We start from the raw sequence: 72089 nt of genomic DNA, 5'->3' as shown, positions 1-72089 counted from the left end.
TAAAACTAATTGAAATTTCAATAATATTTTTTATTGGAATATGAATTCAACAAGCTATCAAATAACAGAAAGCATTTTAAATCACTTGATGAATCGATTCAAGAAGGCGATTCTATTTTTTATAATAGAATAAAAATTTAACAAAATTTGAATTCAACAAGCTATCAAATAACAAAACGAGTAAAACTAATTGAAATTTCAATATTTTTTTTGTTGTAATATGAATTCAACAAGCTATCAAATAACAAAAAGCATTTATTTTATATCTCTTGATGAATTGATTCAAGAAGGCTAATTTCAACTATAATCGAATAAAAATTTAACAAAATTTGAATTCAACAAGCTATGAAATAACAAAAAGCACTTTAAATCTCTTAATGAATCGATTCAAGAAGGCTAATTTTAACTATAATCAAATAAAAATTTAACAAAAGTTGAATTCAACAAAAAGCATTAAACGAAAAGTTGAATGCTGTAAACCACCCCGAATAATTCTGCTACCTAGACGAATGGTTCCCACATAGAATGAATGACAAAAAATAGAGGATGGATTACCCATCAAAAGGGTAAATTTACGTTAGATGATGAAAATCTTCCCAGATATGGACTAACTGTATGTGTATATGTGTACAGAGATATGGGTTTGCACACTACGATGAATCAGAGGTGAGAGATCTCGAGGATTCAAGGTTGATAATGTTGAGTATTGCATAAAGTAAACATAGGTACCAATTTGCACTCCTGTTTGCAGACAAGATTCTTCTTAAGCGAACAGTATTGTATTCAGTGATCTGTAATATCATTTGCATAATGGAATTTCTCATATAAGCGATATCATTGAATAAAAGTTGATTTGATTTGAATTTCTTTATTCTCATTGTATGGTATTGTCTACCTATAACCATAGTAAAGATACAGTCTATTTGATATCTAGAATCAAACATAATGTAATGTTTTAATCTAGATACCCAGATTGTTTGTCTCTGCTATAACAAAAACATTATAGTTTGAAATTATTCAAGTGGGGATCTGTCATGTTATCATCTGGGGCCGATACTCAGAGTTGCCCTCTGATTGGCTAATTCTCACCAACAGCCGAATTCCAGGCCATGCTGAGTGTCGGCCGACAATCGGTAAGTTAGTGTAAAAGCGTCCAATCGCATAGATTTTAAAACTTGTCAACCTTTCATCTTATCACCTTCGCACAATTATTCATCAGAGCATCATCCAGGAAAAATCAATTATTCACCTAAGAAGAAAGGAGAAGTAGGATCAAGTTTTGACACTAGAATGACGACTCGCAGACTATATTAATTGTGAAAAACATAAGATATTATTATTCACTGATTGGAGCATGTTCACGAATGGTATGAAATTCAGGATTCATTGTCAACATGGCCTAGGCTGTCACTTCCTGTGTCTTCTGCAGTTTCTGCTCGGTTAGAAGGGTTTGTTGTATGATGAAGTCGAATAAAATTCATTTGATCTAAAGTCTAGTTGATCATTGAGAATTTTGTGTTTATTATATTTGATGACTGTTTATGAGTTTCAATTGCTCTAGGGTGTTGAGCTGATGACCTTTTGGTTTTATGTGTAGGATATGGAGGTTGGTAGCTATGTTTGTGATTGTGTGTCCTGTTTGAATAAGGTGGGTGGCAAAAGTAGATTCGGAATTATCTCTAATAAGTAGGAGTCTTGAATTTGTTCATCTCGTCTCATTACTCACGTATAAGAGAAAAGCATCAGAATAATAATAATAATCCTTCCTTCCTTTCCTTTTTCCTTTTTCCTTCGTCCTGGTACCCCCAGAAGAAGGGAGTTTATTATAGAAAATATAACAAACAAAAATGAAAAATACACTTATAAAAAGATATCTTACAAACGAAACAAATGAAGAATAATAAAAAAAATCAAGAATGACAGAAGATAAGAAAAATTTCTTTTTAGTGAAAAATTTCAAAAATTATAAACCAGATGAAATATAAATTCTCCAAAACCTTCTAAAGAAGGTTTGACTGGAGGAGTCAAGTTTTACATTATATTAAAAAAAAACCATAGAAATAGTAAAATTTTGATATAATCAATCAGTGATCTCAAAATAAAAATTTTCAATTCAAATCTTATCAAAAGAAGAAATAATTGTCAATCTTGAGTAGAAAAAAAATTAATAATTGATACATCGATAATAATTCATTTAATTGTATTGTGTAGCAATAGAATAATAAAACAATGGGATTTCAGTTGTTGCTTATCACAAACAATAATACACAAAAAAAAAGATAAAAAAAGAAAGAATTCATGAAGATCATTCAAATTCACTCAAATTATTTAACAGAAAGTGTTTCATCTTATTTTTAACAATTGAAATTCTATCCAGATCAATTAAATCATCTGGCAACTCATTGAAAATAGTTGGTACAAGATAACTAAGTTCACATTTACCATAATAATTATTGTAATAATAATAATAATAATAATAATAATAATATCGAGTGACCTGGCTGGCTCAGGTCTGGTGTCAGAGTTTTCAGGTCGCAACTGATCAATTTCAGGGCCTCTGACATGACCTAATGACTGCTTTTCAGGCAACCGGGACCGACGGCTTAACGTGTCCATCCGAAACACGGGAGTGGCCCGAGATAAATATCTTGCCCTTGCCGGGATTTGAACCTGGGCCTCTGAATCATAAAGCCAGCATCTGATCCACTTGACTACGGCCACTCCAAAGCATCAGAAATAAGGATAATATGCAATCATAGGAGAAAGATTGAGAAGGACTACTGTATTTGTTCTTCCTATGTAATAAATGAATGAGAAAATCTACAACCAATTTTTTGCATTATGTATTACAGTACTTATGAGTGATTTACCTTGAACTTTTTGTATTCCGTTTTCAATCTAGTGTTAGTGCAGTTGATTCAATGGTGTGGTGTGAGGTTGATTGAGGGTGGTGGGTGAGTGTTGGTAGGGGGGGGGGTTCGGCTGCAGTGCAAATCGATTCAAGTGGCAAGAAGCTGCTTGCTGGAAGTAGGGTGGTTGCTTGCTGGCACACAGTAGGCCTACTTGCTAAATCACCAGTTCGGGAGCTGTGAGCCCGCGACGAGGAGGAGGTTGATGATGAGGAGGAGGAAGAGAATGAGGAGGAAAATGAGGAGGAGGAGGTGGTGGAGGAGGAAGAGGAGAAGGATAATAAAGACGAGCGAGAGAGAGTAGTTGATAAAAGAAGGGTGAGTTGAGAGAATTGGAGATGAGTAGCTGGTGCAATGAGACGGAGAGAGAGAAAACAGCAGAAGACAAGGTGTGAACTGAGAGTTGGAATGGATGTGTGAGGGTGAGGTAGGAGAGGAGAGAGGCCCGAATAGTTCAACAGTAGAAATAATCAGAACAAGAATCAGAATCGAATAAAAGGAGGAGTAAAGTGGTGGAGGGGGAGAAGAACAACAACAAGAAGCGAAGTGAAACAAAGACAGAGGCACTAGCACGGAGAGAGAACTGCTATTTAGCAGCGTTGATTAGGCAGACCACCCAAGTTGCAGCTGACTGCAGCCTTACCTGTGTACCATTAAAACGGCTTTATCCGAGACTCCATCTTGTTTACATCTTTTTTGCCCTGCGGCCTGGCTTGGCTAATTTATTATATTAAATATGGCCAGAGAAGGAGGGGTGGAGGTGAGCACAGACCACCCTGGTTCTGGCACTATAGCATACAGATACAATTCCGCGGAGCAATTCTCTGAGCAAGCCGACTCACTTTATGCGATCGACTTTTTACGCCGCAACGCATACCGCATACCGCATGCCATGCCACCGCCAACCGCACGTCACCACACTCTTCATTACCCTACCCCTACACAATAATTATTCAAATTTTGCTTCAACACACTTTCTTTGTTATGTGCATGTGAATAAATTATATATTTAATAGTAAATGTGGACCTTTACTGTGTATTGAGAATAAACAAAAATGTCTATGCAATTATAATGCATGATTTTGTGTATGTGAATAAATTGAATATTTAATAGTAAATGTGGAACTATACTAGCCCGTTTAGAATGAACAAAAATTCCCATGCAATTATAATGAATGATTTTGTGTATGTGAATAAATTTAATATTTAAACTGTGAATGTAGACCTTTATTCATAATGCATGATTTTGTGTATGTAAATGAATTGAATATTTAATAGTAAATGTGGAACTATACCAGCCCGTTTAGAATGAAAAAAAATGCCCATGCAATTATAATGCGTGATTTTGTGTATGTGAATAAATTGAAAATTTAATTGTACATGTAGACCTTTATTTAGAATGAACAAAAATGCCTATGCCATTATAATGCGTGATTGATAATACAACAAAACCATGCCATACTACTTGAACTGGGTTCTTGGATCCTTGCGTTGTACCATACAGAAAATATAGCATAAGAGGATATATACCATGGTTTAGGTCGTTTAAGTTCCAAATTTCAAGCCTATTTTCTGTTAACTCAAGCAGATTAATGTCATCTACTGTCTTCAATTACTGTTTTGGCCGGGTGAGGCTGTAAGAACGGCACAGTATGAGAGACTACTTCTACTACTAGTTAGTGTCACATAGCTTCACGAAACTACTAGAACTATTGGCTTGAGTTGACAGTGAAATTTAGAACATTAACACCCTATACCATGAAATATCTTCGTATGCTATCTTTTCCTTCAGATTGTTCTGTACCATAATACAGTAGCATAACAGTCCATGCAGTCTTCGCTTAAAACTGTACCAACATAAATATGTAGCATAGAATAACAATTCCTGAATTTAGTTTGATTTGATTTTACAAAAATTAGATTGAATCCTCACCTTACAATTTTAACTCAATTTCTAGTTCGAAAATAAATTTAAGATGAATAAATTTATCATTCATCTGATGGATTAGATATTATATTAAATAAAAATATTGTACTCAATAATCAATGGAAACATAAAATAAGGAGTTACCCTAAAATTAAAATCCAGGAAAAATACACACTGGTGTACTATACGCACAGCTGGTATTGTGGAAATACTTTTGAGTTCCAATAACCGTATGCAATCTTGTCTAGATTGAGTGATAAGATATTGGTAATTTTCCTGCTTTGAAATTGATAAAATTGAATACAATAGTATCTATTCTTATCATAGATGCTTGACTCCCACATCCTTGTTAATATGGTTGAGTAGTTTTTAAAACCGATTCTTATTACTAAAATAATATACTAATAACAGTAATACAATAAGCCAAATGGTAATTAAAATGTATTTCGTGTCAAAGTGATCTCATAATTTGTGAAGGGCTGTAGTGTCAGAACCATATCCGTGTTTATGCTACATTGAAGTATTATTTAAAAATGAATTATGTTTAAAACATTACTTAATCCTTCCTCCCAGAAAAGGAATTTGGTGTCATATTTGACTCCACCCCTTGCCTTAGGGGCTACAGCTGCTGTTTGGAAAAAGGTTTGTTCGTTCAAGTTGACCAGAGCCAAAATTATTCTGGTTTAGTGGAAATTTAATAGTCTTTTTCATCGAGAAAATATCTTTTCTATAGCCTACTACGTTTTTTAACCAAGACGAGACTTGCCAGAGCAGCTTTAGGTCTGGACAGATTCCTGGACTTTCGTAATTATCTGTTATTTTATAGAATAAACCTGTTATTTCTGTAGAATTCACAACACAAACAGTGAATGATTCAGTGTTAAAGCCGGGAATTTCCCCTGTTGCAGTATCTTGAACAAAATTTTCATGAAACTTTAGTAACATATTTTTTATGAAAATGTATTGACATATAGCTCTATATCATGAAAATACTCCACACTATTAGCATTCTCTCTGTTTTTCACAATCACCTGAAATGCATGCTTTTGTCACAATTCAATGTAGAATAATTGGACACCTATGTTGTTCAGCTATGTCTTAGGTACATAGTTCCCACTTTGGTAATTCGATTATAAGCGGAGCTTGAAAGAGGCTATAAAAAGCGTTGACCGGTATCCAATCAGTGTGATAGATAGTGTTAGCCTAATTGACAATATTTGTTTCAGAGAATCGATGCTTCGATCACATTGGAACGACATTCTTCACTCCTAATTGAGGAGATCAGAAGAATTCTGGTCTAACAAGATCGGTCAAACTGCCCTCACCGGATGAGTTGTTGAAGCGAGACATTTTTAACAGCTACCTAGTATGATCAGGCAGCCTACCGTTGTACGATATTAATTACAAATGACTACAAACGGAAATATGTAGCGCTCAATTGAACCATCACATTAGCATGCCACAAAAAAACGTTGATAGCTGACGCAAAAAAATTAACTATATCGTCGAGCATTTGAAACGAGACGTTTAATTATAAGGTACGCCCAACAGGTAAGCAAATTCAAAATAAATGCACCGTCAAAAACATAAAAAATAATAAGCGGGAAAGGAAAATGAACAAATTAGCGGTTGCACCTCAGGCTAGCTGAGCTCCACTCAGAAATAACACGAGTTGTGAACATCAAATCATTAACTGCACCACTGCTGTTCTCCTCATATTTCCTCCATAGCTTGAAATGGAAAAATAATAACTTTGGCAGTTTTGCTTCACAACCAGCTTGTATGATTTTGTTGTTAGTTACGGATTGCTTACCATAAACATTTTTGTTATTTCTAGTGTTTCATACTAATTTCCCAAGTATTATTATTCTATCAAGGAAGGAATCGAAGACCTCACCTTTTAGGACAATAGGCTGAGTAAGTAAAAATCCTCACCTGTGGTAGAAAATTCAGCCAATGAGCTAAACATTCATGAAAAATTATCTAACCAAGATGAATGTAGTCTAATAAAGTTGAGAGGATTGTACTCACATAGAATTTATTTTTTGACAATAAAGAGTTGTTAATTAAGCCACATAATGATATCTAAACATAACTTAGAATAATACAGAAAAGCTTCAATGAATACATTTGCAAATCATCTTGCAAATTGCATCTCTATATCACATTTTGCTTCTAAATGTATAGTAGATCAAAATTAGTCCAGTCAAGGAAAGGTTATAGAGGGAAAAGTTTGGAAGACAATTGTTGACCCCGCAGTTCTGTTTGGGGTGGTAAGGAGGTAAACATATCAAAAGTCCCCACCCCTACCCACTGTGCTAAGGGGGCGGGGGTGGTTTAAAGGTACCATTTTTCAGTTTCATGCATAAAACTAAAAAACTATGTATCCTAAGGACTTGACTGTCTCATAACAAATTGAAGCTTACATAATTCCCACAATATTCATTCTACAACTTTTTTCATATCTCCTCTAGTTCTCGAGATAACCGCTCTTGAAAGTGTGACATTTTTGAACGCATTGTTCTCAAGATATGAACGTGGAAGCAAAACGCTGATAAATGTAACTTATAAACCACCCTCATTCCCTCAGCACATGAGTTAGGAATAAGAACTTTTGATATGTTCTCCTCCTTACTAGTTTCAACAAAGCTGCAAAATCAAAAATTCTGTTTAAAACATTCCCTCCAAATTCCTTTTATTTGTTAATTGGTCTATTGTTGCAAAAATGGAGATTTCACACTCAACACTAAAGCTGCTGCAAAAGGTGTATGTAAATTCGTAAAAGCGTGAAATCATACATCAAATTGAAGAGAATTTAATACTCTATAAGCTCATAATCAGCATGGATTTTTCCTGTAGATTATTAAAAATTTATAAGAGCAAAAATATAAAAAAAAAATTGGTGGCAAACGTGTTTTTTCAAAAATGTCACACCTTCAAGAACTAGAGGAGATATAAGAAAAGTTGTGGAATGAATATTGTGGGAATTATGTAAGCTTACTATATCTTATGACTATATCTTATCTATTATGCTAATTATTTATATGCTAATGTTTGAGGAATATACTCAACGTTTGACTTCAACACGACTGAGTTGCGGAATGAGGTATTCTGTTGACTATATTGGATATGGGAAAGATTATTCCAGAAACATAATATAATTGGAGTTGTAAGCCAGATATGCCTACACCCAATATGTAAGGGGAAAAGAACTATGAATACAAGAAATGAACAGAATAACTAGAACTTTAATGAGTCTTTAACATATTTACATTTGGACAAAACAAGATTAATTTGATTATAAAACAATATTTTATTTGAATTAATGGGGAAACACTCGCTTGCTGCTAATGAGGATTCAATGTTTGTGGTTATGAAAAATTTAAGAACAATGATTCAGTAGTCACCTACCTTTTTGAAATAGCTTCCCACTTTGGCATCCACTGGTATTTCGCGGCGTTAATTATTAATTAAAAATCAAAATAACTGATCCATTGAAATGGGTTCAGATCCCATCCTATTCAATAATACAATTCTCTTCAAACTGCCCGAACTGCGACAGGAAAACTGTATTATAAAACAAGAGCAAAATCTATCCCCTTCAACAGAACAGCCGGACTTTACTCACAGTCCTATCGAACGAGCTCACACACACTCCAAAAGTAAAATTTTTGGGTATTAAATATAACTCAGTCAATGCCAAACATGAAAGCCATTTCAAGTACATATTTTTATCTGTCGCACAAGCGGCACGTTTGTTATTAAAAACAAAAGAGAAGCTACATTAATTTTGACAACAAATGAAATAAACAATCTTTCTGTCGATGACAAAAATTGTTCAAAGACAAAAACACTGTTCATTAAACTTTTCTAAATTAAAACTCTAAAATCCTGATCAATATGAGATAAATATATGATTCATATATATGTCCCATATGACCAGGTGGCAGAGTATAGAAAGGCTTATTCGAATGATGAGGTCTTAGACATGCTATTGAAGTGGCGGGCTCTAGCTCCCATTAATATCATAGCCAGCGTATGATACACGTATCACGTATCACGTATCACGTACCACGTATCACGTATCACGTATCACGTATCTCGTATCACGTATCACGTGTCAAATATGATGTCCTAGTCCTTGTCCTTGGAAATCGATGACAATACATATGAGAAACCAAAGAAAATCGTTCAGACGTTTGACAGGAAGTGTGAAGAAGTTTATGGAACCCCGGGATAGAGCTTCACACAGCAACAGCATCAGTTGTTCTATTATCCTATCCGTGGTCCAAAGCAGAAAGAAGTCTCGTTGTACAGTACTGGACATGGTTGTTCATATAGGCCTATATAACAAATCAGCAGTATGTAATAACAGTTTGCCTAATACCAAAAAAGTATTCAATTACAAGCAGGGATCTATTGCATGAGAATGTACGAGCTAATAATACCAGTATTTACTTGTGAAATTTCTGTCGCATGAATATTATCAGCATGAAAGTCCGTGAACTAATATTATTAGTTGTTTAAACAGCTGTTGAATCAACCTATATGATGATAAATAAGCATACAGTAGCCAACAAAAATAAAACAGTAATATAAGATTCCCTTATTAGCAACAGTTTTTTAACAAGATCACTCCCGTGTTATCGGATGGGTACGTTAAATTGTCGGTCCCGACTGAAGTATGCCAGTCGTAAGGCCCATTGAGGGCTTGAATTATATATTCAGGTGGTGGGACCTTCCCGAAAGGAACTCCCCACCAACAAAAGTCATACGAATTTACTTTTTACTTTTTTACATTCCCTTATGACTCGATCAGCTGAATAATTATAAAACATTTATTTTTTATTTATAATTTTTACAAAGTAGCACTGATTGGGAGAGAAAGGATACTCCTTGTACTATTTCTCTCCCAAATTTAGATAACATTTTAAATGTCCGGAATAGGGTTATGGTTTCTTTTTTTCTAAAATTTAGTCCATTTTTACTAAATTTATAATAGGATACTCCTTGTACTATTTCTCTCCCAAATTTAGATAACATTTTAAATGTCCGAGATAGGGTTATGGTTTTATTTTTCTATAATTCAGTCCATTTTTATAATATTTTGAGAAATAAAATAACTAATAATACAAGTTACATTAACTGTTTTCTGATGCAACACAAAATATTAGAACTTGTACATTAGTATTTTTCATCACTAGTACGGTATTATTAGTACATTCATGCAATATACCCCAGATGATGAAACTCAATTCCAATCATTTTTAAGTTTTAGCCAATGATTTGATAGCATAAATCACACATAAATCACAATATTATTCTGGACAAAGAGCTCTTAAAGCTGAAGAGACGTCATGATGTAACACATCCAAATTATAGATAACTTCATAATAGTACCTATCTCTTAAGGCGAACGCACACAGCTGTAGAAAGCTGCACGTCCGTCTGTCTCAATGTGTCTATTCACATCTGCATGCAGACGATCGATTTTTTCTCCGTCTATCTGCTGCTATGTGCGACCACCTTAATAGAGTTTTTTGACGCTTCAAAAGGTGATTGATCAAAATGCAATATTAATTGACCGAGCGAAGTGAGGTCTTAGATTCAAGTCGACGGTTTTGCATTTCTCTTTATGTTTATATGTTCCGCATTTACGGCGAAACGCGGTAATAGATTTTAATGAAATTTGACAGGTATGTTCCTTTTTAAATTGCGCGTCGACGTATTTATCAAGGTTTCCAAGGTTTTTGGAAATTTTGCATTTCAAGGATAATATAAAAGAAAAAGGAGCCTCCTTCATACGCCAATATTAGAGTAAAAATCAGACTATAGAATTATTCATCATAAATCAGCTGTCGAGTGGATTATAGATTTCATGCAATGACGCATGCAATTCAATATCTCATTGTAACTTAGTGAAAAAACAGCTGTTGTATGGACTATTAATTGCATACAGTGAGGCATGCGATTGATAACTAGAAATAGCATAGTATTTTCTCCCGACTTTTCTCTGCTTTCAACTCGGTAAGCTTTTGATGATAGTACATAGAGGTTTACATCAAATTATTAGCATTGTCGATCCAACAACAAAAAACAACCATTAGTAGTTTATACACCGACATCTGGCCGGCACGACAGGACAGGACAGAATTTACTCTGATGGACAGTATTAGAGGAGACTGTGGTTTATAACTGCGCGAGGTCTACTGTTCATAGAACTACTAGCTATAAGCAGTCAACCAAATTGTCTTCTCAAGCTCGAGATACTTCAGGACGTAAATTTCTGCAGGGGAAGAAGGATAAAAATATGATATTAGTTGTGACGTGCTCACGTGCTTGACTTGAAAACATCCAGTAGGAATCGTATGAGGAAATCGGTATGTTTGAAACTTTTTGTATATGAGAAAAACTCTTTGAATCACCCCTAGTAAAAAAAAGAAACGAAAAAGTAAATTCTGCATTGGACATGTCTCCATGTGAAATACTCTTCAGTTATAGTCTCAAGTTTTATTGAGTCCCTGTACACCGTTAGACACAATTCTCGCCAGATGTAATCCAATAAAATGGACCTCAAATTGCACTGCCAACAATGAGATAAACAGAGCCTAATGCCTGCAATGATACAGTGACATTTGGTTTGCTTCTGGCTAGATGAACACTGCCTGTTACTCGAGTGAGATCCCCTACAAGTTGAATAATTCCCGGCGGAGGGATGAAAACCCTGTTAACTGTGCAGAATTAGTGGGGGAGCAAATAGATGTGTTGGGAGGGCATTAATCACAACATGGGGACTCAACAAGAGTGGCCCAATACAGAGTGCATGAAGATCGAGATTGCAAGGGTGAAGAGACAACCCCTTGCAGTCCCTCCATGACGAAACGAAAACAGCGTAGGCTCAAGAGGCATGTGAACAGACACATTGCTTGTTTGATTATTATTCATTCAATTACAAGATCTAGTAACACCCGGTTCTGTGGGATATAGTCTGGTAGTCTGACTAACTCGTCACTCATCATTTTTCCGATTTCGATTACAGAGAAAGTTGTTGAATTGTGTAGCATACAATGTGAATAGATACAGTATATTCTACAATTATTCATCCAATTATAATATCATTGCAGTCTCTTGCTGCTAATCCACATAAAATTATTTGGTCTAATTCAATTGAAACATATAATAAACCAATGGAGCTTGAAACTTGAGGAGCAGTAAAAAGTAGTAGATCATCCTATTGATTTCAGTGATGAAAGAAGAATAAGGAGGAGAAGAAGAAGATGAAGAAGAAGAAGACCGGTTGTTTCGTATGTGGATGGGTAATTTGAGATTAAAAAAGATCTGACTTAATTTTCAAAGTGATAATAGATATTAATAGAATATCATTAGGAGTGGCCGTAGTCGAGTAGATCAGATGCTGGCTTTATGATTCAGAGGCCCGGGCTCAAATCCCGGCCCGGGTAAGATATTTATCTCGGGCCACTCCCGTGTTTCGGATGGACACGTTAAGCCGTCGGTCCCGGCTTCCTAAAAAGCAGTCGTTAGGTCATGTCAGAGGCCCTGAAATTGATCAGTTGCGACCTGAAAACTGACACCAGACCTGAGTCAGCCAGGTCACTCGATATTATTATTATTATTTCTCATTGAGCTTGTACAGATCTCAATTTAAACTCAACTTTAGTAATACTCGAGTGAAAGGAATTTCCTTTATTATTATAATGATATCAGTTAATGTTATTTCACATTATAACTAATATATTGGGAAAGGATACTCTAGCAGGCGGAACTATCTTATCACACAGAAAATATACGCGCTATAAGCAGTGCTAAATGCTAAAGTTCCAATAACAGACATTTACAGAATCACCTTCCTATCATAACCAGAAACCAGTAGGCTTATTCGTTTCAACTTCGTCCCATCAGAATGTATGTGAGAAATGAAATTCAAAATGTTTGACTCATCTGTCTTATCTCACAATGTTTCACCAGCGCCAAAACTGAAAGGATGTGTGTGTTTGTACGGTTGAGATATGAAAGAACCAATGTTACCGCAGTGTGTGTATGTGAGAAATAAAACTTTTTGATAAAAATACAATTTTGTTTGATTCGTCTGTCTTTTTGCTCTATGTTTCACGAGTACCAAATTGCAACTTTTCTGAGAGGGTGTGTGTGTTTGTATAGGCCTACGGTAAGAGATGTGAAAGTCCTATGTTACCGGTTGTTTCGTATGTGAATGGGCAATTTGAGAGTGTGGCGAAAAGGAGGGTCCGCAATACTTTGCGAGTAAAAGAGATAAAGACAATGTGATATGTAGGTGAGTCCAACAGAAACAGTAGATCGCTGGCTTCGGGCATTAGGGAAACGAACAGTGTGTTTGTTTCGTACTAACGATTAGCAAAACAAGTAGAAGGGTTAATGACTATTTTGTAGATTTATTCCCATCAGACAAACAAGGGGCCCTAATATAAATTTAGGTGATTAAGGCGGTCGCTTATTTATTAGGCTTATTAGGGTGTCTAGCGTCGGTAGCTCATCCCCTCCACTCCCTCTCACTCACTCTTACTCTTTATCGCTCATGTCTCACACCTACAACTCGTTGTCTAATACAAACGAAGACTATCTTACTATTTTAATGATTAAAGTTTTCTTGTTGACATTTCTGAAAACATCGAAACTGGGAAAGTGCCTTCACGTCTTACAAACAAGACTGCCATATGCCATATCACTGCTCTCAAGTTGGCTGAACTAGTGAAAAGTAGAGTGAGAAGAACAGCATTATATACTGTACAAGATTATGTGACGTGAATTAATCATGTCCCTCAACTAAGCTATATAACTCAGCATAAAAAATAATTTTTAAATCTCTTGTCTGAGAGCCCATGAACAATTTTCAAATAATAATTCAAATTTAATGCTTAACAATGCAAAATCAATCATTCAACAGTTAAGGCTGTTCAGTACACTTTTTTATTATTTAAATTGGATAATCTTTTTCAATATAATTGTTAAGATCATTATAAGAGTGAGAAAAATTGGCAACTGAAATTTTTAAATGGTCCAATTGGCCCATTTATAAATTAACCCAGAGTTATGGGTTGTTGAAGTGCTAACTTTCCAGATTCCGTGTTCTTTCCAGATCATAAACGGTTTCGACTATATTATTAGAACTTCTCTTAAAAATTCAAAAAATGTATCTTTCCCAACTAAAACATTTTATTCCCCATACCGTTCATAAATAAAAAAGTAACATTTTTTGTAAATTCGATAACTTGTTTATTTTGGCATTAATAGCGAAAAAACGCATATTAGAACAAAGCCAATGATATACTGAATGTAGTAAAAAAACTCCAATGGAAATTTCGAAACCGTTTATTATCTGGAAAAAAACGGGGTTTAGCACTTCAACAGCCCATAACTCGCTTATTAGACCATTTGAAAATTTCAGTTGCCACTTTTTCTCACTCTTATAATGGTCTTAACAATTATATTGAAAAATATTATCCAATTTGAATAAAAATAATAAGGTGGCCGAACAACCTTAAGAATGATCAATGTATCAATTATGTATAAATAAATAAGCGCGCGTTTTTTACAACTCACCCTCCTCCCCCCAATCTGTCGACCACCCTGGGCACAGCCACCTCTAATACAAGGCCCCGGTCTACGATATTGCAACGTTGCAGAGTAGGCCTAGAATCTAATACATGATTAGTGAAAAAGATCAGCTGGTATTTAAAAAAAAATTTCACCAATCATGTATTAGATTCCGGGCCTACGCTGCGACGTTGCAATATCGTAGGCCGGGGCCTTGTATTAGAGGTGGCTATGCCCTGGGACATCGAGTTTCATATACACTAAAGACCCCCTAACAATAATCCGAAGTCGAATTCTCTGCCTCTCTCGTGTATGCTCAATGTAAGCCAGCGCCTGGACTAAATGTATAAATAAATTTAATAAATAAAATAAGGTGAACCAAGATATGTTTAAAGCTAATTTAATACTGGAAAATAAGTAAAATCTATATCAAGAAACAAGTCAAAAATTGTATAAATGATGGAAGTTGTTAATATTTGCTAGTCTTTGTCAGTCAACTTCATCGACAATCCCCTTTTTAGTTCATGTTATGCTTTTCAATGATACCGACATGACTATGATTAAATGGATAAATTATATTGATATGATTAATTGGTTTTGGATTAATTGTATGAGGAATAGAAATAGGATAAGGATAAAAACTTTGATTATTCTATAAGAATTCTATTTTTCTATAGGAATAGTACAAAATTTTCGAATCGGAGAGAAAATTCTCGCGGGAAAATTACTCAAATGCCAGATATATCTGAAAAGAAGTGTTTCTAAATTGATGTATTTGTAGGGGTTTCAACTAACGACAGAAGAATTGTGTTGAACATTTCACAGACAATACAAGTTTGATACATATTAAACAAAAGAATACATGCAAACATAATCTATGTTTAAGGAGGAGGTCATGCCTGTACACACATGCTCGTCATGCATAGACTACTATGTCGTCAGCGAGAGGCTTCAAACGAAAACCAGCTGCTTGACAGAAGCTTCTGTCATAGAATGAACAACTTATAACAAGGGATAATCCAGTAGAACATAATAAATTATAATGATACAAAAATAATTTAACCTCAAAATAGAGCAGCAATTAAAAAATAAACAACAAAGAATAGAAGATACAAAAACCTCATCTCAATTTTTGGTCATTCTCTTTAATGACAGAACAATGTATGACGACATGTGTGTACACACACATGTTCAACACACGTTGAACATGGCCTAATGGCCTCCCTTAGGACACGTCTTAACATATGAGAAAAATAAGGGAAAATAAGAGAGATCATGTTTGATATTATTCGTAGCAGGTTTTAGTGAGAAAAAATGAAGAAGAACCCAATACATATAAACTTGAGTGTTGATAGGAAATGACATTGAGTAATAACGCAAGGCAGAGCATCCAAAAGGATCTCTCTGCCGATAAAAGCCATCAGAATAAATAATAAATAGATAAATAATGTTATTCGTAGCAGGCAGTGCTAAATATTAATATACACATACACCATACTATCAACATGAATCATCTTAAACATGAATAAAATCGCACTTTACTCAGTCCAAGCATTATTTTAAAGTGGAGTTCATGAAATTTCAAATCATCCTTTTCTCGACTGGATCTCCCATGATCATCCTGTTTATTACAAGAGAATCCTAAGCACTGTTGTCGTGAAAAAAGTATTAACATTCAGAAGAAAAATCAAAGGAAAGTATTCGTGACAAGATAACACACTTCTTGCGTGATAGAAATTGGAAAGAGGAACAATATTCTGGGAAAATCTATATGATTGCAAAACGTTGATTGACACTCAAGTGTGATTAAATTTACTAGGAGAAATCAGGCAGGAACCAAAAAGGTGCTAATACGTTTAATAATACAGGACTCTATTTGTAGAACGATCCCCTTCCCCAAACTGGCATAGAGTATTCAGGGATCAGGTTGATATTGCATGTGTCGAACCGCAAGCAGTAACTGTAATCTAGATCGAGATATGAGTTGGGCCACATAGATGTAATGCACGCGACTACCTAGCTATCATTTAATAATTCGTAATAGCCAATTATCCGTCAAATATTGCCATTTGAGAATAGAGTAACTCGTTCAGGAAAGCAGCGTGATATGAGTATATAATGTGATTAAGATTGTTATTTCATATGAATATGCCATACATTTATTGATAGTTTTAAACTTCTAATCACAAGTAGAGCTCTACATACAGCTATTTCTGATTCTTCTTCCCCTTTTTACTGTGACTTTTGCTCCGGTTTTTTGACCAGACAAAGTTCGATTAAAAACGTGAGCGGAAATGTTATGAAATGCTGAAGAATGAAAATGAAATATTCTCCTTTCGCATAACAAAATTTTTTACAAAGAATCTTATTTTAGAATTAAACTGGCAGCAATTATGTATAGGCGCTGCCAGCGTCATGAATCTTAGTTACATACATTAAATATAGCTGTAATTTTAAAAACTTAAGCAAAGTATTATACGGCCATTGCGGTACAAGTGTATATTCATGTGTGAACAATGATAAAACACACATAGAACAAAAAAAAGGAAAACAAAGAACTTAGTCTGAATCTTCAAAATATTCAGATTTTTAATAATTACTAAGAAACTAACATGCTATATCATGAGCCATCGTTTTCATGAAGAATAGAAAAAGACTATATTATTGTTGAATACCAAGATCTATGATGATGTTTATTGCAATGTTTCAATTCATGATCTTAAGCTTGTTAGTGCTATCAATATAAAAATATTTAAGATGGTTAATAGCTAGTTCAAGTTTATAGCTATAAGCTCAAGACGAACAAATAAATCAAGTGGAATCCAATTTCGTCTTTGTAGATTTTTATACTATTAGATGCATTTGTATGTTTTTGTATGCAAGGGTATTCATATTTAGTGATGGATGTATGTGTAGATGACCTTAAATTCTGTCTCAATTCAGAAATTTTTGAATATATATATTCATTCATCTTATCCATTTGGCGTTTCAAGTGGATATTTCTCAATTAAAATAGCTCATTATATCATTAAACAAATAAATACGTTACGTTTAATAAAATACATTCGCTGGGAATACAGTAGTTCAAATAAATCAAAAGTCTTCTTATTATAGCAATGAATTGATACATTTGCAATTTGAAAGCTATAAATTGATGTAAGAAGCATATCAAAAGTGACCGTTCATAATTAAATCTATCATTAGCATTTGATGGTCAGTTAAGTGTGACTAATTGGAAATGTGGAGTCTAATTACAAAGATGATCATTAGAGTAGTAATATTATGGTTAAATCATGTCCCTGGAGAGAATTCAGTAGATTTTACTCGACATGAATGTCTCGGGCAATTATTATAGGGTATTGGACGATTAAAGTGCAAGAAGTTGATTTCTTTTTGTTTCCTTTAGAAATCCCCATTCATTTTCAAACTTTATTTCTGTTTGCTTCAATTACCATCATACTAAAAGCCTCCTACCTGTATCCTTCAGTTGAATTCTTAATATAACGATGTCTAATGATATTCATCTCCCTATATTAAGTGAGGAACAAATAACATTTTTTCAAAACAGTGTCAAATTTTCAGAAATTTATATAAGCTACTTGCAAATTCCAAGGGGTATTCGTTTTTGATTCAAAATATATCTTTCCACTGTTGCTAGTACTGTAGAATAAATAATTCTTTTTCCCTTCGAATGTAGTTTTTCACTCTACAATCTGGGACTTATCGGCCTTAAAATCTGATGACAAATTTTAAAGAAACCCAATCTTCAGCTGTGAACACTACCACAAGAATTTCAACAGACCAACTTCTTGTAATACCTAGGTAATGAACATCAATTTCTAAAAAAAAATGTCAATCAACTATTCTCAATTCCCATTTATTTCCAAAATACGTTCAAATTATAATAATTTCTAATAATACTGACTACTTTTTCAATATACAATGATTTCGTCTGGCGTATATGTGATTTCAGGTTGATTACCCATGTCTGGAGAATTAGTTAGCGATAGCATATCACACTGTAATCATTTTCCTCTTCTATGGAGTGTGAAAAAAAACTACGAATTATAGAGAGTTCTCACAGTCAAAGCTACGACTTCTAGAGGTCAAAGGATTGCCATTGCCAGCAATCTATTTTACTACGAATTATCGAGGGCATCAAACCACATTCCTTTATTACGAATTATAGAGGTTTTTCCAAGGGACCGAGCGTCCACAACAAATTTTAAAGGATTACGAATTACAGAGGTCCGAATTATCTTGGTTTAACTGTGTACTTTAATTATTTTCCCCCTCCATGATGTATGGAAAAAACAAAAACTATGAATTATAGAGAGTTCTCTCAGTCAAAACTATGAATTATAGAGGTAGAATATAATCTAGCGTTCAATTTTACTACGAATTATCGAGGGGACCAGAATACATTGATATACTACGAATTATAGAAGTTTTTCCAAGGGACCGAACTTCTCTACCAATTGCAGAGGATTACGAATTACAGAGGTCCGAATTATCGTGGTTTAAAGTATACTGTAATTATTTTTCCTCTCCATGAAGTATGAAAAAACATAAACTACAGATTATAGAGAGTTCTCACAGTTAAAACTACAAATTACAGAGGTGGAAGATGATCTAGCTCTCGATTAAACTTCGAATTATCGAGGGTACCGGATACATTGATTTACTGGATGTTTTTACAAGGAACCGAATTATAGAGGATTACGAATCACAGAGGTCCGAATTATCGTGATTTAACTGTATAATGTAATTATTTTCTTCCTCCATTATGTATGGAAATAACATAAACTACGAATTATAGAGAGTTCTCGCAGTCGAAGCTACGAATAATAGAGGTCGAGGATAATCCATTGCTCGATTTTACTACGAATTATCGAGGGGACCTGAATAACTAGAGGTTTTACAAGGGATCAAATTTTAGAGGATTACGAATCACAGAGGTCCGAATTATCGTAGTTCAACAGATGTATAATGTGATTATTTTCTCCCTCCATGATGTATGGAAAAAACTGAAACTACGGATTATAAAGAGTTCTTGCAGTCAAAACTACGAATTTTACAGGTCAAAGATTATCCAGCACTTAATTTTACTACACATTATTAAGGGGACCGGAATACATTGAATTACTACGAACTATCTAGGCTTTTACAAGACCGAGTTTCCACTACGAATTATGGAGGTCCGAATTATAGGGTCTCTAGTGTATTTGAAAGTACAGTGAGGATGAAAGCGAGAGATACTAGCACAGAATACAAATATGTATGTTGCTGTATTCTGTGATACTAGTTGTTACAGAGTCAAATAATATCGATGGAGGCAATTAGAAATGCTGTAGTTGAAGGAGTAAGTTATGTGACACTCACAACCGCAAATAGATGGCATATTGTTATTGATCCAGTTCAGGGCTAATTGTCAAACTTATTACTATGCAGGGGTCAGTTATGTGACCCGTAATACACGAAATCCATTCAAATCCATCATAATCGATCTCGGATGCCTTACCTGCCTGACAGTTTTCAAATAAGGAAAATGATAGTTTTTGCTTTAATTCTATCATTTAGCGTTCTTAAAGCTTTCAACAGAAAACAATGTTCGGGAAGGTACTATTTTGGTATTGCGCATTTTTCAGTATATTGCTGTTTTCAAGCTATTTTTCATCATACAAACATGAAAATTGAATTAATATTGCTCAGAATGTTTGAAAAATACTTTTCTTGCCAAAATTTGTTTTCTCATTTTGTACTTGTTCCACATTGTATGTTTGTGTAGTTCAATAACCAGGTAGTGGAATTTTTAAGATGATAGATTTAGTTAATTAGATTTCGTAGTAAATTAGGAGAATATAGAGAGTAGTCTATCTCTGTAAACAAAATATTACAGATTTCAAACTATCCATGCATAGTTGATAAAGTCTAGAACAGTGAACGATTGGAATGATGTATTAACTCTTCTGATATCAACTCAATTCCGTTTCAACAAATACGATTTTGTCTTTGGTTTAAGAAACCAACAATTTTCAATAATTGTAATTAATTTGACTATATTATTGGATTATACTATATTATGTACACTATACTTTTAGGACAATCAAATAATACAATCAAAACAAGGCTGGTAGCATCTTAGACTACTAAACTACTAAAAAGTGAGGAAAATTAACTCATCAAGTTTCAAGTTCTACTAATAATATTGTATACTCTACTAAACCTGATTAAAAAAATGGATCAACAGCACAACTATTTCATTCATAAAGTTCCATTAATCTTCTTTTTAAAGCTTTTATCTTAAGTTTTTTTATAAAATCAATGAATGATTTCAACTTCTTTACTCTCCAGAGCTTCAAATATTCAACTCATTACTGAACAGTAATTAGTAATCTTGACTCGATTCTACCATTATATTCTGGTTCAACATGATCCATACAAGAGTAAAGAAGCAATGCCTAATTTTGATCAGGGTTGACTACTGAGGGTAGAACAAGTACTTGACAGGCCACTGGAATGCATAGACTGCTTGAAGATACCTGGGTGTCACTTACTGGGTGCATGAAATACCTTGTGGTTTCATTTGATTGTCTCCATCCTAGGGAGCTCATCAGATCCTTTGTTTCTGCAAAATATCTTCAAAGTTATTTGTATCACTCATTCACACATCATCAAAGAAAATTATTATTATCATGAATCCATCCATGAAATCCGCGAAAACATTTGTCATATTGGTACAGGAATCCTGGAATAGTTTTATATATATATATATATATATATATATATATATATATATATATATATATATATATATATATATTGTCATTTTATTAATATTATAATAATAATATTCATCTCAATAATCCATAAATTTAAAAGTCTAGCAAACAACAATAGATATTTCAACAAAATTTCATCAGGAAAACAGACATTACATGATGAATTACATAGAATGTGTTCGACTTATACTGTATTACTATATTACATACATCATAAATTGACACAAGAGTAAAGATTCTATCAGTTCCATCCAATTAATCAGTTTTTAGATTCACGATCGAACTATAATGATATCTCTCTTATTTAAAAATCATCTTTGAAAATTGAGTATGAAAATCAAGTAATGCAATGGTAAAATTCTAGACAAGAATCACTGAACTCTCACTGAAGAATCTCAGAACTGCACAAGCTACTGATTCACTCTTGTAGTATTTCTCTTTTCATCTGTGGAATGGGATGTGTCAACGATTCTAGTGTATTCATTAGTAAAACAGTTTCATTATTTGACAGCAGGCATGCCAAAACTATTCAGAAATCAATAGAATAATGGAAGAAATTAATAAAAGTGTACTCTTCTTTGTGGAGAAAGAATTGGGTTGTGAAAGAGAATTTAAGTTTTTTACATGAGAAGGCTGTTGGAGATCTCATCACTTCACTAAAGTGAAGTGGAGAGTTTACAAACATCCACTCGACGACCGTGAAAATGAAGTGTTCTGGGTGATTCTTCACTCTCAAGTTGAAAAGTCTCAGTTTTACTTACACTTTTGGCAAAATAGGCTTAACCGATTCGGAACACACAGGGTAGACTTTTGTTTACAAGTTGTATAATAGAGGTGAAATAGAAAGAAACACAATAGTAAAAAAGGTAGAGCTGTTGTTTGATTTGGCGAAGCGATGTGGGTGACCACTTCACAGCCAATTCTCTCCCTCTTTCTTCAATTCTCTCTAAAATCCGTTCCACTTGTAAACCTTTCTCAGTATTGAGCCTAATCCAAACAAAGCTTATCCCAGCTTTCTAATTATCTATTTAATTTGTCCACAAATAAATGTATGTGACTGTATGACGATATGTGGCCAGTCTAGTTGAGAATGTTAGCTACATAACTCTTATCATAATTATGCTTGCCCAATAAAATGAAAGGAAACAAAAAGAACTGAAAGTTAAGGGGCAAAGGGTCATGGAAGAAACGGCGGTCAATAGCCTGAATATAGTGTAATGAAAGATTTTAATGCCTACCTAGTCTATAACTGTTTTAGTAGTCTATTGATCAAGTTAAGGAGTAGTATAGCAGCAGTATAGTAAGCGTATATGGAACATACTTGAACCAGCCTGCTTGAGTCAAGGCTTTCCTTTTGAAGGTTCAAAGATAATTATCACTCCAACGATAATTATCAAACCTTCATAAGGTTTCCATAAAACCTTTATTATTATTATTATTCTTCTTTGATAAGAAACACAAGGAAAAAATAAATTTGATTTATAATAATTGATATTTTTTAATCATAATTTTCATAAGCAGGAATAAGTAGTTCCCGTGTGATTGAGAAGTGGGAAATGATACAATGATTGATATTCAATTTGAATGATGTGTAATGGGCCATCATTTCTAGGCTATGATAGAATTGACTGAACCATTGAGAATAGTTTATGGTGATACAAGATCCTTGATCAGTATCCTATTGAATATAATTAAAGATGGTTTTAGAGTTTTTTTACTCTCACTCTATAGTGAGATTTACCATAGCTTAGGCCTATACTATCTCCTCTCTATGGATTACATTCTATACTCTCTGATGGATTCGCGTTATTAAGTCAGTGGAAATGATAGGAAGGCAGATTTTTATATTTCCACCGGATTCTATAGTAGATACAATTCAAGTACCGGATGATATTCCGGTTTGTTTGAATGTGTTCTGGTTTATTGTACTGTGGTCCAAGATAAACTTATTATGTTAAGCGACTCATCCCTCAGCACAAGCATTATGCTTAAAGAGGGATGAACCATTAATATTTCTTCAAGGGCACTTACCTTTCATTGTTATTATCATTCATTATTAATTATTTATTTTAACTACACATAGGGTTCTGTTTATCTATTATTTTATTATTGAATGTTTGTTTAATGATTGTGAAATGAGTTTGTGTTCTTGAATGTGATTGTAATGTAATTCATTTATTTTTATTTGTTGAATAAAGCATTTATTTTTTTTATTAAGTCATCCCTATATGTCTGATATAATATTGATTGTTGATTCTTGTTTAATAATGATCAATTATATTTTATATTCTCATGATTTGATGATTGAGTTGAAATATTCTAGTGGTTAATGATATATTTCTACATAGCCTTGAAATTCTCATCAAAAAAGTTATAGATGCTGAGATATCAAAAATGATTTACTATCAATAAATACGAAGTTTATTATGCAAAATTTACACTAGTTAAGAGACAGTTGATATATTTAAGCAGCAAGTTTATAAATATATTACCTTTTAATTTAACACATATAACTAGAGATACCAGTAATGATATAAAAAATTGGATAATTGCAAACTATTTCACTTCAATAGAAAACCTTATTTAAATTAAAATTTATTGTATCCCTTATAATTTATTTACTTTTATCTTTTTTTCATTCTCAGAAATGACTAAATGATGAGGATTTTTTTTTATTTTAAATATTATTATACTATTTTCGATTTGCAACGGTCACCAGCGGGCAAAGTTTATTCTTTTGCTGGTGATGCCATATATAATAGGTAAATTATATTTACATATGTAAGGTGATATTTCTTATTGCTTGTATTGTATTGTTCCTTATTGTATATTGAGGATTATGAACTATATATTGATGGAGCTCTCTAGTTCTAGTGCACTAGAGAACTTGGCAATTCAGTAATCAAGTACTAGATAGGCTAAGACCTCATGGTTGTACATTGAGGTTGATATACGTGGTTGACTATTGGATATATTGTTTTTGGTGAGAAAAGGTTGGTGAAGCCTAATTGAGTGAGTGATTGTTGCACAACAGTAGCACCTTAATAAGGCAAGCAGCAAGCGCATGTGTGTGTGAGGGGGGCCTCCTCAAGGATCGTCCTATATTATGGTATCGCGCCACGCCGATGATGAGCGTGATTGAGACGTAAAGCCCGTCGGCTAAGAATAATATGCTAACGACTAAATCTGATCGAAAAACGCCTGACAAGGTTAGGGCGGCAAACCGCGCCCACCCGATCGATAGAACAGCCACGTCTATTGGTGGAGCACGCGCATGCGCGGCCGGGGGGAACCGGTTAGGGTTGGCCGATGGGCGGCACCCGCCTCCAAAAAGCACAGGACACGTTTTGCAAGAGTGAAGTCTTAGTTTGAGCTGTCAGTCGAGAGGCCCAACTTGACGTTTCACCTTAGCCAACGAGTGACAAGTGCGAGTGGCGAGTGGCGAGTGGAGTGGCGAGTGGCATGTCTTTATCGGCGGGCAGTGCGACGAGCCTTGGCTCGAGCTGCTGATGGCGCTCGAGACGGAGCGCTCAAGTCCGAGCAGCGCGTCCAGTCCCGGTCCAGGTCCAGGTCCAGGATCAGGTCGACCTCCATCCCCGGCTGCTGCAGCCAAGCAGCGTTCGGCCTTCCATCAGATCGCATTGCTGACGCAGCCGGCGTCTCCTGCAGCCTTCCATCCGGTCGAGATGTCTGGCTCACTCTCCTTGGTCTACGGCTTCATTCCGCGGCTGCCCGTGCACCTTCCAGCCGTCTACCACCCGGCAGCCGCAGCACTGCCAAAGTTGCCCGAGCAGCCGCAACCCCTTTTCAACCACGGCTGCAGCCCTGATCGACTGTTCAAGCTGCAGCAGGTCAGAAACAGTCATAGTCGCTACCCTCCTCTGCACAGTCCCGAAGCAGCCAACTACCGACCGGAAAGTGCGTGCAGCTCGGTGTCTGTCAACAGCTGCCATGGCAACAATAGTGTCAACAACTGTTCCTACTGTCAAACACCCACGCCGCCCAGATCACCAAGTCCAACCAACCGACAACCGCAACCTTCACCACAACAAGCTCAACCTCAACAAGAAGCGCCCACCTCGTTGAGCTTCTCTGTGGATAACATTTTGCGGCCGGAATTCGGTCGTCGTGACAAGTCGCCGCGACCGAGTCCAGCGACGCCAAAGCGGTGCTCTAGTGCAGCCAGTGCTGGCAGCAGCGACTGCGGATCGCTTCCAGCCCGCACCCCCGCCAAACCCTCCAGCCTGCATGGCGGCGACAAGTCTGACACCTCCGATGACACCTCCAAGGACACCGGCGAGCAACAGTGGCCGGCCTGGGTCTACTGCACGCGCTACTCCGACAGACCTTCCTCCGGTAAGCACTCATTCATATTCATATAACATTTAAACTTCATTTATCTACATTATATGCTTGTCTCTAATTCAAAGTTTCATTATAAATATCACTCAGGATATTCATGAATCACTTAATTATTGTTGTTTCCGTCTGTAATTGAGATTTGAACCCAATATATCTAACCCAAATATATCCCAGAATAGTCGTTAAACACTCAATTATAAAGCTACAATAGAGTGCTCTCTTTCAAATAACTCCTACGATGTTAAAAAATACTGATTCGTTCTATGTTATGATTGGATGTTGAAATATGAATTTCTCTCATATATCTCCCAGTATATCCACAAATTAATTACCAGTTAACCTCAAACACTGCTAATGAAGAGCATTTTTAAAGAATTCTCAGAAAAAGTCAGAATCCTCTTCAAAAAATCAAATCCACGTGTCTAAAACCTCAAAAAATTTCATTTTCAATCAAAATAACCTCTTGTACCAATAATTAGATGACAGTAGGTGTATACACGGTGAGAGCCTGTGATTGAAATGAAATGAAAAAAAAAATTTTTTTAATTCTACATTTTTCGCTTTTCAATCTCTCTAGAAATATTCTCTAATCATCCCAAAAGAATTTCAGAGTGTAATAACGTGCTTTTATCTTGAATTTAGTTCAATAAAATATTCAAAACAGTCATAATGAACCTCTCTCCTCCTCTGATCAAATTCACAGTTCTCTAACTTTCTCTAGAGTCTAGAATAATGGTTGCAAAATAATAACACAATAATTCTCAGTATTGCAAGCCATTTACGAGTGAATTCAGTGTTTTACTGCCTTCGTCCATTTCCTTTAAGTCGTTTGGTTATCAATCTCAGAGATAAATTTCAACTCAAGCAAATGGATTGCTATAAACATCACATGATTGCTTGCTTATTTCTTATCATTCTGATTATGATGAAGTGTGAATGTTTATGAGAATGCATGTACAATGACATGTGAGTATTTGCATTATAGAATGGAATGTATAATTATGTGAGCGTGTGCAAAGTGAGCCCATATTATCATGCATGCATCGTAAATGTTTAAGAAATCATTCACTAGAAATATTAAGTAAAAGTCGTCATATATAAGGACAGTTATCATGGTCATTTATCTTCTATTGAGATAAGGTTTGATCCCTATTAAGCTTGGTGTTCTGATTCTTGCCTATTCTGATTAACCTGCAAAACCTTTCCGAGCGTGGTGTTATTCAGAATGGTGAAAATATAACTTATTGGAGTATGTAATATAAATACATGGTAAATATTGTATTTAGTCTTGGAAAGCATTCATCCTCCTGATTAAAATTGTTGGGTTTCGGTTTCTAAGTAAATTTGTTTACTCTTTCTGTAATTTTCTATCCCATGAGCTTGTAGCCTTTTGAAAATATATAGAAGGTACATTACGTATGTAAGTAGGTAGTCTACAATAAGTACACATAATTTGGATCCAAGAACCTCTAGATTGTTTACGATTCGATTTACTTGTATTTTTCAAATTCAATTCTGACTGCAATTGAAAATCTTACTGATACATATTTTTAGTGAAGATATTAGAAGGGAGTAGTACTTCATTATTTTAGCTCCAGTAACTGATGAACCTTCCCTCTAGCGTTCTAGCTCACGTCTATGCCCTGTCTGTATACTTTGAAAAAATATAGGAATATCATTCTTTTTCAACGAATAGTAGAAATCAATTTCATTGTGGCAATGCAAACTGAATTTCAGACGGCTTTCGTCACGAATGCATTCCTTGATAGGAGGAAATTAGGATACGTCGATCTGACAGTTTAATCTTTAAAAAAAAAAATTGTATAGCATTAAATGCGATTTATTAGTCAACTCACATATTCGATAATAATCCACATGAAACCCCAATAATTCCTGATTAGCGTTTCAAAACTATTGTACAAAGAGAGTTACGTATTCTTTCAAAAATAATTTGATGGTGATGAACAATTTTATTGTTGTAATCCTATCATTGTATGAAGTAGAATTCCTGTTTATATTAGCATCCTTACATTCTCCGGTTCCTTCACAAATTGAAAAAAATCTGTAGTTAAAATCATACACAAGCAGAACCCCCACAAATTGGTATTGTCAAGTCTAAATTGAGTGAAAAGAACAATTTATAAAATTCATATTTTTCTAGCATACTGTTCACATAGTAGGCTATATTCACATAATGCACAAGTCCCTACGCTCGTAACTCATCCACAACTCACGACCTTCATATATGATTCACATCCATGACTATAAGTTATAACTTTTCAGTTGAATGCCAAAAAATGTTTTGTCTGGGTTTACATTATTTGAATAGCCAAGTCTTGGATTTCTTACACATTGTCATCGAATATAACTTAAATTACTTCTATAACTTCTTCTTCACTCGAATTATAAAATTTTCAAAACTGCATAAATAACGGTATATATAACGTTTTATATAACTGTATAAATAACGGTAAGACTTGAATCCAAATCAACATCCCTCACTTGTCAATCTAATCAGTTTTCAATACATGTATCTCTGTAAATTTATAGATAAAAATAAATCTGAGAACCCTTTTTAAAATTATATTTAGTCACAGCATGTTTCGGCTTTATTAAGTCCATTATGACATGAAAATGGTACTCAGATTCATATTTTTATTTATATTCAAAAGTAGCCCTAAAGAAAAAAGACACTCTGAAAATATGTTTGGGTAGAAAAGTCAATAATAAACTCATCCAAGCAATGATGTTGTGAGATGTTCAATTTAATACAATTGAGATTCAATTTGGAATCAATTCGAACATATCCTACTATCCATCTAACATAAGCTTGAATTTTTTCCAAGTATGTACTTATTTGAATTGATCCCCAAGTGGCCCTGAAAGACAATTTATAGATGAACCTGTGTTACAAATTCTTGTCTAAGAAACTTATAAATCGCATAAAGTAGCTTGCTTTGGTCATTTTCAGAGCCTTGTATGAGCTCAAACTATCCCAGATTAAAACTGTGTCATAGAGAAAAGATAGCATAAGAATATATTTCCTCTATGACTTTACTCAATGGTTCCACGTTAGAATTGAGGTTTTCTTTCGAGAGAGTTCACTTTATCATTGGAAATTGACAAATTACATGAATAAATAAACTGATGTCCTAGTAGTTTTTTTCTATATCCATTATTTTTGAAGGAAAGATGCTTTACTATCTTTCAAATTTCAAATAATAAATGATGTGTAATTATGGTACATTCCCAATATTTTTACATACGTTTCAGGATCCTTTCACAATTACTAATTTGGACTGGAGGTAGAAAGAATTTCAAATTGAAGAGAAACATCTGCGTTGGTCTTTCCTAGATTGTTTAAACACATTGATTTTGTTTTCCATAAATGAATCTCTTAAACCCAAAAACCTGGAGGTCCCGCATAGCACCAGAGTGATGAACTTGATTTACTGTAGCTGATTTCTTGACAGTTTCCTCATATTAAATCCATTAACAGATAAGGAAAAGTTGCTTTGTTTATTCGCTCAATTTCTTCATCTATCTTTCTTTCGTTCAATATAAGCCTATCTCTCTTATTTTTAAAGGAATAGATTGGGAATGTTGAACTTTAATGCTTTGTTTATTGAATGATTACAATTACTGTTATTACTATGATAGTTTCCCAGAAGCCAGCTACTGAATAGTGTCTGTATTTGCTGAAGATCATCAAAAAAGCATGATTAGATACATCTATCTAATCATGCTATTTCAATGGTCTTGAGCAAATACAGACGCTATTCAAGAATAAAAAATCAAGAATCAAGAATATCTTATTGTCAGGGAGGAAACCTCCTCCCTCCTCCCTTCAGATAGATAATAGACCCTCAGCACCAATTCAAGGAATTTTTATTGTCCATTGGTAGACACATCATTCTAAAACTACTCCTCAAGATTTTTTTCACTCAATATGTATGGGAAAATATAGTTCTGACTTTTCTATTACAAACATTAACTGTATTTTTTTCTTCATTCCCCCCTCATCATTCCACCTTCAAAGCTCCCATTATGGTCAATCAGAATCTATAATATACATAGAATAAAACGTTATCTTATACTATAATACTTGTATTATCTAAACCTGAGTTACTTGCATGCAGAAATGTGGAACAAAAGCTTAGTATCTCAGATGGTTTATTCATCCAACTTCCAATGGTACAACATCTAATTCACAAAGAAAAATAACAATAGAAAAAGCAAATAGGCTACAATCAAAAAGTTAATACAATATTAGAATATTCACATAGGCTATAAAATATGAATAATACAAGCAAAAAAAAAAACAAATCAATATCGATATAAAAATAGAGTTGAATATAAGATATAGATCAAATGAAAAACACCACAATAAAGTAAATTTTTGGGAGTTTTCAATCTGCTTATTCATTTAAAGGTCTATAAACTTCACAAGACTAAGAAATTGAATAATGCACTTGATAATTACAAGGGAGACTTGCTCTCCTTGTTTATCGCTAATTTTTCTCTAATCCACTTAAACTGAGAAGTCTAGTAGGCTAATCTATTAAGAAATGATTCAGCCTTTATTGTTTAGTAGCAACTGTTGTTATTCCCGATTGATATGAACTTTATTATTTCAAACCTATAAGTTTCTTAGAAGTAATCTCTGACCTCAAAACATATTCACGAACAGCGTAATGTTGTTAACAGTATCGCTTGGGTAGTTTTTAAAAGATTAATTCAGAGTTGACTATAGACTATGTTTATCGTCGCTGGTCTTAGGAAACCTCCTATGTGTCAACATTTTCAATTTTGCGTTTTTGGTATAATTTTCTTCAGAATTTGAAGCCCTACAACCTGGTGAATAGTTAATAGTTAACTATTAATAGTTAATAGAAGTATACCTACTATGTGTAAAATAGTTCTATAGTCATTTTATGGAGGAATAAAGAATATATCCTATGTGATCAGTGCAGTTAGATTGGTGCAGAATATCTTCTATGTTTATAAATCCACACGTAAGAGCTTTTCAAAAAAATGAAATTTCAGTTCTTACATTGGGAGAATAACTTCTATGTGAATGAATTCATATAGGAGTACCTATGGCTGTGTACCATTTTGGTACACTTGATCTTTAAAGTGTGGTTGAAAATATTGTCATAGTTATTATTATTATCGATTTTTGGGAAAATAAGAGTTTTGAATGGATTTTGGGTAGGAGTAGCCTACAGAGGAAGTTTCACTTTTCCATAGCTTGACACTGTATTTTTATTTACCCATGAAATTCACATATTCCTGCCTACGACTTATACTTGCAAAATATGAAAAGTTTTACAAAAATATATAATTTCAATTTTGAAAATGGATAGTGTGGTATTAAATGTAGGAAGTATCATGATGAATATAGCATATTTAAAATAGAATTGAAACCAATAACACTTAACAGCCCATCTAAAATCAAATACACTTCAGACGATTAAAGAGCAACATAAGAAAAAAAATTAGTTCTGGTTTCTATTTAGTGGTCATCACAAGAAGTTTGACAACTTAATACTAATCTAATCAATGTTGAGCTCTTGACTTGAATAACATTTCAAACTTGGTGTTAGGAGACTATTCAAACTTGAGAATATTGTATCAACAATAATCATGCGATATTGGATGAAATTAAGTAAAGAATCTTCTGAAATAGTTCACAATCCTTACAAAAATACCTTAGAACAGAGTAGCTATTGTGTTGAAGTTCCAATTTGGGCTTTGGGGCTTTGCTACAAGTTACATGAACAAATCCAGTATTTTCGACATCTAGAATGTCTAATGACACCTAATCCAATAATGTCTACTACCTCACGAAATTAGAATTCGGAATGATTGTGATTGAAGTAGATAAGCTGCATAGAATTGAACCGAGTTCAATAGGAAACATGAAATCAATCAGCGCAGGAATGCAGAGGGGAGCCACCGTCCCCCTATTTTAACCCCCCCACTCTCCTCCTTTTTGGCCCCTCTGATTCCCCCTTCAGAACAAGCCCCACCAATCGCTTTCTGCTTCTTTTCTTCCTGTCTATTGATCGTGATTGTGGGTCTGCTTTATAAGAGACAAAATACTTGGGCGACTTTTCATCGTATATTTCCTTCTTGCGCCGAATTTTCCCTGTTTTCAACTGAGACTACCGTAGTCATGCAATCGACAATTCACACTCCTCAATAAATGTTTCAATCTATGAATTGTAGACATTCATTAAAGTTTTCAACTTTATCTGAAACCAGCCTGAAATTGACGGTGATTGAAAATTATTAAATTCTATTTCAAATAGAATCGTTATATCACTTTTTGCTATTAGAAAAAACGACTAGCAGTCAGATATTTTACAATAAATTAATTAATCACTCACTGTGACAACGTTGTCTTAATAATAAGCAGTTCGTGATGGAAAACAACATTGAAGAATCGTTATCTTTCTTCAACTCAAGTTGCACACCACCCCATTGTGGTCACAAATGTGTTGATGATTCAGAGTTCGATTATCAATCCATAAGTTGTTATGTTATTTGATTATTATTCTTAGTAGTGGCCTATTCATCTAGATATTACAATTTGTAGATCAGAATTGAATTATTTGACTCGATCACAATGTCATCGACATTCATTGATCCTTTTTGATCCATTCTTATGAGTTAATGCCACATAGGTCTCCTCATTACTAAATTGATTGAAAAATTATTTTTCAATCTTATAAAATCACACTTTCTAGTTTTATTTCAAGTTATAACCAGGGAGTATAGAATATAGTATACACACTATAATTTCTGGTTGTATTCATCATCCTGAATAGATTCTCATATGCGGCACATAAGTGGCATTGTAGACACAGAGTCAATTTATCTTTTAGAACACTGAATGGAACTTCAACTTGAAAAAAAACTCTGTGATTATGTTTTTATATTTACCTGTATTTTAGATTCCGTTTTAGTACCGTACATGCCCCAGATGATGAAATTGAAATGCACTTTTGTTTTATACTGTCAAGTTAAACTCTCTAGATTTAAATCTTCATAGATATGGGATTTATGTCTCTTAATAGGAGAAATAAAACGATCCAACTTGAGGATGATAGGCTTGCTCTGGAAAGATGTGTTTCTCCTATATTTTGAACAACGATTTACTCAATATGATGCGTTCATGGAATTAGTACATGCGCTTATCACAATAGGTGCATAAATGCATAGTCATTATTACATTACAACATTATATTGGTGATACGGCTCCTCTCTCAAAACAACTCCACTCTCTACTCAAATTAACTTCTTTGTCGACCATTTTCGGCGTTCGGCTAGGAAGCCATTTTGTTTTTCAGCGTCCTTTGTGCTCTGAGAACGGACTCTGGTTTATGATCTGATTCTCACTCGTTTGGTTGGGTCCTTTGCTCTTCCACGGGCCCCAAAACATGAGCAATAAAAACACTTCTATCCTTCGTGGAGGGACATAAAAACAGCCCAACTACATTAGGAAGCTGATGAGTTATTATCGAGGAGTGATTCAATTCAAATTTGTAACTAGCTTATTCGGTCATTGTAACATTCTATTTATATGGGTAGGCTTGAGTTGAGATCACTCCTCTGCATATTTAACTGCGGACACTGACCAGTGTGAATTGACTCCTCATGAAACTAGTAATTAAAGCTGAGAGATTGGCTCTGGTTCAACTTTTTTAGCATTTATTTCTTGAGCTTATGCCAGATTTAATAACAGAAACAGCTATCTCGATATTCTCCAGTTCAACTCTAACATATAATTTTCATCGTGAGTCGTTAAAATGTTGAGACTCAAACATTGGACAGAAAAAACATTAGACGCTCTCATCTATCCGTGAATACTGTGTGAGTTTATATAAATGAAGTATAATTCTGTAGCCTAAGTTCTGCTGGATTGGTAAACATGATATTATCATGTTGTAAATGAACGAGGATGCCGATAGATCTAGTCGTTATATTTTTTAATTGATAGCTGATAACTTGTCATAAACCTAAATAGGCTTAGGCTTACCTATGAACAGAGGAGAAAAACTAGTTGAATAACAGCTTTATTAACTTCAAATCAAGAAATATCAAACAAGCAGCAGCCTACATCTCGCCTTCGATAAAGATTATAGTTATCTGGTAGTTGTAGGAAAAAAGCAACCAATTTGTATCGGTTAACTTATAATTTCATAACTAGAAAAACAGGTAGACTGAATTGGAATAAATTGCACATGCTCTCAGTCAACCTTTCATACGTATCCAAAGAGCGTATGCGTTAGTCACACTTTAAGTTTTACGCAACATGACCAATTCATGGATCCAATTGTCAATTCCTTTCAAATCACAATTCTTGTCATAAATCTCTGTAACACTATTGGCCAATAAGACTATTTTAACAGTCCCAGTCAATATATCCATGAACTAAACGTTGGACATGGAATATTTTCTCTCATAATAACTTCTATCAAAAAATATAGTTGCTGATAGATCGAATTGACTCATAAACTCTTTTCATGTTCAACAAGGCATCAATATATGTGTTTTACTCATTTTTCTTGACTTAGTGGCGGTTGCACAAAATCCGGTTTAATTTTTTCCATGAGAACCAATCAGGGAAGCCGTCTTTTCAAAAAAGCCTTCTCTGATTCGTTCTCTTGAAATAAATCACGGTTAAAGTTTAACCGGCTTTTGTGCAACTGGGCCTGAGTGAATTAGTTCTCTTCACAAGATCTGAGCCAAAACCTGATGTAAAACAATATTATAACTACTTTCATTAATAATAAACATATCGAGGTGCGATCAAATCTTATTAATAAACACGATCGATGTAATAAACAAGTAGAATAATCATGCTGGTAGGCCTTGTTTAATTCTCTTTGCGGATAACCAATCAATTTCAATATCAGTTGAAATTTGTAAGTGCCGGTAGCATAAAAGCCGGTTAAATTTTAACCGTGATTAATTCCACGAGAAGCCGTCTTTTCAGAAACGCCTTCTATGATTGGTTCTCGTGGAATTAATCCCGGTTAAAATTTAACAGGCTTATGTGCAACCGGCACTTAGCCTACTAATACGTCACACAAACTTGACCAATTACATCCTAGTACACATAAGGTGCTAAAACAAAGCCACGCCCACAACGTTACCATTACGTCATTATATAGACTCCATTTTCTTGAACGAAAAATTCGAATCAATGAGCCAGAGTCCCACTGGGCCTATGAATAAATGAGTGATATATTGATGAGTAGTCTCAATTACTTATTTTATGAAAGAGGAAAAATCAATTGACCTTTTATATTATTACTGTATATTGATTATTGAACATCATGGATAGCTTAGTTATTGAAATTATAGTCATATCAAGTTTGATTCACATTAAGAAGAATAATAATTGAATTCTTCAATGATTCAATTGTTTTATTATGGCTATCACTCTTTGATTATGAGTGAGTAGGCTTCTCTCTACAATACTCATCATGGAATTTAGAACTAAGAACAACTCAATTTTACTGTGAGCATGTTTTTTGAAAGTGTGAATGCATCGTATTCAATTATTCTTCTTAAAATGTATTCAATTATTCTCATGTGAATCATAGAATATCGTCGAATAGAATGTAGAAGTCTTGCAAACTGCAAGGGATATTTGCAAAAACATTAATTCTCAGAAGACATTAATTTCAGAAAACATTAATTTTCAGAATACATTAATTTCAGGAAACATTAATTTTCAGATTAATTTCCATTCATTTTATATGCTGCTGATAGGCCAAATCATAATCAATAGTCGAAAAGCAGATTGAATGCTTTTAATTATTAGAATTTTCTTATATGAATTTTGCATCAACTATTCACTAAAATTAAGATCCACATTCCAACAATCTCATCATGGAAACACAACATTTATACTACTTGTCCTTGCATGGTGATATTAATACAAAGCTTGCATGAAATTTACCAAGTTGAGATAGAAAACATGTTTTGTTTTTATTTTTGAACAATAATTATGGAAAATACCTTACAAGTAGCTTGAACTCTTAGTTCATAGTTCATAGTTTCTAGATAATCTGAGGTTCAAAATTAGAATAAAAAACAAAATAAGCATTGCATTCAAGTTCCACATTCTCGATTCTTCTTCAACGACAGACTATAAACACAATTAGGTTACATGAATCAAAAATAATGAACATTAGAGTGATGGGGGAAATACATTATGGAATATATATTTTTTGTAAACTGAGTGAAATGCAAAACGTTTGCTTCTTTCGAGTAAACTTAGCTGATACCAATTCTCAATTATTAGGCCCATTCTCACATGATAATAATATAGATAATATATACACGTTATTAGAGTGTACAAGCATGATTGCTTTGATGTATGATCATATATTATAATTGAAAATTAATTGAATTCTTTTGATAACTATCATGATGGCTCTAGGCTGAGGAAGTGGGGATACTGTCATCCATTTTTTCAGTAGGCCACTAGTAGTGCCTGAAAAAGAAAATAGGGCCAAGTATGAAAAGTTATGAGCATAGCACTTATTCAATCAGCATACTCATATTACAAAATTACTTTTATAGATTATAATTATTTCTGACTATAAAAGACTATTCGTACCCTCATAGTTTGCCTGCAGCATGGTAGCATCACCAGCTGCCACTATTATGCTTAGACTTTATTGCTGTGTACTTGAAATGGTCTCCGTTGTTGTTTCCAGTCTATCAACTTGGAAAAAGGATAATTCGATAATCTTCTACATAACTAATATATTACTTTGTTTCCGTCTGAATGTTTGAAGGCTGTATTCAACTAAACCTTCTCTGGAAACTGGAACTCGGCTTTCTCAATGATTGCTTTGTGGTAGACAGTGGGTTGGAAGTTATGCTACGTTTATGGAAATGGTGTTAAAATTCAGATGAATTAAAAAAATATAATGAAATTAATTTAAGTAAATTATTTGTTTAACTCTTAATATTTTATACTTTAAATCTTTAAAACTTTAAATATTTTCCGATATTAATATCTGGTTTACCCAAGAATCTGCGATAGATGCAAGTGCGAGGACATTCTAACTTTTTATTCATTTACTTATTTATACATTGACAGATACAATATAATTCTCAATTATGAATGATTGGAAAAGGAACAACAGGCTTAAAGCTCAAAACTGTTCCTTTCCCAAATTTAGATAGAAATGACGTTAGCCAATTATCGTCAAGACCCTCTTCCACACACAGGCTTTGCCTTTGTGGAGAGTTTTCATGAAGTTTATTGAAAAAATAATGTTGTATTTTCTGTAACTACGATATATTGCAGTTATATTTAGTTATTACGATTAATTATTCAATTTCATCTGTAAGTTTTATTTATGATTTTTTGTTTGCAAAAGATGTAACGTTGTTGTATGATTTGAATTTTTTGTACCCTGTTATCATGGATAATAAAAACCAATTTGATTAATCATACTCCACATTCGCATTGAAAATCAAAATTAATCACGATCATATCATAAAATCCATGAATGTATATAATTGATTAAACCCATCATTTGCAGTATATTTTTAGGGGCGAGTCTGTCATTCATTCTAGTTAGATCATGTTGAAGAGGCCAACCAGGACTATGTAGAGCTGCATGAAATGAAGTGAGTTATTCATCTTCATAAAGCATCAATAGCATTACATTTGACAATTTCTTAGTTTTTTTTATTTAATTTGACAAATTTGAATGCTTTCACAGCAAAACTAGGTGTTGGGAGCTTTTTTCTCATAGGAATTCCAAATACATCAAAGCTATATAGATAAATAATAAACATTCATAAGTAAAGTTGAAAATTACAGCCAGTCCTCATGATAGAATCCTTGAATATGGCCCTTGAATATATTGACAGTATATAGCCAGAATATGAATGACCGTCTAGAATGACAAGCCAGGATGTTCGATTGACTAGATGAATTTGTTACATGTGTTCAATTGTTTTTATTTGACTGTACTGATTCGCGTCATCTGAACAATTACCAATTCACGGGAAGGTTTTATTTATGCAACTATTCAGAATCTGCATTGATTAGAGATCGTGAGCTTTTGGTTTGCAATGAATGTGCAAAATAATAGTGTGACTGACATATTCTCAGTATGCATGAGAATAATTCAGTTAGCTTCTAACAATCACAAATTGACTTGACCAACGGAAGCGGTAATGTTGACGCCCGACCCTACGCTCATAGAAATCACAGCATTCACTAAGCGGGGAAGTGAATGAATGTCGATGAATAAATGAATTCTGAATGAACAGAGCGTATGTGAACCGCCATTGCTACTGCAAGAATTGCCAGCACAACCCCCAAGGGTGTGAGACGAGAAGTCTATAAACAGCTTTAGCAAATTAGTCTGCTTTACTTAGAGGGCTTATTGTGTGGTGTAGGGACGCGATAGGGGGTGGAGTGGTAGGGTATGTAGGCCTACGCGCTTTTAGTAGACCACAAATGTATAGAGCACTCTTGTCTTGCCACTGCCACTTGTATTAGCCCCTTCTTCCTCCTTCGCATATTGCGGTGTCATCCTGCCTTAATAAGAAACTCTAGCAAGACACTGTAACCAACTGCTCAAACACCTAGAGGTTTCCTCAAGTCTAATACAGTTTCCAAGCTTTTCCAGAATTCGATTCTTCAATAGTCGTACTTTTGAATTTGACATGTCTGTAGGGCTATTTGATATTATATATTTATAGTTATATGATATTATTACATAGAAACACTATTACCTTGTTATTCTATTCAAATTACAGCTATATGATATTATATAGCAACACTAGTACCCTGTTATTCTATTCAAATTATATTGAATTTGAGCCTGAGATCGTAGTGAACCTTGTATTTCGTGGGCAAGACTGATTTATCAAACAGATAGAGCTACTTGAAGAAACTTTTCTTGAAGGACTATTCATAGATGTGTCATATTATTGAAGTTTTACTTATGATGATCAAAACCCTCCTTGTACAGGCCCACTCGCAAACAAGTTCCTCTTATTACACAAATTGAGATAAGCAACGTCTTGTTAGTTCTCCAATTGGAACGGTGTCTGCTTGAGGCTTGTTCTGCTATCATAGATTTGAGAGTTGCGAAATCATTTCTCTCCGGTGATTCGGAACCCAACTAAACATGTAGGTTCATATCATTTCTCCCATAATCCATACACAAACCTAAGGCGGCATCCTTAGGAAGGAAAGGTAATGTTTCAAACTTCACATTCTAGATAATCAAAAATTAAAATCAAAAGCCTCGAATTTCCTACAAGAAATCTTCTTTTAAAGCTACATTCGCACACTACAGTGACAGTGAACAGTGAAAATATGATGCCTAGAAGTTATATTTCGACTCTCCCTTATATTTCCTTATTGAGTCCGGCTGAGCGAGTATGAATAATCCCATCAAAAGCTATGAGAATTATATTTCCACTGTTTACTGTCACTGTTGTATGGGAATCTATCTTTACTCTTTTACCTTGTACTGTACAGTAACTGTGAATACAATGCTATCATATCAAATATTCCATAATTCAGAAGATACTTGATTTAGGTAGGGTTCTTGATTTTCATTAAGGAGGCTGATAGGTGAAAACTTCCAAATTCCACCTAATATTTCCATTTAATCTTATTTTTTGCATCAAAATGTTTTCGACTACATCTTTCATGAGCAGTAATTACTCCACATTCCACAAATGGCTATATCTATCCAGGAAATAGCATAATAATCAAGTAACACCGGTGACTGTATTTTTTGATTGAGAATATTTCTAGTCGATATAACGATTGAAAAATAAGCACGAAAATGATTGTGAGGATGCAATTGGCAATAACTATCATTAGCAATTACTTGGGCATGAAATTGGAGCGATTATGTTATTAGATGGCCATGTAATAAGGCAATATCAGATGTTGACAACACTGACAAGTCGTAATTATAGAAGGGGCTGATTGTTTGAATAAAGCATGCAGTTGCCACACTAGAAATTCCTCTGTGACACTTGACAAGGGTCAATGTGGCCTCTGCAGAGCCAGAGTCAGAGCTAGCACCCCTAAAAATAAACGCCGGTCCTTCAAACACCCCCTCCCTTCGCAATCACCCTTATCCACCACCCCTTTCAAGGCGTTGCGTTAATTAATTCCCTGTTTAATTAATGTGCCACTGCTTTGAAGCCCGGACGTAGCCTGCCTTGAGTCTGGTTTCAGTTGCGCCTGCTGGCCAGAGTTCATGCCTTTTGCTTGATTTAGGTTTATTGGAAGAGAACAAATTTCGTGGGTACCTCATCAGTAATAGCGCAAGAATCCCTAGGTGTTGATACTGCGCTTTTAAAAACACTAATAATGAAACTTTCTATCACCGACTGGAATTTGCGACCTGAAGCCTCTTTTATCATACAAAATACTATAAAAAATAAAATGAAGAAAACGCAATTAAACTTATAGAACTATTACAATCATTAAATAATGACACATTTATCATCACTGCTCAATTATTTATTCATTTATTTATTTATTCATTCGTGGACAGAATCACAAATTATATAAATCAATATGATTAGGAAGGAACAACAGGCTTGGCCCAAATCTATTCCATTCCCAAATTTTGATAAATTTATAAAATCTCAAAAAAATAGGTTATGTTTCTACTGTAAAACGTTTAAGATGTTTATTTTTATACTTCATAAAAATATCATATGTATATGATCATAAAAGATCACGATGTATATGGAGCATATGAGTTCCTAGTTTTCATCCTTTATTATTTACTTCATTAAAAGATCATATGTATATGATCATAAAAGATCACTATGTATTTGGAGCATATGAGTTCCTAATTTTCATCCTGGTGTTTTGCCTGTATATTGAGACACCAAATTATTCCACAAGCTTTCTTGCAATAGCATGTGATGAATTGGTTCAAATGTTTAAACTTTTCGACCGATTCAAACCTATAATCACATCCTATAACGAGAAAATGAAGATAGAAGGAGACCACAATATCCCCCATCTTTATCCATTTTCACATGATTTAGGTTTTAGCTATAGGTTAGAATCAGCCGATAAGCTAGAGCGTGTGAAACATCCTCAAGTTAGGTTTAGTGCAAGAAGCATGTTGTAATGCAGGAGATCACTGGATAGGAAGATCTTCAAAGGAAATGAAACAAATAGTTTGGGTGTACATGCATTGGAAATAGGATGAGCCCTATCTTTTTAATATTATAAAACCCAAAAGTAATAGTTTAATTCATTTATCAATTTGAATCTCTGATACTCTACAGATTTTGCACTTTCAGACTCAGTTTTACTCTAAGCACTACAGTTTTGCACTCGAGCTACTCAATCGATGTATATTTCTGTGATTATCGAATGGTACGTCATTGTAAAATGGACTTCTCATCTTATGAACATTACGTGCACTAATTGAAGAATGAAGAGCTAGAGATAAGATCGTCACTCAAATGGACAAGTTACATTAAAACAGTTCAATACGTGCAACTTGACCAATTATTATCCGTGGACAGAAGTACCTATAAGGGAAAGAAGAGTTGTCCATTCTTCGGAAAGAATACTCAAAGTATCCTTCCCACTAACCGTCTACCAAAGAGAGAGAGAGTGAGTGAGTAAGATTGAGAATAGGATAAAGAGATGTGTGATTGAGGTATACAGAGAGAAGCGAGCCGTTGTTGTATGGTGACTACTGTGAACAGGGCAATTTTGTGTTGTTAGTTCGAGTTTTTGACACCAGACATCGCCACCAACCACCAGACCTCCCGAAAAACTGGCTCACATTGGCTTTCAGGAACCGGTACGTCGGAGCCAACATCCCCTACATAACTTGAAGCCTGATGATTCATTGTAACGTCTTGTTCCATCCAGCTGCCTGAATAGATCAGCTTGTACTTAGGCTGCAAATTATTAAGTCATACTGGCAAACCCATACTTTGCTGGTCAGCTCTGATTGATAACAGATACAGAAAAAGAGCGAAATTAATGATCCAATTATCTCACTCCAGAGAACTCATTAATTCCCTGCTCCTTTTTCAGTTCTTACCACAATCTAGTGGCTGCCATTATAAATCAGTGTAACTTAGTACTTGCTTCCAGTTTCCCATACATTACATGCCACTGGAAACGTAGAACTAGCATGCTAAGTTGAAAACAGAACAATTTTGTACTGCCACTGCTAATTGTTCTCAATATAATTCACAAATAAATAGACATTTTCTCATATCTCATCTGAACTTGGAGATGATATAGAATCTGATTTTGTGGGCTTTGAATAATGAGCGGGAAGTTCAACGTTTTAGGATAATCTTATGAATTGTTTTGAGAAAGAATAATGAATAAATAGTAGGTTAGTTTATCAGAGATTGACAATGGAGTTACAACCGACACCGTAAATCTGTGGTTTTTGACAATTTCTCAGTCTTTTTATTTAGAATAAATAGTAGATTTTATTCATTCAAACGAGTTGGGTTGAGAAGAATAAATATACTAATGTTTATATCAATCAATAATGACATTAATATGCCGATTCGCTCATTTTACTGAGATAGTTTTGATCATACAGCTGCTGTTACATTTCAACCTTTTCATTTTGAATATATTATGTATCATTTACAGAGTAGTACGACTATTATTCATAAAAACATAATGCTCAGTAATGACTATTTATGTGTATAATAATAATATAAGTATTGATTGCACTTAACAATAAGTACAGTAGTAACTACTTCCCTAATAAACTGATTAGTTTGATTATGCAGGTACTGTTTCTAGCAAGTGGAGTATTGCATATCACATAACTTACTCCTGCATACTAATAAGTTTCAATCAGCTTACTCCGTGCTTGAAAATTAATTACTCTCGGAACAGTTCAATAAGTTTTCATTATGTCATTGTGCGCTACATAGTAGTTGACTTCTGCATACCGACTGTTATATATTTTCTCCAATTACTTTTTCTTTAAAAAAATATGAATATTTTTTATTGAAATCATCTACATGTGCTTCCCTTCAATACAAATACATGATAAGAAAAAACGGCACTTCAGTTTAAAGGAATAATGTTTTGGATTCTATCAAATCAAATTGGTTCTATGGAATTTATTCATCAGAGAATCAGAATTGTCTTTTCTTGATTTCTTTCCAAAATATTAATTTTCTCTAATAAACACTGTCCCTGTTCAAAGCTTTGTTACCTTCATGAACAATGGGCTTGCATATCATCATATTTGCAAATTATCATGAGATGTGATATTTAATAAATAGTGATATGTTTAAAACATCCTCATCTTAATCAAATATAGTTGTCAACTATTGATATTCGGAATCTTCACATGTTAGGCCTACTCTTGATAAGCACAATATTGGAATAAGAGTAATATGAAGACACTCTATTCTACTTTTATCTTTTAATATTCTCAATACGTTCAATGCTTATTTATTATTCCAACAATGATCTAGCCTACATGGGTTATTCTCTTGAATAATTTTACCATTATGAACCATTTATTTTAATTATAATTGAACTAAAGTGGAATATCGACAAATTCTCAAGTCTCTTCAATAATACTGAGATGTATCAATAATCGTCTATTCATGATTCTATTTTCGATTTCTGTCACATAGCAAACCAGGAAATATAGTCAAATTAAACTGTCTTCGTTTAGTTCAGGGGAGAGGGGGTGTCAACTCAACTGAAACCGATAGTCATCCTGTCTTGTAAGTCATGTTCAATATACAAAGGACAGCTGTAGAGGGTCGGCGTTTCCATTATGTAAAGACAGTGTTGCGATCCCTATCACAAAGACAGTGTTTGGGTGAAAAGTGCTTTTTCATATCAATTATTGTAATGCGGCGAGAGTTGATACGTTTGTATGGGTGGTCAGAGTCAGCGGGAAGTCGGCGAATATTTCAGTTATTCATTGGTAGAGATAGGTGTGGGGTCCATGTGATGCATTGTATGTGGTAGAGATGGAAGCTTTCGAGCTGCAAATTCGCTTTTGTCGGGTAAGAGCATCACTCGTCAGCTTCCTAAAAGCATCTGCTGAGATCACAACGGTTGGTGTGTCAACTCTGAGCTCAGCATCTCTTCGTTCACACCTGACCCTTTCAGGGCTCATCTCTGTCATCACCAACCAATCATTCCTCTATCTCTATCTTTATCCTAACATATATCTTTGACAAAGCCCTTTTCAGAATAGATCAAAGTTGAAATCATCTCGGAAGTCAACACTGTCTAGCCTTCTCAACAACAGAGCCTAATCCTCCTTTTTCTAACGTTTCCTTCTTATCCGTTCAATCAAAACAACACACGCATCTGTAAACTGAACTGTTAATTGATTTATTTTCGGATTGATACCGTTTTGGAAGTCAGCATTGTCCATCCTACAAAACCCAGATAAAATAGAAACACAGTCTTGTGCAACTTCATAATCATTATGAGACTGTCATGATTATTGAATCTCAATATTCTCATGAATAAATTATGTATTCCATCTATGTTATGAAGATAAACTGAAGCAAGTTAAGGTATCATGATTTTTATCTCTGAGAACAGTGATGAATCCCAGAAAATTATTCATTTGGTTACAAATCTTTGGAAAACATTGATAAGTCAAATCCTTTCTTCATTACTAATTAGTTTCGAAGAACAAATATAGTAGGTTGCGAATTGCTTTTTCACTGAAAACTGAGATAACATTGAATCTGTAAAAAAACATAGCTTGTGAGAATATTAAATTTGCTAGCAAATATTTGAATAGCTATCTATCATTGAATATAATTTGACTAGGAATAAAATTGAACTTATTGAAGTTTTAAGGTTATATACAAAACATGCATTTCGATTGAATTCTTAAATTTGATAGAATATTCTACCCTCTTTGATTCAAGCAAACATATCAGTTTGCTATTCTCTATTCAATCATAACGCAAATCATCTTCAGCTCGAACTGCTTCAGCATCTTCAGCTTGAAATGCAATATTTCTCATACAACTCTTACAATCTATTCCATTGCAATAGAAGCATAGAACAATACAATACACATAATATAGATGCTGCATAATATAGATGAATATGCATCTTGGCTGTAAGTCATTCAAAAATATATTAGCAGTTTTGTTGAAAGTTGGCATATATTATTTATTCTCAACTTAGCAGGTAACCCGTGCTCCGCAAGGTTCTGATTAAAAACTTGACAAACTGAAAACTTGACCTACTGAAATCTTGAAGAGTTAAAAAAGGCCTATAACCATTCTCGGTGAATCAAGAATCTGTATGCAATATTTCAGATTAATCAGTCCAGTAGTTCAGGCCTGATGATGCGTCATTCGTGAATTTCCTATCCCGTACGTGTATTATAGTATATTATCCGGTAGTATCCTATCCCGTACGTGTATTAGCCAATTCTTTCCTTCATTACATTAGAGATGAATATCCATATTGAAAACACCAATGTGTTGTGCTGTTATTCCAATGGCTTGATTATTTCGCAATATCTCTCAACATAGTGTGCAATTCAGTTCTGGAAATGTTTAACAGATGGTGGGTGAATGACTTTGTTGCTTGTGATTTTTCGGTGGTGGTCCCCTATCCCTGCATGATTGTTACAACAATCCGAGGAAAAAGCAACAAGTCAAGCCGCTCCCGTCCAACAAATGGCGAAAGAGAAGCTGCTTCTGTTTGTCCTTTGTGGATGGCATCCCTTCCATCATGAATAATTATGCTGGATACTTGCAAACAGTGCAGAGAGAGAGGGGAAGTCCCGACTGATGGGTTGGCGTTGAGGCTCATAAATTTCAGTGTGCATGTTGGCTACTTAGGCGCAACCCCAGAAACGCTAACTAACCTCTTCACAATCACTAGTGCAGGCTCACCCTAGGCTTGTCTGTTGTCTCACAACCAATTCGCACAGTTGTGTTCGCGAGTCTCATACAGCTGACAATGGAAGTTTGTATCACCACGTCCCACCCGCAATGTCAAATGCTCAAACAATATCAACTGATCTTGTGTAACTCTGTGACATGAGTTATTCCCAACAGTTAGTATCTGTAATGATGCTGTTTAACAACTTACCTTTTTTCTATGCAAAATCGAGAATAAACATTATTATTTAACACCATGTACTACTTTCTGTATTATATTCTATCATGTTCCAATAATAAACTTGTGGAACTTGGTAACATAAGTCATTCTTGATGCTCTGATAGTAGCTAAAATTATTGTAACCCAATATTACTACTGTTAGTAACCTAATAATGGTGATTTTCATTTCTCTCCGCGATTTTTAAAATGAACAATGATATTTCACATAATTCATTCCTTTTTCCTGTATTCTGAACTAATAAATTTACCATCTCCTTCTACCTAAACAGTCAGTAACTGTGATGAAGTTGTTCAGTGAAGTTTTTCGCTCTCCGAAGAATTTAATATGAACATACTTTTTCCAAGTAAGTTTACCTCCTTCCTCAGTACCATACACCAACCACTCCACTATTTTATTGGTGTTTATCTTGAAGTGCAATAGTCTCCGATACTCACAGAATAATGCTTGAAGAAGTTGAAGTTTATAGTGAGAATGTATGAGTTCGAAAAAGCAATGAACATTCCAGAAAGGGTTTTCTTTCAAAAGCAAAGTTTTCAACTCTAAACAAAGTCTTTTTATTCTTCGCTAGATTGAATCCACTTTTCAATAGAAAATATCTTGGGATAAGATTGTCAATCTTTCGCACAGGACAGCACAAAACAGGATCTCAGCTCCATCACCTTCTATCATGGAGTTGAGAGGGAACATTTAAAAAAAATTAAAAATTCTGAGGTTCTGAATTTCATAGCATTTTGAGACGTTTTCATAATCCATTTAATGGGACAAAATACATTTTATTGAATTCTCATTCTCTTAGCTCTATCAAAAATTCTGAGTTTATTTTCTTAACTCCTGATTATCAGTTCTAGATTTTCAGTTTCCAAGATTTTTGTAACTGTGAATATTCAGTGGATACCTATCTACATCATCCAACTGAGGAAATTGAATTTACTTAATAATTAATTTAGTGGAATTCAATGAGAATCCGGAGTAAACGAACTATATGTGCAGTTCTTTGATCGATATATAGAACCTCTGAACGCCACTACACAAGCTATCATTCTCCTTCCAACCAACAACAATCACTCGCTTTGATCGTGAACAATTTTCTCACAACCGATTTGTCGTTTTCTGTTGCAGGTCCAAGGTCTCGCCGGATAAAGCGGAAAGAGAAACGAACCGAGGAGAAGCGACCGCGAACCGCGTTCAGTGGCGATCAGTTGTCGCGGCTCAAGAGCGAATTCACCGAGAACAGGTACCTTTCGGAGGTGCGACGACGCGAACTCGCCCGCGAACTCAACCTCAACGAAGCGCAGATCAAAATTTGGTTTCAGAACAAAAGAGCCAAGATCAAAAAGGCGGCCGGCGTCAAGAATCCGCTCGCGCTACAGCTGATGGCGCAAGGACTGTATAATCACAGCACTGTGCCAATGAGTGACGATGAGATGGATGAGAACTCTTCGTCAGTGACATCTGTGCCATCCGTTCCTTCGCAACAGTGAAAAAGTGACACTGAAAATTTACTGAAAACCACTCGGATGATTTGCAGGGGTATAAGGTTTTGGTACTTGATGAAACCAGTTCTTTCGGAACTTGGTAATACCTTCTTATTCATTTGTAAACTTTCACATGGCTACATGATTCAATTGTATACAGTGATTAACTGCAAAATTACTAGTGAATGTGAACTTCCTTGATGTGGTCAATATCCCCACATCGGTCTGGATAAAACCATATATTGTCAGCCATTTCTTAAATTATTTTGTTGTTAAATAGTTTTATTGTGTATGGTGGTGAACCTTAAAACAACTGCCAAATTAACTGGAAATGTTTGCTTCTCAGAAACTTTCTGAGGATATGGAGGATCATTGTTAAGAACGAATGGAGTTTGTATGTCTAACCTTATCACTCCATGATATGAATCCATCGTGAGCAGAGCTCAACTGTAAAACATTAGCTAAACCAAAAGTAAGCTTACTGCGTGATGATTAGCTCCAAGTAGGGTACAATCATGGTTGGAGAACTGAGTTGAGTAGGTGATAACTGCGATTAATTTAATATTATTGACATTTGAATTGAAACAATCGATTGGTTGAATTCATATTTGAATTTCTTTGAGAATATTCCTGATATGAACTCGCCAAAAGGAGTCAATGAGTAGCGGAAAAGAATGTGATTGGATTGAACAATACTTGAACTAAGACTGGACTAGGTGAAAAACGCCATTTGATGTTGACTTAATAAGATTGACTTAATACTTGTTTCTTCCATTTATATAATAAGTCATAAAAATGTTGAATGAATATGATAAAAATCACGTTCTCTCTGAAAAAATGCTGATGAATTTCTCAATTCATATCTGAAAAATTGTAATTTATCACATTTATAATGTATAAAAATGCAAAAAATCTATCTATTCTCATTTCAAGAATCGTTTGAACTAAGATAGGCCTCAAAGTCTTCAAAACATTATCATGACTACTCAAGTAGTAAATCATTCAATATCCTTGCTTCTTGAATGAATATTATTTGGAATCAATCGAAAATGAATTTGCTACTATTGAATTCTTCTATATCTTTTGTTTTGTGTATACTTTCTTGTTCATATCTTCTTGTGCGCTGTACTTATATATAACTCTGTAAATAATTTTCGAGAATCAAGGATATGAATGAGAGTCTGTTAATGAAGATTACAGAAGTCCTGCATCCCAAATATTTCAATATGTGTGTTTCTAGTAACTTATTGTAGTTTATCAGATACTGGAACACATATAACGTGAATGTTAATTTTAGGTGGTTTTAAAAACCTTGTATTTTTCAGTTTGAATAAAAGATAAGGTTATGTGATTTAAACTAGAAATAATATTGTTACATCCAATAACTTTTCATCACAAAATCTCGCCTTTGTTACAGATCCTTCCTTGTTATCTAAACGAAATCATATTGAAATATACTGCACGACAATGGGAATAAATATGATGAAATTACATAATTGTAATAGTATCACAAGATCATATTGAAATATACTGCACGTCAAAAAGCATGAATGTGATGAAATTACATGATTGTGATTGTATTTTTGAAAAAAAAAACAATAATTTCAAGTCCCATAATATACAAGAGTGAACGATAAACGTAGTGAGTACAATTTAAAGCGATACCAAAATCAATAATTATAACACAAGAATTTTAGTGATATTCAAAAGTTTGGATTCTATTCACAAGATAATGTCGTTCATATGACTAAACTACCTACATTGAATGATCAAACAATTCAGTTTTACAATTGATTATTCATTTAAAGAAACAGTTTACTTTCCATCAAATCAACGTCAAAATATCTCAACCATATCTCCAATGGAAAGAAGACGAATGGAATCAATATTGTACTTATATTGAAAATAATAATTTACGATATCGTGTACAGAAATATAGATTTAGTGAAACAGATATATGAACCGTCGCCATTATTGTAGCTAGTTCATATATCTAGATATGAGAGTAGATTATTTGTAAATAATTTCGTTATTTCTCTAAGTAATGTAAGCAACGAACTAGTCAAATTCAAGGAAAACTGTTGGTTGTTTCTGGATATGAAATATAGAATGCCTCTTTGGAATAATTATTCTGGCTAGTATTCCACATTAACTTATGTCATGACACCAACAAAAAAACATAGTATTTTAATAATCTTAAAGTCTTCCAAACTGTTGAAACTTTTGTATAAGAATTTATAATGTAAAAATACATAGTTGTAAGTCGATTCATTTTATTTTTATCACAATATAATTTCCTTTATTCAAATCATGAAATCAATAATTATTTTCAAAACATTGGAAACTTCTACTTCATTATTCCTTAGCTTTTAGCAGCACTACAATTTTCTATGAAATATATGTAATTATGGTTGTAGATTATTGCTCTACTGGTAATTTCCATTCTGAATTCATAAATTTTATCATAATAAATAAAACTATGCAACAGGAACAATGGGTGAATAAGTTATGTGCAATACATGAAGAAAAATACATATTTATGGAGACTGATATATTAATTTTCTCGATAAATCAGTGTTGACCCAATTTTATTGTTTATAATGTACAGATTCACCACATTTGTAATGTCTTCAAATAATAATTGACAGTTCTACACAAATGAAATTATATATATGGTTCAAAAATGTATCTTCCAATTAAATAAAATTTTTAATCTACTGAATCGAGAGAATTTATGTATCTTACAATTCTCATTTCAATTACTTTTCTTGGAATCAACTCTATGAAGTTGAAAGATCTCACTTCTTTTTCTATTTCTATGGTAACCTAGTATTCCTATTTTTACTTATTTTTATTGTAATTAAATGTTAGTTTATTGAAGTTTTTAATATTTTATTCAATATGTATGTGTCGAATGTAAAGCTGAACAATATCATAGGAAATGTAATTATTTTGAGACCAAACTTTCCTTGAAATCAGATGTAAATAGAATACTCAAAGAGTTATTTAAGTTCATACAGATGAAGCGTTTATATATTACGATGTATTCAGGTAGCAAACTCTATAGCAGCATTCGTGATTTCTGTAAAATTGAAGAACCAGCCATAATAGACTAAGCTAATGTATAAGCTTCAAATAAGTTGCTGAACATGAAATTTTGCAAGTTACTATTTATTAGAGTCGAACAAGCTATTGAGATTGTAAAAAATACAACGTAGTACTTTAAACAATGTGTTATTTTTTCATCCTGAACACGTTCCCAGCAGTAAGTATAGAATGTAATAACATTTTATACTCACTGGTTCCTAGTTCTTAGTATACTGAATAATATTGATGAATATGATGTTTGATGGCCATGATGCTTGTAAACAAGGATTCTCCTGTTTTTTTTTAGAAATTATGATGGGTCAGGCTAGCTGCTTCTCCTCAATAAAATCGCCGTGGAGTGAAATCATATATAACTTACTTTGTGTTATTATAAATAAAACCAATTTATATTATAGATATTGGGATTTTTGTTCAATAGAATAATGTATCTATTAGAATTTGAAAAATCTCAATATCTCTTTTTTCTCTATCATATTTATGATTAAAGCATCTGTACTGAAATCATTGGATTCCAGTTTGTGTAGACCTGCTTAGAAACTCAAGCTAATATCTTGAGTGATTCACTTTGGATTGCAATATCACTAAAGAGTTTCACTTGAAATTTTAATTTGCTGTTATGATTGTAAGTGGATATTTCAAGTGATATACAATAGGGGTTATTTTAGTTGATGAACTAGGGCTACAGAAGATCTACAATAATTCCACTATAATTAATATATGTCGTTTAAAGATGATGATATTTGAAGATTCTCATAATTTCTGGGAACAATATCCATGTACTGAAACGGGAATTTATATAAACTATATAGGTATTTAAATTTCTGAATAGAATTCTCTCGTAGCCGCAGACATGCCTTCATGTGTTGATGTGCACCATAGAGAAGAGATATCATAATATAACTTATGATATAAAAAGATAGCTTGTGCTATATTTCCTTTATACGTGTACTCAACTAACAACAATATCCCTCATTTAACTATTAACTACCGTGGCTATCTAAAGATTATAGGTCAATTCATCTATCCTCCATCTTAACATCAACCTTCATTGCCCTATCACAAGCAAGAATCTTATAATCACATCAACTCAAAATAAGGAAATATGGGATAGTCAAATCAAACAAAGTTTTATTTCACTTAAGATACTGTTGCTGATGAGATGTTGTGATATCTACCCATAATAAAAACACTGGCGTTTTGTGAAAAATATTACCATACTTGGAGATTTACCATGTTGTTGTAAATGAATAAATCACTAATTTAGTGATAATTTAGTAAATTCAAAAATTCAGTAAAATTTTACTTCAAATTTGAATATTTATCACTCAAGATGACACCATTGGTGTTGAAACATGTTTGTATTTATACAATAAATTTGTGATATTTTTGACGAAATCCCAGTGTTTTCATCAACGTTTTATTTGATGACAATAATGCATATTTGATTGGTATTTTTATATGAAAAACTCAAGTAGGTCATTGAAAAAAGTACTGTTTGCTTGAAAGAATCTTCTCTGCAACCTGCATTAGGGTAGATTATAAACTTGAACCTCACTAAAATATTGAATACTATATTTGAGCGATCGTTAGCGAGTTCTTACTAATTCGAATCAAGGCTAAAATCGTTGGCCGTCTATTTGTATGTTCTACAATAACTTTAGAACGCTTTGATCATTCAAATTTCCAACACATACTCTTTGAATAATTTCAGAGATCGAGTTCGCTGGACAACGAAATCGACTCATTCGTTCGTCCTTTTTGAAGAGGATAACATCGAAAATAGATGAGAAAAGATGTAGTGATTTATGATTAGTCAGCTGCACTACTTATTGCATGCAATCACCACACATTTTTCCAATCAAATTATAACAGCTGACGCTTTTTGGGAGTTATCATACAAACTGTTCTTTATATGCCACACGTGATTTCAGCTGTTCATGACACAAAGTTTCATCAATTCGTTCATGTTTACCATTTACTGCCCGTCAGCCGTTTGTTGTCACTGTTTGTTGTTACTGTTATCAGCTTGTTGGTTCTGAATTTCAATTCTTACATATTCACCCATATGGAGTAAACTATATAGTTCTATAGATTCACATATTCATAAAATTACAAGTTGCAGATTTCAAAATCAGTGCAATAGTTTATGAGCGAGTTCTCCAGCCCGGAGGGCTCACCAGTAGTTGTAAGAATCTGATATCAGTATTGTGTTAAATTGACGTAGTTTTACAATCTCCGAGTTAGCAGAAAAGAGAGCGAGAGAGAAACAGCAAGAGAGGGAAGTAAGAAATAAAAGGTGAATTAAAGAAGTGAGTCAATTGAAGAGGTAAGTGGAGAAACGAAGATAATGAGAGAACTCTGAGATGCGAAGAATCTAAAATTTACTCCATTTTAGTTGAACTCCATTTCAATGAAAAGCTATCATGAACAGTTCCAATCTGTAGTTGACCATCCGCTTCTCCTCCTTCTTCTTTTTCTCTCCTATAATCCACCAATTTTTCTCTCTCTCTCTCCAAGCAGAATATCAACTTTTCCCAGCTATTACCTAATGAGTTCCATGATTCTCAGATTTATAGCCAGGTTTATGATTTTACGCCCAGTGAAGTGTTATTACTAGTCGGCTATAAAATCAAGATGCAATAAAATAATGAGCTATAAGTACATTGCACATTGCAGCCTCTTATCATTTCAGCCGGGAACGCTCGTCAAACACGCATACTTTAATAAATGTCATACTAATTTGTCAATTCTCTCGACAAATAGGACAATTAAGCAACAATAAACTCTAACTGGACTGATTAAAAACTAGCTTTGATTATTTTTTCCAACATTCATACAGGAAGACTACACGAACCAATCACAATAACTGACAGCTTTCTTAATTACGATGAACTTTGTCAAATCCAAACGAAAATTTCAACCAATCCCATCATTCATAAATAAATAAATTTCAATACTCAATAAATAATTTTGATTAGTTTCAGGAAATGAGTTGTGTTTTGTTTGTTGTGTTTATTCGAGTTTATGTATTTTTTATTTACTATCTATTATATTTTTTGAGATTAGAATAATTTTAGTTTTTCAATGATATTATGATTTAATAAATATTTATGTTCAGAGTGAGTAACATTAGGTAATATCCCAGAGTGCTTATCTTGTTAATTGTCGCTTACCAAGTAAAGTATTTTTCTATAAGTCCTATTTCGTTTAGTTAAGTCAGTTTAAGTTAAGTTAATTTATGGTGCAATGGACAAAAGAGAACAATCAGTTACAAAAATGAAGAAATATAATCAGGTTAATTAAGAAATATAATTATTGTTATTGATTGTTTTTTTTTTGTATGTAATGGATTATTCTTATATATCCCTCAAATAGCTTACAGCTAGAGGGATACTATCGCACTATTGTAATACTCAAATAAATAAATAAATCCTTTTCACATTATCATCAATTCCTTATGTCCTTCAAGCTTAATATTCAACAACTTTGGAAAATGCCCATAATTGAATTGCATCTACGTCTCCTGTCATAACATGGGCATGTACACCTGAAGAGTTATTTATATAAATAGCATTTTTGAGCTTTTCAAAGGATAATGACAATTACAGAAATACATAACATTCTTATGTTTCTTATAATTATTTGAACTTAATTATATTTTATCACTCTAAACACAATAAACCACAGTAATAATGGTATTGCTGCTTCACTTTGATGGATCTGTTATTAGAAGAAAACCTCCAATTTTGTAATACGTCATTATATGACAATAATTCTTATTCATGTCTTATTCTGGGGATAAAACTTTTATTTATCCAGTGAGAATGATATTAATCTAAAACGTTCACTACCAAATTGACAATCAAACTATCAGGGGCCGATTCAAAAACGTGAATCTACTGTAGGTGAGTTCCGAACTATCGTGTAGTTATCTTGAAGCTCATAGCTATTACTTCGTGGACAATGACGTGGACACGACCTTGAAAACTCACCCTTCCAACGGGAGGACAGCTGAACCGAGAGGACAGCGCAAACCTGTACGTATGTTCATATGTTTGTACTATGTTCCTACCTATATGAACGAGTGACCGATTACATACCGCTCCGAATCCTTTTTGAAACAATTGAGTAAATAATGACTTGGAATGGCGGAAAATTGTGTGTAACACAAATGTGTTTCAGACCACTCTAGAAGTGACTGTCATTAAGACCGTGTCTATTGATATTAAAGACAGAAAATTGAGTTCTATTTCAAGTGAATACACTACAAACCTCCGCATTACAACGTCTGTAGAACTCAAACATCTGCTGATTTGTTTATGCAAGAGTAATTTCCTTTGGTCATGATGAATTAAGTTTCAAGCACGGAACCAGAATTCTTCAAAGTTACAGAAAACCAAAGAAATTCAGAAGTTACGATGAACTTGATCTACTTCAAACAAGAAGTTCTACCAATCCCATCATTCAATACTCAATCCTTCTCACACACTATCTTCAATTCAATATGTCCATCAATGCTGTAATATTCAACAACTTTGGAAAATGCCCATGTTTGAATTGCATCTACGCCTCCAAAGTTGCAGAATGTTTTTCCATTTAGCAAATTTAATCCAAAGTTGTAGAAATTTTCCAATTAGCAAATTTTTCCAAAGTTGTAGTTGCAGAAATAAGTATGATAAACTTGGTATATGAATTAACAAATCCAAAAATCTAATTGGTATTAAAAAATAAAGCTCTCAAATGCTGTTTTCGTTTAAAAATTCAACAATTTTTCGGGTAGTGATCAAACGGGGGGGTCCACCGGACGACCACCCCAATCAATCCCCTCCCCCCCAGGTCAGAGTCTTGGATCCGCGCCTGTATACGTTTTTAAGTTCTGAAAACGTTTCTGAAGGATCCAAACATTCCAAAGAATAACATTCAGGATAAAATTTCAAGATTCATGTATGGGGTAGTGTGCAAACTACTTCATTGTAAGATGCAAAGAATCTGAAAAACGCCTTTTTTTAGGTCATCATTCAAGGTCGTGTGAAAGAGACGAGCAGTTTTCTCTTTCCAATTTTCATAAAGATTTCCAGTAGGAAAAATTCACCTGAATTTTCAATTTGGTAAAAAAAATGTCAATTTTCAATTTGGTAGAGTATATTGGTAATCGCATGAAAGTAATCATTTTAAACGAATAAGTAGAATAGCTAATTTGATTCAGTGATTTATTGCGTGTAGCGTTACAAGACGGTAAAGTACGTTTCTGGTGTCAAGAGACCTGAGTGGAACCCGTTTCGAAATGACTTTTTTATTTGTGCCGGTATCGAGTTTGCACCTAGTTACTGATGTGGGCTATGGAGAGTCGATACTACAATAATCATAATCATAGCTATACGCCCACCACTGCTCAGTTCAGTCTCTTGAACTTTGGTCTTCAGAGTTCCAATACAACGGTGAGGATAGACACGCCCAAGTTAGAAAGCTTACATTTGGCATCACGAAATCCAACCTCGAAGGATTGGCAGTCTTTATGACATGTCAATCAACTGGAAATCGTGAAGATGATCACTCAAACACTTTTTATCACAATTTTCCACTGATACTTTGCCATCCAATCATTCCAGGCGATAATTTTCCAATGGTGGGCTTTGAATGTTCTATTAATTCACCGTATGGAGCTTGTAATGTTAGGTAATCATTAATGTACTTGGTGAATGATCCATTATGAGGCACAGCAGCTAATTTTAATAAAAAATGGGAATTGTACCACGAGCAAATTTGTTACTTTATGACAAATAATTTTGATTTGAAAAATGAGAATGTTCAATCAGAAAGTGGCAACATTATTGAAAGGTTGATTTGAATTTACTAAAGAAAAAATGAATGGGTCGTCAATATAGGACGATCATGTCTCTGAAAGACTGTAGTTATGATATAAAAGAGGCATGGATCTCTTGATCGAGACATATTTTAGGATAAAAATTAGGTAAATTGATTCTTTATTGATTCATACAGTAAGTACATCATAAAAATGATAGGGAGAGAAAAAATGAGTTAACCTTGTGCTATTCCTCTCCCAATTAATCTGTAGTAGGCTTTATCTGTGGTGTTGTGGTAGGTATAATTTTTGGATGAAAACGACTTGATAGTATCAGATTCACTGATTTCGAATAACGTTTTGATTGTGGAATATTTCTTCGTCTCATAAACATTTTATATACAAAATCACTGTGAATGACTACCGCAAATGAGATTCGATTTCGGATGGCTATCTGTGAAGTGAGTCATTTCCTGTAAGTATGAAGAACCTTCTCAACTTAGAATGGAATTTCAAGTAGAATCATGGAATTGGAATCAAGTCCTATAATACTTTTGTTTGTAAAATATGAAACGTAACTTCTTCTTTCCCTTCTTCTTTCTCTTTTATTCTTCTCCTTTTTTCTACTTCTTTTTCTTCTTCTTATCCTTTTCCTATTCTTTCTTTCTTCCTCTTTTTTCCTTCTTCTTCATCCTCTTCTTGTTCTTGTTCTTGTTCTTCTTCTTCTTCTTCTTCTTCTTCTTCTTCTTCTTCTTCTTCTTCTTCTTCTTCTTCTTCTTCTTCTTCTTCTTCTTCTTCTTCTTCTTCTTCTCTCTTCTTCTTCTTCTTCTTCTTCTTCTTCTTCTTCATCTTTTCTTCTTTTTCTTGTTCTTCTTTTTCTTCTTCTTGTTGTTCTTCTTCTTGTTCTTCTTGTTCTTCTTCTTCTTCGTCAGGTATTCTTTTTTCTTCTACTCCCTCTTCTTCACCATCATCTTGTGAGGAAGTTTGGTGATCGCCACGGAGATCTGAGTTTTAGACTTGATTGCATTAAATATTATTTGCTACAGTGGGATGGATATATTTGAAGCAAAATTTCTTTGTTGGTTGTGGGTTGCAGATGTAATAATGTAGCCTTTCACAGACAATTGCGTCACATTTGACGACAATTGAATTGCAAGAGTTGAGTTCATTGGAGGGAAAGTTGGGCGGAATTTAGCAATTTGAATGAGATGTGGGGTGGGTAGCATTGCTAGCTGACACATTGAAACTGTGGGTGGTATGCAGCGAGTTTTTTCTAGTTTTGAAGTGATCATCAATCGCATGGAGCGTTTCGAAAGAATTCAGTGCCTAATGAAAATTTCGACTGTTGAAGTGAGAGACTAACGTGTCACGTAGAAACCAGACAAAACAGCGTAGTCTAAGCAAATCGTCAAATCGCTTGTGAGACTAATCTTAAGGGGTCGACTCAAGGGATGTTTGCCCTCTACGTTTTCTTTCTTGCTTATCGGTTTCGCCAGGGGTTGAAATTCTATTTAATTCACTTTGTCACCCTCCATCAAAAGGGGAGGAATCCAATTTGATGTCCCTTTTTTCAGCTTCACTAGCACGAGAGGAAAAGCGCTTGCGCTTCAAAGAGTTTTGTAAAAATAACTGGTCAGGGGTTGAGACTGCAAAGATCGCGATAAGAAACCGTGAAGTACTTACGGCCGCCCTACTGCTTGCTCATCAGGTCCAGGTGCTGTAGCCAATTCGGATTATCGCTCCAAATGGCATTCTCGTATTACGCTCGATCCCATCGAATTAAATACTCAACAGTGCCGTCCTACCAATTCCACAACTCACTAGGTTCTTCTTCACATTTCAAGGACTTTCGTTCTATCCATAACCAGAGAGTATAGAATGTTAATGTAACATCCTAAGAGAGTATAGGATGTTCAGTATAGGATGTATAGTATATAGTTTCACAGAGAGTATAGGATGTTACATTAACATTCTCTACTCTCTGTCCATAATATTGGAAATATTTTAACATACATAAATAAAGAACTCTAATCTAATCGATAACACAGCTTCAAAAATATCCTTTGCAATCATGTTACTGACCTTACTGTGAACATGGTTTATAGCTGAATAACATAGAACATTGCAGAGGATCTTAGAAATTCACAGAGCATCATAGAACACAGTAGACCGTTAGAGAACATAATAGAATATCATAAAACATCAACGAACATAATAGAAAATCATAGAACATCGTTCAAAAATCATAGCCCGTTCATCATTTTCTTGATTGTTACTATTACAGAGCCTTTTTGTTGGAACAGAATTTCAAGTAAAATTTGAGAGTATCGAATATGCGGGGAAGTGAAGGCAACAAATCATTCACTCTCACATTCAACACTTCAAGATGAAGAAGTGTAGAATATTATTGACTGAGAAGATCTACTGATTCTGAATTCACTCAATTGATTAGTATTGGATAAGAAAAAAAGTCCAGTCTTCATCATGTACATCAAAAACTCAAGTCCAGTCTTCATCAAGTACATCAAAAACTCAAGGAAAGAAGAGAAAATATGCTCCACTAATTCGTGCAAACGATGTATCATCAAACGTCAAAGAGCATTCACATTTGAAGGAAGATTCAATCGATGAAGAGAAGAGGAAAATTCCACCAAATTTGTAAGTACTGTGGAACTTCTGCCGGACGGATGAATCACAAATTCTTTGAATCTCGAATTTATTATGCGCCGAGATCAGTCAAAAACGTTTAGTTTACATATATTACACATAATTATGGTATACATAGATATAGTGAGCTCTAGTGATCCATCAACTCTAGGGATGTCAATCCCGGGACTGATTTCCAATACCGGTATTTCGGGATTATCCAATATCAATCCCGGAATCCCGGGACTGATCTCGGGATTGACAAAATCAGTTTCATGCATTTTTAACCAATTATTCCTCCTCAATACTGTTCAGTAACAGTGTGGAGATGAAAAAGGGCTCATTATAGAGGGAGAGGATATCATTTAAATGGAAAAATACTCCGGAAAAATATTAAAATTATACATTCTATTTCTATAAATGTTTTCAAGATTAGGAGTAACTTTTTCAAAAGCTGAACCACTACCAAATAAAATTTCGTGGAGCCAACTAGATATTCTACTTATGATAGAGAAAGAGAAGAGGAATAATTATTAGACAGAGAGTGAATAGATGGTGCTTGTTTATTTCTGATTTCTGAAGTTTTTTCAAAGTTCTTAGTGCATTTCAGGGAAATTTTATCAGCACTATTGCGAATATTGCGCCGTCTAGACTGGTAATTGTGATGCTGTGTAAACAGAAACAAACGTAGCGACATAACAACCATTCTGCGAATGATGCGAACCGATAATGCAAATTCTATTTAGCCAGTACAGAGTACAGTATATAATGTATAATATGCAACTGTAGGCTGTACCTGTAGAATGAATTAGTCAAACACTTAGAATAATAAATTAGTTATGCAAAACTCATATTCATCACCGTAAATGAATTCTATATTTAATTATTGTTTTTAGAAAAATACGGTTCACAATTTCAGGTTTTCTAATCCCAAAAATCCCGTGATTGGCGCTGAAAAATCCCAGGATTGTTAGGTATCGTAAATGGACCAGGATCCCGGGGTCCCGGGATTGACATCCCTAATCAACTCCAACAACGTCACTCATAAAATGTCTATACCTATGAATCGTAAGTGATTTATTATCATTCCAGTTAAAACAATTGCCGATATCAATAAAACCATAGCAAATGATCCTGAGCAAGAGCATGGAGCATAAGCAAATGCTCATGAGCAAAAGGTAGAAGCAAAAGCATATGCTCATTTTTATATGAATAAGCTTTACCTTATACTCTTACCTTATGTTCCTGAACTCTGGAGCAAATGCCCACGTATTTTAAAGATTTTTCATCAGCTGATTCGCTTTTGTAGCCTTAATTTGTTTTTATAGCTCACGGAAGCGTTAAATATGCAAGTAGGGGGCACCACTTGTGTTTGCGTCGTCTGCTCTGTTTTCTATTTATGAATAGAGTTTTAGGTTAGTTGAGTTTAGAATTTTGAAATAATAGCGTGAAAAAATGTCATTTCTATAATAATCTTCAGCATATTCTTATAATATCAATAGCCTTATTCTAATCGTCTACACTCTCATCTTCTTAAATGTCTACTTCCTATTTTGTGATGGCTATCTTTATATCAGGTAGCTATCTTTTGTAGGGATAATGGTGATATATATCATGGTTGAATCTAAAAAGAGTTTTATAGTTCTCAACTATTGGTTGTTGTTGTATCTGGTATAGTTTCCTCTTCCTCATACGAATTAGTTGAGCCATTTTACTATGAGCAAAAGGTGATAAGCTGCTCTAGACTAGACTCACCTTATTCGAAGCATTTGCTTCAAAAGTTGAGCAAATGCTCTAGTTTATTCATACAATTTCGAGCGAAAGCTTTTACTTTTGAGCAAATGCTCAAACTATTTTTTTGATGAACATGAGCAAAAGGTTTTGCTCACGTTTATTCATAGAAAATGAAGCAAATGCTCCTTATTTTAGAAGTATAAGCAAATGCTCAACTTTATTCATATGGCCCAAGGATTCTGCGCGATAGAAGAAGAGGGAAATTCAATAAAAACATAGCTCTTTCAAGAATGACTAGGAACAAAAAAGAAAGAATAGATGAGGAATAGTTGGATAATTTGAAAAACAAATCTGATTTAAAACACCTAGACTTAGGAAATATGAAGAAAACATTTGAAGTTTTTCAAAAACGTTTGGGAAGTTTGAAATATAATGATAGAATTTTAAAATTCAGACAGCTGAGGAAGATATCCAAAATTTAGAGGTATTCATTGAAAACAACCACATAATGGAATCCATGAATCCAGACATTTGTATAGTTTGTTTTGTTCAGTTTTTATGCTCTCTCTTATATATTTTTTAATGTAACTTGTCTCGTTGAAACAACTTTCTGTTCTTCTCTTATTATGCTTATCGCTTAAGGGCAAGTCAAATTTTAGAATGAAAAATCCAGAATGGGTCATTTTAAACGTTATAACATGCTCGTAACAAACATTGCCTCTAGTAATCATGTGAGAGGTTTTCATTGTGATACCATTATGAGTGTAACTGGCAAATCATTTTCAACTGAAACTAATTCACAAACACTTATTCTCCATTGTAAAATGTAGATCTACTGTATGAAATCTCAAAACACGATTTAGATTGCTGTTGATAATAATATATAATGATACTAATATATTTTTCAATTTCAATTTCATTTATTGCCAATTGGAATATTCAAGACATATTACAAACTCTTTATAATATGACATATCATTGAAAATATAATTAAATAATCATAATTACTCATACATATACTTGAATAAATAAAATATAAAATCCAGGCATCACCAGCAAAAAGAAACTCTTTTCCCGCTGGTGAGAGTTGAAAAACAGTAAAAGAAAAACATAATATTTCGGAATAATGCAGAAAATTCAGATTAAATTTAACTAATAATTACAATGGAAACTTTAGAACAGTAGAATCACAAAAATGAAACAAAAGATTGTGCAGAGGAAAGACTATGAAATTAAAAAAAAATAATTAAAATTAAATTGCTATATCTATGATAAAGAAATATTCCCTCTTAATCCACTCATTGACGCTTTTTTTACTATGTTCGAGAGAACTTGTATGAGAAATCCAAAAGGTATTTCATTGATCAGTTTATGCTTCTGTAAATTAGCTGATCAATGAAAGTCTTGTAGGATAATCTTGAAATTCCACTGTCATTTTATATGATAAGATATACTGCTGGGTAACCGCTATAGGAAAATAATTAAAAGGAGAAATATTTCAGTAAACTTAATAATAGTATAGTTTTGTGTTTTGTATTATTATTTATGTTTTTTTTATCTCAATTGTAATTAATTTGAAATCAGGGTTAACTTCTTTTCTTATTAGAATTTCTATATTGTTTTTGTTCAAATTGCAAATGATTGATTTGATTTGATGATGTACTACTAATAACATTGTAGCGTTTTATCCACATAATAATCGAGATAATTGATGTTGTATTCTTTGAAATTATTAAAAGTGAATTTTGAATCTCCACAGTCTGAAACTTTGAAACAAGCATGTTATGCATGCCCATGAACCTGGGGTAATGCAAGTAGATTTTGTGATGTGAAACAAGCGAAGTAAGCTGTGCAGAGCAATATTGTCTCATTATTATGTGGAGAGGTGGCCAGTGGCGTTTTTAAACACACAGCGAGTTGTACACGAATTTTATCAGCCAGGCCCGTCCAATTAAATTGACTACGGATCGTATTTACTTTTTTAATGAAATTCTTTCTGGGAGCAGTAATCGCTTGTCACTTGAAATTACAATTAGCCTTGGAGGGATGCGCGCTGCTATGGGGTCAGATGGATTTCAAAAGGGGAGAGAGAGAGAAAGAGAAAGAAAGAGAGAGAGAGACTAAGTCTAAATTCATATCGTCCGATGCTAGTGTGAGGAAGGGAGTTTTAGTGGTAGCGCAATGGTAATATCAGCCCTAGAAAAGGGGTGACAGCATTGTCGAGATGTTTAAAGTGTTTTGTCACCCACCACCACTAACTAAACAGTGGCTGTAGCCCCCTTACCCCACTAAAAAACCTAAAAAGGCAAGGGGACGACGCTCTCTCCATTAATACTAAACAACCGTGCAAGAGTGGGGTGGGGGTCCAGGGAAAAGCGGGTAGAAAAGAAGGGTACTCTCTGCCAGCATTAAAATCATCCCTGTAGTAATCCAAACCCTCTCCCCTATCCACTTAATAAATAATGTGCTTACACTCTTTAAACAATGTTTCCAGCTCAGGATGGGTTTAGTCTCAGGAAGTAGTAATAGGAAAATATCAGACAGTAATTGAAAAATTAAAGCTAAGATTAACAATCTAGAATAATAATTAGACTCTACTGTGTGAAAGAGTAAGATTCGAGAAGAAACTATGATTAGTTGTGTCTCGAGATAATTGAGGCAGGATCTGGTTAAACTAAATCTTGAAGATTTATGTTGAAGTAAATAATTATGTAATTGGTTTGAATTACAATGTACTTGTAATTGGTGTAAGCACCAAATACATGTAAACCTTTCTATGAATGGCAAAATAAGACATGATGTAATACGCAAATGTAGTCGTATCAATTTATTTCAAAACTCCATTATTTATTCTTACATTGATAGATACAATGGAAATTTTATAATTAGTTTCCTTATCTCATGTATATGCATGTATGTGTAATTGTAGTGTGAACATTTAATTTTAATTTTTGCTCGTGTATGTATGTGTATGAGTAAATTATTGTTTAAATATAATGAAAATAAAAATCTCAGTACCCTTTTCTTTAAATATTTTATCACAACATGTTTCGGTCATTTATGCCATTTTCAAGTGATATGAAACAAGCGAAGTAAGCTGTGCAGAGCAATATTGTCTTTTACTGATATCACTTGGAAATGGCATAAATGACCGAAACATGTTGTGATAAAATATTTTAAAAAAAGGGTACTGAGATTTTTATTTTCTTAATATTTATATTACAAGTAGCCCTATACAGGAAAGAGATAAATTATTGTTTGTTTTCTTTTTGGCAATAAATGAATTTGATTTGATTTGAATATGCCAGAGCATATGCTCATGAGCATGAGCATGAAGCATAGGTCTTGCTCATGAGCATTAGGTAGAAGCATAAGCATTTGCTCATTTTTATATGAATAAGCTTTACCTTATACTCTTACCTTATGCTCCTGAACTCTGGAGCAAATGCTCACGTATTTCAAAGATTTTTCATCAGCTGATTTGCCTTTGCGGCCTTACTTTGTTTTTATACCTCACGTAAGCGCTAAATATGCAAGTATAGACACCGCTTGTGCTTGTTTAGTCGTCTGCTCTGTTCTCTATCCATGAATTGAGTTTTAGGTTAGTTGAGTTTTGAATTTTGAAATAATAGCGTGAAAAAATGTCATCTCTATAATAATCTTATAATCGCAATAGCCTTCTTATAATAATCGTCTACACTCTCATCTTCTTAAATGCCTATTTTCTATTACGTGATGGCTATCTGTATATAGAATCTATCTGTATATCTATCTGTATCTATTTGTATCTATCTGTATATCTTTTGTATTTATTCTTTTGTAGGAATAATAGTGATATTATATCATGGTTGAATCTAAAAAGAGTTTATAGTCAGAACTAATGGTTGTGATCGTATCTGGTATAGTTTCCTCTTACTCACACGAATTAGTTGAGCCATTTCACTATGAGCAAAAGGTGAAAAGCTACTCCAGACTAAATTCACCTTTTTTGAAACATTTGCTTTTAAAGTTGAGCAAATGCTCTAGTTTATTCATACAATTTTGAGCATAAGCTTTCACTTTTGAGAAAATGCTCAAACTATTTTTTTGATGAGCATGAGCAAAAGGTTTTGCTCATGTTTATTCATAGAAAATGAAGCATATTCCACATATTTTAGAAGTATAAGCAAATGCTCAACTTTATTCATATGGCCCATTATCATTCTCAACTATGGATGATTGGGAAGGGAACAGCAGGCTTAAAGCTCAAAACTGTTCCTTTCCCAAATTTGAATAGAAATTGTACAAAAATAGGTTGTGTATTATTATTTAGTATTATTCATTGTAATTATATTTACAAAGATCCATTTACAACTTCATTTTGTAGTAGTAGACAACTCTGAATGTGAGATATTTCATCTATTTGACAAACATATATCTCAGTGAACAGTTCTATTTCCTGAATGGCATGTCCAGCATGTCTATGATCGTTGCAATATTCATGACAAGATTAGAGTAAGCTAATTTTAATTTTCATTTCCTTCGCTGATCATGCCCTATGAAATGATATTTGATGAGATAAGGATTGATTCAAACAAATTCTAGATGAAGTGAGATTTGAACCCATACCCATGATGCATGATCGATGGCCGTGTTAGCTAGCTAAACAATTTTTTATGTAGTAGTCTACAAGAAAACTGAAAAATAATATTAAATCGATGACCACTTCTTGATTAGCATAGACGAATTTCAGTTGAGTACAGTCCAAAATCTTTTCTTAGTGGTTCGTAGCCCACCTAGAATTGTGAGATTATTAATTTTCATTCTCAGATTAGTCCTTCTTAATTTGGAATGTGATGTACTTCAACTCTGCTTACTTCATATCTGCGAATTTCGCACAAATCAATATTCCAAACACAGATATTCCATCTATCAAGACATAGAATGGGGGAGTATTATCATACCATTATTGATTTGGTGTATAGAAAATTGAAATGGACATAACCTATGTATAATAATTGGACAATTTGAAACTAAATTAGGAAATTGAAGAAGTTTTGGGCAATAGCCTGTTTTTTCTTTTCCGATCATTGTATTGTTTGTGCTATCCTAATAATAATATCATATGAATTCAAATAGAATTGATGGAGCGATTGAAAAACATGGCGTGTCTTGAGAGGATCTGATAACATAGAATAGATAAAATAGAATAGAGACAGTTCATTATTTGACCTCAGCGACCACATAGTGCAAATACATTAAATGTACATACATTCAATGACCAAATTTTGGTCGTTGTTTGACTCCTAAAACTTCTGACGGTCTCTGAAAAAAAACACATGCACTCCATATTATCTTTGCACATGAACTAGTTACCCAAACTGAAGCAAGGTTCAAGGAGAAAGAATAATTAAAAGAAGATGAGTTTCATGGTTGAACTATCCGGAACAATGGCACAATTGCGAATAGTGAACATTGAGATGTTCTCAGATCTACAGTAGCAGAAATAAAAATTGGTGTGATTAAAGCGAACCTTTCCAGAGGAGACAGTACTCTAACAAGAAAAATACTAGTTCTTACAGAGGCTTTAGAGAGAGGAGAGGCTTCTTGATGGAAATGTATAGCTTGAGTTGGTACAGTAACTATTATTGTTTCTAGTCCAAAGGTACTCGAGTGTTTCTGTGTAAGATTTAAGAATAATCCTCTCAGGCATCACTTAAATAGCTCATTCCAGTTCCAGTTTCATCATCTGTTTGTTGTCATTTTTTATTCTTGTGATGATATATTTTCATGGAAATAAGTATTTCTATTTATATTTATGGAAAATTTCGACAATACTAGGCGGAGGTTTTAGCATGGAGCTTTCCTTTATGTTTCCTTCTATTGGTGTATAGAAATTATCCAGATTAATCTCCTATTATTTCATTATACATTCCCATTAATGTATTTTGATTGAGTCTGCTCAAATAGAATTTCTTCAGTTCTATTACTGGTTATAGTTTATATCCATTTTCTCTCTTTTATTAATCCTCTATTGACCGTTTTCGCACTCAACGTTTCCGGGACGACACGGCACGGCAAGACAGGGCAGGAAGCTCACCCATTGGCTGATTGGGTTGGCGTATCAGCCAATTGGAGAGCTTCCTGTCCTGTCGTGCCGTGCCGTGTCATCCCGGAATCGGTAGGTGTGAAAACGGTTATCCGCTAACGTTAACCATATTTATTCGTATTAATTTTTTGTTCATGGGGTTTGAGTTAATTATATGGGGTAGAGTTAATTATATGAGTTTGATTTATTCTGTTACTAATACTGTCGAAGCTTATTACTTTGATTGTATTGAAAATCATAGAATCGTTCTAATGATTCACTATGCTACCACGATTACCATGTAAAGGATATATGATACAGATTTTACATAGCAAAAGTTATTCCAATGATATAAATATGAATATGAGAGATATTCACAAAAATTAAGGAATTGGATAATCACACTCCACCAGCCTAAAAATTATTGTTGAATGGTGTTCATATAATCTAGAGTCATCTAATCTAAGGATAATAAACTTTTGAACCATTGATTATCCAAATATCTTGGATATCTAGAAAATTTATATAACAGCTGTAACTTACTAATAATGGGTAGGTTTGTGATTTTGTATTCAAATTTTCCAAATAAGTGCAATATTTCTGAAGTTCTTTATTTATTGTGATACATTCTGTGATTCATTTAAAGTATTATGTCAACCTTCAAAATTCAAAATCTTCAAATCATTATTCCTGGACCGAAAATCAAGTGACGAAGTAGTGTGTGAGATCATAACCTCAACCTTTGGAAAACATTTACTTTTTATCAAAATTTTTGGAGAGAAATAGTACAGGCTCAGCCTAGTGTTTCCTTCAATGTCATAATTATATTATGATTGTAGTATTTTGTACAATGAATGAATGAATGAACGACAATAAACTTACATTTATTTATTCATTATTAATTAACCAAAGAAATCTTTCAGAATTTTTTCATTAGATACTAAAAATATGGTTTTATCAATTTAATGAGAGGTATACTCAAAAAATCAGTCAAGTATCATTATCCCTCTCATTACTCACGCTCAAGCTTGAGTAAGCCTCATACTTGAAAAAAATTAAACATTATAATTATCGGTGATCAGTCTATGAAGTATTGTAGCACAGTTTTTCCACAATCTTGTCACATCTTCCCATTACAATTTATTTTTCACATCAGATAACTAAGTTTTACAAGTATGTAAGAGATATTTGCATCAGTTGAGAAATTGATACTCGTTCAACTCCATTATTGTCCCTTTAACAAACATGTTCTTGAATCACTATCATCCAGAAAGGAGGAATGATATAGATATCTTGAGTCAGAAAATAAAAATATGGTCTCAGTTTCCTGCAATATTTAGGGCATATTCATGAGCATCGATAAATTCATCAATCGAAAATAACATGAGCATTTCTCTGAAAAGTGATCTGCAATGTATAAGTAAGATATATTCACATGTATTAATATATTCATCAACTGAGTATAATACCAGCTTTAGAACGTTAAATCGGAGTTTTCCTTTTAAGAATCGTGTTGAAAAATGATTATCATCTTGAAGATACAGGTTTTCTTGTTCTAGAAACTAAAGTAAGGTTTTTGATGGTCTAATATGTGAGAGCAATCCAGCAATTAAAAATGACATTGTACCAACCTATAAATGGTGAAAAGGAGTTTCTTTCAATAATCATGTTGTGAAGTCCAGTGTTAAGAAGCTTCATAATAGTGGTAAATAAAAAAGTCAACGATCAGCTTGACGACATCATTATTAGCGGTCGAGTTATCGGGGATTTGAAAATGTTTTAGACGAGTTGTCGCCTGGGAGGGGTGGAGAGGGGGTTGCCAGGACCAGGGAAAAGGACGCTTCGATCTAAGATAACAACTCTATCCCAAATTAACGTAACACAGGCTGCAAGGGCTACTGGTTTTGGCGCCTATCAGAATAGCCTTTAATTAATTATCAGGCCAATTAAAGAGATACCCGTGTTTGTTTGTCAATTTGGGTGGCTTGTATCACAGGATGGGTGGTCTTGCATCTTTTCACTGCATTCGTCCTATTCCTGAAATCCTCCGCTATGCTTTTGTCGGTCTACCGCATTTTTCGACTAGAATTTCCACTGGAAACACACCCAATTATTTCCAATGTCATTGTTAACTAGATAACTATCAGATAGCGCTTTATCGCGTTTCAATCACTTGTCATGATCGTCTATAATTCGCACGTTTCCTATCAGTGATTTAGTCAATCAATGCGTGTCACTAGGTCAAAATAATCAAATCACTCTACTACTAATAATTGCTTATCAGGGAGCTATCTTATAGCATCAAAACATGATCATAGTCAAATTCATTGTTAAAGACATAATTGTCAGTCATATAAGCATAACCGAAAATACAATACAACAATACAGGCTTGCTAAACCAGCCCGGTCTAGTAGTAAGGAGCGTTAAAAACTTCGTTTTGCTGGAACCGGCTGGTTCGTGGGTTGGAATCCCGCCGATAGCATTTGATCATCTCATCATCAATTTGCCAATGCACTCCCCATTACCCCCGCACAAGCATAAAGCTCATGTGGGCATCATCCGCAATAATAAAAATCATAACAAGCCGAACATATTAGCTATATTGTTTAAGAAAGATATTTCTTTAAGAAAGATATTACTAAACAAAGATATTTGTTTAAGAAAGATATATTGATTAAGAAAATATTTGAGAAGTAAGAAAAATAAAATTTATTTATCTTACTTCTCAGACACAATATATTTCTTCAACATAAGATTGAATTACAATAAAAATATTGCTTATTGGAGTTCTATAAGTTTTGCTATAGTGCATCTACTGATCCAATCTATATCAATATGAATCTGTTTATTGAACAGTTCAATATGTTTATTAATCAATAGATTGATATAAACTACATCCCGCTACTATCAGGATTTGGGATGAGAAGTATGAGACAAATACTAGTGGAATCTGCTTCATGTGAGACAAGATAAATGCTGTAGGTTATAGTAATTTTTATCATGAAAAACAATGCTATTTAATGAATTGGGTTGATTAGATGGAGTGATATTGATTGTTGACATTTTTAAAATACCTCAAGGAAGTTGCAGTTCATGAATATTACAGATTTGAATAAAATACAAAAACACATTTTGCCTCAAAAAATAGCATAGTACTGTCATTGCAGTTGAAGCATTCTTGTAGCATGATCTTGAAGTTTAGCATGACTCCTTGCAGTTTCTGTTGGCAGACATTTGAGAAATCTCGATCACAATTCACTGTTTGAAAGCTTTAATGGTTATGGTTGGATCTGATTGATGAAGTTTTGTTCTAATTTAACCCCATAAAAGGAAATCACAAGCAGGCGATCAAGTTGAGTCATTGCTTGAAACGGGGTTATCCCTTGGCTACTTCAGTTCTCATTTGATACAAATGCTTGCTATTTATCACTTCTGTCTTGGTTTCTGAGGACTATAGAGCAAAGTTTAATAATTAGATCCACCCATAGCTGATACATCAAACAACGATTCTCGTTTCCCTTCAAATTTTAATGGATGGAGCCGTTCAAATCTGATATTTTCACTACTATTATCATATTTTGTTATTTAGGTATTATTAAACAGATGGAGATGATAATGGAGTACTCTGAAGAATTAGTAGAGTAATCAAATATTTGAATAGCTTTAATTTTAATTAACAATTTATAACACTGTATAGATGACTGGTACTATAAAGCATAGAAGTAAGACTAGTAGTATAAAATATGCATAGCTTGTTATCAACTATCATAATAATAAATTCTAAACGCTACATTATTTTTATATCAATAGTATTTCTATGATCTTGAGACTTATGAGCAAATCCATGCCCATCCTACAATCCTAAAATTCATCAGTGATTCTTCCATTAGAGTTTATCACTATTTTTCTATTTAAGGATGTGTACTATACTAATTTAAATGATTTTTCCATTGAAACTTTCAAATCAATCCTTTTTCCCAACAGGATGTTTTCCTTACAATGTCGTGTTAGTAAAGTATAGTGTTCCATGACTGAATATTGCTGAACTTCAAGGGATATAAGGGCGATTGGTCTTTAAGTATGTCTCTGTTTCACACATAGCAAGGTGTATCAAATATGTTCCTTCACCCTTGTTCTGAGAGCGTTGAATCCACTTACTTGTATCTACTTAGAATAATTTTTGTTCTGTATGTTGTGTTATATATCATATTATGTGAACAGTATTTTTGTTTTACGAAAAGATTATACAATGTGTAATATCAGGCAAAATTAAAAATTTGATTTGAATAATGGTGATGCATCTTCGAATGGTAGACCCCAATACGTAAATATAGCATATTTTGTATACAGGAGTCCTCTTACCAATGTAGAAAATGATGAGCTCCTTCCAATCATCTAATATAATTCAATGTACCCTTTATACAACGCTTTGCTTTTTTGACGTGTTATTTTCCTCTAAGCATGGTATCAAGAGTCATGCCAAGGTTCTATGTATAATAAGCATGTGGTACAAACATTATGACAGCAGGATACACTGAATAGGAAAGAATATGTTCCATATGGATCGGCAAAACAATAAAATTAACTCAGAACTATATAACTAATATTGGAATTACTTGTAATGAATTACTCTCGCAGTAATTCTGCGACAATAGTTTAAAACTATTCACACATCCTACGAGTATAAATGAATTTAATTTACATAAAACATTATCATAAATCTCAAGAATGTATTATAACAATAGATAAATTGACAGGAACTTCTAATTTATCCTCCAACTACAGCAAAGGTCATAGTATTACAAATGTGAATAAATTATTATGAGAGTTACTTTCAATCTTGTTTATGATATCAAGTATCAGGATAACATATTTCATTGTGATTGATGATAGATTATCATAGTTTTTTTTATAATTATTAAGACTGTTCATGTACAGAGTCTAATTATTGGAGCTGGATGACATGACCAAATTTCTCAATTTCTCACAACTCCTTTCGAGATTTCATTGGCTTTCTTCTCCACCAACTCTCATAATTATGACACACGTGTTTGGGTATTTCAATAATGAGAAACAATCAAATAAACAAGGATGGACGTAAATGTGTGAGAGAGAAGAAGATTGTGAGAAAGAGACATAAATAAACGGAACTATGAAAATCTAAATTTCAACTTGAGGAATGAGGACTATACAATAAAGCCAGTGATCCCCCCCACATGATTGGACAATGTAAGAAAAGGTTCTTCATTACATGCAATTCTAAAACTGATATAACAAAAATTCTTTTATTTACAGAGTGAATATCTGGAAGTGAAAACAATAGAATATTGATTATATTCATCGAAAATTTTCCTAAAAACCTTGAAATAGTTCAATTCTATTCCGTTCTAATCACGTGATTCAAATAGACTATTCTTCCAAATTGAAGATGAGATTAATCACCATAACATTTTTTGCAACTTCAAAACCAATCTTAAAAAACAATACAAATAAGAAAATCTTCACAGTTGATGTGGAAATTTATAGCA

At 33.8% G+C, this 72089-nt stretch overlaps 1 protein-coding gene across 1 annotated transcript; it reads left to right on the top strand.

Moving 5' to 3' along the window:
• The first annotated feature begins 24544 nt into the window (after positions 1–24544).
• Positions 24545–50432, top strand: LOC111057423 (homeobox protein engrailed-1a-like). Its single transcript, XM_022344848.2, has 2 exons — positions 24545–25565; positions 46847–50432. The coding sequence occupies exons 1-2, from the start codon at positions 24719–24721 to the stop codon at positions 47206–47208; spliced, it is 1209 nt and encodes a 402-aa protein (XP_022200540.2). The 5' UTR covers positions 24545–24718; the 3' UTR covers positions 47209–50432.
• The last annotated feature ends 21657 nt before the right edge of the window (positions 50433–72089 follow it).

This window comes from Nilaparvata lugens, chromosome X, assembly GCF_014356525.2.
Source record: "Nilaparvata lugens isolate BPH chromosome X, ASM1435652v1, whole genome shotgun sequence".
NCBI classification, from domain to species: domain Eukaryota; kingdom Metazoa; phylum Arthropoda; class Insecta; order Hemiptera; family Delphacidae; genus Nilaparvata; species Nilaparvata lugens.
This window is presented reverse-complemented; position numbering and strand designations above follow the sequence as displayed.

Coding starts and splice junctions, on each gene's coding strand:
- LOC111057423 (XM_022344848.2), top strand. CDS start 24,719: ATGGCGCTCGAGACGGAGCGCTCAAGTCCGAGCAGCGCGTCCAGTCCC. Junction 25,566..46,846: donor CTCCGACAGACCTTCCTCCG/GTAAGCACTCAT, acceptor TTTCTGTTGCAG/GTCCAAGGTCTCGCCGGATA.